The 71329-nt window shown below is 38.3% G+C and overlaps 6 protein-coding genes across 9 annotated transcripts; 3 read left to right on the top strand and 3 right to left on the bottom strand.

Moving 5' to 3' along the window:
* The first annotated feature begins 3308 nt into the window (after positions 1–3308).
* Positions 3309–9369, top strand: acy3.2 (aspartoacylase (aminocyclase) 3, tandem duplicate 2). 3 transcript variants are annotated; one of them, XM_034688273.1, is made up of 8 exons: positions 3309–3403; positions 3537–3595; positions 6450–6676; positions 6791–6983; positions 7575–7665; positions 7772–7879; positions 8054–8166; positions 8563–9369. In XM_034688273.1, exons 3-8 carry the CDS (start codon positions 6450–6452, stop codon positions 8755–8757), a joined length of 927 nt encoding a protein of 308 aa, XP_034544164.1. In that variant the 5' UTR covers positions 3309–3403; positions 3537–3595; the 3' UTR covers positions 8758–9369. The 3 variants fall into 3 exon arrangements, with proteins under 3 accessions (XP_034544164.1, XP_034544163.1, XP_034544165.1); XM_034688272.1 differs by having other exon boundaries at positions 3334–3403; positions 3490–3595; XM_034688274.1 differs by having other exon boundaries at positions 3338–3403; positions 3544–3595.
* Positions 9370–9881: 512 nt separating this feature from the next.
* LOC117816032 (claudin domain-containing protein 1-like) lies at positions 9882–14796 on the bottom strand. 2 transcript variants are annotated; one of them, XM_034688110.1, is made up of 5 exons: positions 14660–14796; positions 13805–14382; positions 12461–12574; positions 11872–12009; positions 9882–11418 (listed from the first exon to the last, which is right to left on the bottom strand). In XM_034688110.1, exons 2-5 carry the CDS (start codon positions 14076–14078, stop codon positions 11195–11197), a joined length of 750 nt encoding a protein of 249 aa, XP_034544001.1. In that variant the 5' UTR covers positions 14079–14382; positions 14660–14796; the 3' UTR covers positions 9882–11194. The 2 variants fall into 2 exon arrangements, with proteins under 2 accessions (XP_034544001.1, XP_034544002.1); XM_034688111.1 differs by having other exon boundaries at positions 13805–14107; positions 14660–14794.
* Positions 14797–19274: 4478 nt separating this feature from the next.
* On the top strand, positions 19275–26726 carry LOC117816031 (neuromedin-K receptor-like). Its single transcript, XM_034688109.1, has 5 exons — positions 19275–19701; positions 20566–20754; positions 20940–21090; positions 24858–25054; positions 25129–26726. Exons 1-5 carry the CDS (start codon positions 19319–19321, stop codon positions 25337–25339), a joined length of 1131 nt encoding a protein of 376 aa, XP_034544000.1. The 5' UTR covers positions 19275–19318; the 3' UTR covers positions 25340–26726.
* A 1657-nt stretch (positions 26727–28383) lies between these two features.
* Positions 28384–32056, bottom strand: si:ch211-145b13.6 (T-cell ecto-ADP-ribosyltransferase 1). Its single transcript, XM_034688174.1, has 4 exons — positions 31371–32056; positions 31063–31162; positions 30225–30946; positions 28384–28944 (listed from the first exon to the last, which is right to left on the bottom strand). Exons 2-4 carry the CDS (start codon positions 31120–31122, stop codon positions 28824–28826), a joined length of 903 nt encoding a protein of 300 aa, XP_034544065.1. The 5' UTR covers positions 31123–31162; positions 31371–32056; the 3' UTR covers positions 28384–28823.
* A 2212-nt stretch (positions 32057–34268) lies between these two features.
* Positions 34269–47566, top strand: primpol (primase and polymerase (DNA-directed)). The gene is given in 19 exon segments (XM_034687375.1): positions 34269–34419; positions 36430–36593; positions 36596–36706; positions 36709–36719; positions 36803–36838; positions 36840–36898; positions 37001–37139; positions 43179–43326; positions 43513–43615; positions 43696–43841; positions 43957–44119; positions 44211–44272; positions 44275–44307; positions 44405–44491; positions 45446–45554; positions 45638–45714; positions 45847–45893; positions 46038–46147; positions 46149–47566. Coding segments are annotated over 18 exon segments (1608 nt in total). The 5' UTR covers positions 34269–34419; positions 36430–36547; the 3' UTR covers positions 46270–47566.
* On the bottom strand, positions 46759–71120 carry acsl1a (acyl-CoA synthetase long chain family member 1a). Its single transcript, XM_034687376.1, is given in 24 exon segments — positions 46759–48061; positions 48476–48547; positions 49552–49653; positions 49788–49931; positions 50055–50171; positions 50481–50569; positions 50668–50740; positions 50834–50935; positions 52631–52777; positions 52961–52999; positions 53002–53088; positions 53823–53857; positions 53860–53899; positions 55033–55106; positions 55194–55245; positions 55392–55424; positions 55716–55891; positions 56018–56117; positions 57643–57744; positions 57828–57892; positions 57998–58112; positions 59200–59256; positions 59258–59413; positions 70993–71120. Coding segments are annotated over 23 exon segments (2100 nt in total). The 5' UTR covers positions 59396–59413; positions 70993–71120; the 3' UTR covers positions 46759–47920.
* Positions 71121–71329: the final 209 nt, after the last annotated feature.

Genomic DNA, 71329 nt, shown 5'->3' with positions numbered 1-71329 from the left:
TGATTAAATTGTTTCAAGATAGAATTCTCTGAAGTGTTATAATATAAATAATAATATAAAACTTTTAGATTTAATTATTTTGTAAACTCTTTAACTTAAAGAAAATCTTTCAAAATAAAATATAAAAATAAAATAATTCATATTCAAATCTCAGAAATTTGTATTTTTACTCATTAAGGTTAACTTATAATGTAGTTTATTAACTGTTTTTTAAAGGTTATTAAATATTATGTAAAAAGTTATTTTTCTACTTATTAAAATATTAAAAAAATAAAATTTAAATATGATGATGTGTCTCATGTAATTCAATTGTTTAAAGATAAAATGCTCTGAAATGTTTGATTTTAATAATGTGTTTATCTACATATTGAAATATTTTAAATAAAGATATATATATTTTTACATCATAACGTGTCTCAAGTGATTTAATTGGTTAAAGTGATATTTTGTTTTTGTCATTAAACTTGTTCTTGTTGTTTTGAAGACTTTACACAGTTTATGGTGATATATATTTTCACTTCACTTAAACTCAGGTAAATATTGAACTTTAGACTTCCCTGAATTTGTCTGAAAGCTTCAGTAGTTCACATTACCAACGTTTTGAACATGTAAATGTAATACACTAATATTTATGAAGTGGTAATATTCATCAAAAGTATCAGATGTGTTGATGAAATACTGACAACTTTAACTTCATGTTGATAATAAAACTTACTTAAAACTTACTAATAAAACTTCCTTCTTGTATTTCATATAAAACCTTTGCAAAGAGGTCAGCAAGGTATCACATAAAGAGTACAGAGTCTGCTAAAGTATTAATATAACAGTCCTAGCCAGGTAGCTCGGTAGCGTGATTGATAGGAAGGTAGCTCAGAGTCTGATGGTGTGGGGCTCAAGTCCTGGTAAGGGCTTCAACTGTGACATGGAAATGACACAATTTGCTCACAATCTGGTTGAGCTGTGCTTTTGTACAACTACAACAAGGTGGCGCAAAGTGGCGCAAGGTGGCGCAAGGGTTCAAGTCCAGTGTAGGGAACGTTCAAGGTTGAGGCAAGGAGTGTGGAAGTGACGGAAGAAGAATGAGGAAGGGAGGAGCAGGACAAAAGCCATGAAGTCCAGGACAATAACCCCAAAAAGGTTAAAAAGCAGATAGAAAATAAGCAGGAGCAAAAACGGACCCCCGGTGTAAGATGTAAATTATATAAGGCTGTGTTACACTTAGTGGTTCAGATAATTGCCAGATGTGAAAAGGTCAAAGGTCAAGAGAGCTGTACAAAGACAGACGCCAGAAGGAACAGTTAGGTCTTGTTGGATTTGTCTGAACCTGAAATGAATTGTGGAGAAATCCACTGGATTTAATGAAGCAGTGGAGAGAACGAGAGGATGAGAGACGGAGTGAACAAGCGAAAGGAAGCAGCTTATAATCAAGTGACTGATCCTGCAGGATTACATGTCTAAATAGAGCTTAGGCTTCCCTTGAGAGAGAAAGAGAGAGAAATGGATCGAAAGCAGGAGGGTCACACGGAGGGAAAAGATTGAAAAAAAAAGAGGTAATCAACTTTTAGATGTACTAGTTTAGTGGTTCCAAACCTGAGGTGTGGTGCCCTATCAATTTTCCTTTTTTTTTTGACATATTAAATATTTTTGTCTTTTTGAACCCTAGTCGTTTGAAAATGACAGTCTGAATGTTTAGAGGGTAATATATGCAGCTTGTACACTTCACTTTTAGTCCTCAGAAAAGATGAATGACGACAGAGCTGGAGCCTGAAAAACAGGATAGATAAAATAATTTTCACATATGAGGTGAGAAACTATCATTTACAGTATTTGCTGCTGCCGGTAAGACAAAGCATGGTGGAGAAAAATGAATCTGACTGTTTAGTTTTGTTTCTGCTGTGTTGGCTAGGTGTCTCTTACAATAGAGGCTTTGGATCACATTTTTACACCTGATCAAATTTAACATGACAGCATACACACATTAAATATACAAGGACTTTTTGTTGAGAGGATAGGGTGGTGGATAGAGTGGGAAACTGGAAGATAGTAGTGGGAATGTCATGCGCCAGAAGGCTGCCTGCTTCCAGGACTATAGCCTCTGTACATGGGATGCAGGATTTTGTAGCTCTGCCAAACCAGCACCCCAACCTCTTGGTGATTCATAAGAGAGGTTCAGATAAGACAAGCCTTGTTCCCCATGAAAGCTGATCCCTTAGGGTGATTTCAGGCTTAATTAACTTTTGCTTGCTGCACAACATGCACTGCATAATCTATATAAAATATGATCATGGGAGCAAATTCACAGCACAATTAAAATCTGAGTTGGTATGTTTTTCATTATATAATGTGTGGACAGCATTCTCAACATAAATGCTTTAATGTATCAGAAAATGGAGATCTGACCTGTAACTGCAACTCCATGGCAACTGACATTAAAAAAGCACAGACTGTGGGCAACATCCAGTCTGAAGATATTTCAACAGTAAGTGTCACAGAACAAATCCAAGAAATTAGTGTCAAGAAAAGAAAGAAGACCATTTATATTTAATATATATCTATAATTTATTGTATGGCTGTGGTCCTATGTGATGAGTTTAATAAGCCCTTTTAATGTATCTAAGATGTGTATCAAACATAAATGTTGACATTGAATGCATTGTACTAGAGTTAGCTTAAAGCAAACTTCTATCCATTGACAGATCACACTTAAAAGATCATATAATTATATTTAAAAATTACAGGTATGAGTAAACATATGATTAAACATCTATTTGCATGGGTAATCTTAACATGCAACAAATATGTCTACAGAGGAATACAGCTGCTCTAAATTCATGCACGCATCAGCAGCAACAAAGCTCCCTGACTCTGTTTTTTTGCAGTGGTTTTATTTTTACATATGTGCGGCTGTGAAGCTGCAAACACTTTATGATTTGGTATAATTAGTACCTGATGTCTTAAAATCACAAAATAAACTGTATCTTAGTAACAGTAGTCTCCAAACCAGAATTATTAAACATTTCTTCATGTAGTCAACTTTATTCTTCAAGACACACTTTTGACAACAAACCTGCTTTTTGGAGCTACCCCAATGAAACACTAGGCTGTAATAAACCTGCCTCCTCTATCATTAGAAACATAATTTAAGGGACTTGAATGATGCTCTGTTGTTGTTGTTAATGCTGTTGCTGTTGTTGCTGTTGTTGCACTTCACAGTTGCAGCATGCCTTACAGAGCACTCAGAGCGGCTCCTGCTGGTTTGGTGGAAAACAACACAGAGCCACTTCCTGTTACATGTCTCACTGCTTGAAATTTGATCTTAAGAACATAAAGAGGAGGACCACAAGGCATAAACCAAACACAGAAAAGCAGGAGGGCTGGCTTTGGACTGAAACACCCTGTTTCTGTATGTTGATTTAGTTTGAGTTTGCATGAACATATGTCGGTGCATATGAATGGTTAACAGCTGGAAAGTAACTTGACTGCTTTCAGGTTGTGAAACACTGCTGTAGATCTGTCCTGATACAATTCCCTCTAAGTTCAAAGGTTGCTGGAGCTCAGTGGGAGCAGAGCAGAGCAGATCTGAAAGAATTAAAAGGTAAGACGTGTTGCTGTGAACATTGTTCCTTTTATGCTTTTCCTGTGCATTTTGTTATATTGCATGTTGATCATTCTGTGTGTAGCTAGTCCATCGTGTAACATGATCAGAGCAGGAAAGCAGCTATGCAAAACATAAACACACAGTGGGTGCACTCAGTCAGCTGGTTGAGAAAGACACACTATAAGTGCTAAACCAGGCCTGTATAACCTTATTTCATATTGAATGTTATCAATTCCATTATGATAGCTTTTTAAGAGAGACTCACTTTTGAAACTGGATTGATCTCCTTGTGTGTTGTTGCTGTTTTGCACAAGCTTATGATGAGGAAACATACGCTGCTGTTGTGTTAGGTGAACCTGTATCCACGGTATACCTGGAGGACATTTGTGTTAAAGTCATGCAGAAGAAAGTAATTCCAACATGTGCCAAGTTTTTAAGGAGTGCAATGTGTTGAGTATACTTCAGGGAGATTTGTTACATAATCAGTGTCATGTTATCTTAAATCCCTGTTAAGCATTTATCAGCTGTTTGTCATTAGGATTTTTAAAACACTAATGTACTTTTGCCAGAATGAGAGGGCATTGAATGGGATTGTATGGTGAGGACTAATTTTGTGTTTCCCTTCATTGTATTTCATTAACTGCCTCCTCTCATACGTGCAGCTACATGTTTATGTATGTGCTGAATGTTTACTGTCACCTCTGATGCAGATTGAACCATTCACCCCTGCATCATGTACCTGTGACAGGAATGAGTAGACAGGAGTATTTGTAGAACTGCAGCTTGCTTCCAAATAAACGAATGAATGAATTTGTCAAAACAACGATAATTGGAACCTCTCTAAATCTGCGTAGTGTTCATTAGTAGAGTTTAATTGGTAACTGTCACCGCTCACACAGCAACCCTGCATATTGCATGACTAAGCACATGTGATCATTGTCTATTGTTCATTGTTGAGTGGCAAATACTCTAAACAATGCAATGTTTCAAACCCTTTCACTGAAGTGTTACAAAGGGATTTTAAGGATGGTGAAAAAAGGAAAAGGAATTAAGAGGTCTTCATAAACCAGTATTTTCATATTAGGGCAGACAGACTGCTGGTATGATGGGGAAACAAAGAAAGGACCCAAATGCAAGATTCATTAGGCAGGCTAAAATTCCCTATCCATTTAGTAAAAAATCAAAGCCAGTACACAGGAAGGGAGTCAGACCAGGAGGAAGTATCCAATGAATTTGACCTGGGGGAAAAATCAGATAAAAATACATATACTGGTCAAAAACCAAGCAGCAACTTCCGGTCTCAAAATATGAAGCCCATGCGGAAGTGTTATGAGCTGCAGTTCATTGAGCATCCGCTTGAGGCTGGCTGCAGGAACAACGGAAACCACATACACACCCATTCAAAAAAGACGATCTTTGCAGCAATAACAAATATGTTTATAGCCTGGTTCAAAAAACTGCTTCAGTAAGTTAATAAGTTTTAATAAGTTTTGCCCATTTAAGGACATGACTGATTTGGCTGACAGGCGGGAACACTGTAGCTGTTGGCTAGGAGGCTCAAAGCCTGCCTCTTTACCTCACACTAGCTTGACAGCAGTTAGGTTGAGTTCAGCATCTCCAATATGGCCCCGCCTTCGATTGGCTTCAAAACAGTGCTTCAGAAACAGATGCGTGACGTCACTGATACTATGTCCATTACTTATACAGTCTACGTCAAATACACAAGGAAAACATGAGGAAGAAAGGCTGGAACTCTGACACTAGGTACAAGATGAACCAGTACAGAAAGAAGGCGAGACATGGCTTAAATACGTACTGGGAGTGGGGATAAAAAGACACAGGTGCTGCACATTAAGGTAATCAGGGGAGCAGGAAACACAAGGACAGGAAGTCATCCAATCAGAAATGAGAAACAGGAGTGAGTAACAAAATAAAACAGGAAGCATAGAGCAGGAAAGATGAGAGACAAATAAAATAAGTTATCTAATCTGGAGGCATGACAGCTAACCAAAACAATGAAAATACTATTTTATATCAAATTTTATTTTTTCTTATTCACAAAAGTATTGGCTGAAATACAATTTTTTTTCAACACTTTCACTACTTGCACTATTTATTTATTTTTATTATATGAAAAAGTCTGTATTTCACCAGCTTTGAGTGTGGAGGTTTGCTTTCATTCTCAGTCTGCTCTCTCTGCACTTATTGTCCAGCAGTAGATCAAAGCCTTTCTGACCTTACAGTTAAAACCATGGTGAGGAACATTTATGATATCCACTAACATACAACGAAGTGTATGAACATGTTCATACAAAGCATTAAACAAACACTGAAAGTCATCCTAGGTCGCACAACCTACAGATAAAAAGATTCACTCAGGCCCTTTAAGTTAGCTGAGTTTAATAAATGGACAACAGCTTTGTGTTTGGTTTGCTCAGGAGGTTATCTCCTCAGCCATTCACAAAACATTCAAAAACACATAGACATTGTTTCACAGTGTCCAAATTCTCATGTATTTACAATGTTTATTTAGAAGTTAAACCATCTACTATGATCCTCTTGAATGACTCTAAGACTGGAGTCAGTCACTCATTAAAATAAATGACTCACTTAGTATCATTCAGGGCCTCTTTTTCTTTGTTCCTCCCAGGTTTCAGTTTAGAGGCTGAGCTTGATTGTATCTTCCAGTCAGCCATTGTCTCTCTGGTTTATGTATCTCATTTACATTTTAAACAGTTGCTTCAGACTTCATGAATGTTTACCTTAACTCTTAAACTTGTTGGACTATAAAGGGTCAGGTAGGAAGAAGTGTCAGAAAACATCTAACAGTGTCTTTTTCTTCTGCCATCAGATGGAGCATGTCACTTTCCCACCACTGAACAGAGTTGCCATTTGTGGTGGCACCCATGGAAATGAGATGTCTGGAGTGTACATGGTGAGAGAGATGCAGAAACAGAAGGAAGATCAGGCTGGATCTGTTTCAATAACCACCATCATGTCAAACCCAAGGGCTGTGGATGCTTGTAGAAGATACATAGATACAGATCTCAATCGCTGTTTCACAGATGCCTTGTTGAGGTAAGATCACCAATTCTAAAGGTTTCTGCATGTCAATAAATCTGCTCTGAAAAGACAAATGCAGCTAAAACTAGCTAGAAAACAAAATAAACCTTCTCCTCTTCTGGCTTTTAGTGCTCCTATAACAGACTCCACACCCTATGAGTTGAGGCGAGCCAGAGAGCTGAATGATCAGCTTGGACCCAAAGGAAGTGAAGGGGCTGTGGATCTGCTCCTTGACCTCCACAACACTACCGCCAACATGGGCCTGTGCCTCATCTTTTACTCCATAGACTGGGTCACCCTGCACATTTACAAATACATACAGGTCAGTCCTCTAGAGTGCAAACATTTTTTGGACAATAAATTGACTTCATCACATGTAGAATTCTAACTCTCACCATGAAAATCCCAAAGATTTAATGCATACTTTCAGTCAGAGTAATCAAATACCGTAGGAACTCAAATACAAATACATACATATATTCCATGGCATTACTAACATCTCAAAGTAATCTGTTTATTGATAATGTCTACCAGCTTTCGTCAGCTTGCTAACATTTGCTAATGCTTGGAGAAAAAGGAAAAGCTAAAAGACCAAAGTGATGAGGACTCACTATCTGAGGACCATAAATCACACAAACCTTAATGATAACCCATTTTGATGTTAAAATATCTACAAACTGACAAAACTAAACCTTATCTCTTTGAACAGAGCTTAGAAATGTCTGCCAAGAACTAGTACTTTTACATGGTTTGTGTGAATGTTGTAACTTCATGCTGTTTAATTATATAGTCCATAATATTCAGAATCTACATTTATGATCAAACTAACGGATAAAGATGTATGTGTGTTTTAATGTTAATGCCCAGTGGATTGCACCAAAGCAACATACAGTTTTTTGTTGTTTTTTTACAGAGCAAGATGACCACCCCTGTGGAAGCAATCCAGTTGGACATATCCATTTCCAAGGCTTATTCCCTGGAGTCAGTGGGCAAACATGGCTTTGGTTAGTGTTATATTTTTTTCTGCCCGCCTCTGCATTAATGCTGGTTTGTTTTTTGGTTGTTTTTTTTTAACACAGAGTTTTTTTCTATTTATCTATTTCTCTGCAGCGCTGGAAGTCGGTCCCCAACCTAATGGTGTGGTCAGAGCTGATATCTTTAACATGGTGAAGGAGGCAGTGGATCTCACAAAAGAGTGGCTTCAGCTATTCAATTCTGGTGAGAGACAACTGCTGGTATTACAAAAAACAGATCAACAATTTTAAAAAAAGAAGCAAAAGAAAGCAAAACAAAAGGGATTTAGCACATTGAGGAAACAACAGTGGTGACCGAGCTTTTGCTTTGAGTACAACAGCATTACTTCATATTGCTCACAATGTTTTTTGCCTATAGGAGAGACATTTGAAGAAGGTGAAGTAGAGGCGTATGTTCCAGTGAAGACTGTTGACTACCCAAGGGATCCTGTAACCAATGAAATTACTGCTTCCATACACCCACAGCTGCAGGTAAAAGACACTGAAAGAAATTAGCACAATAACGTATTTTTTTGTAAATACCATGTAACAGTGAGATGACAAAAAAAAATGTGCAGCTTGTAGTGAAACATTTGGAGAATTATTGTAAAATCTGCAGCTTTCCTTAACTTTATAGAGATGTGTAAATAAGTAGCCCCAGCAGCAACAAAGCTATTTGGACCCAGCCAACACATAAAGACAGTTTGTTACTAGGTGGAGCATTAAGCAGCTCAAGCCAAAAAGAACACTGAATTAACACCAGTCTTGGGCTACACCTCTTCGATGACAAAACATGCATGCTTCATTAAAGATGGAAACCCATGCTTGTGTTAGTTAACCTGCCTGGTGCATTATCACTCACCTGTTTAATTGTTCTGCTTTTTCCAGGACAATGACTTCAAGCTTCTCCAACCAGGTGATCCAACATTTCAGTCATTTTCTGGGGAGACAATGAGGCACGAGGGAGAAGCATTCTACCCTTTCTTTGTAAACGAATGTGCCTACTATGAGAAGAAGATTGCTTTCAATTTAGGCAAGAAGATCACCCTTGCCTTACCATCCATTAGTGTGAAAAAAGACTGAAACATAGTTAACAAAGAAAGAACAAGTTGTACTGTAGCCAAATTTTAGATTGCAGTGGCATAATGAATGAAGAGCACTGTATGTATAACTTTTTTATAAACCATCTCAAATAAGACAATGGAAAAAGTAATGAAATAGTGATTCTATACAGGTGCCACAACTAATTACATGATGACTCTTTACACTGTAATGATAATCTAATGCAGCACTCTGCACGAGTACAACCTCTGTGAGGCTTTAAAAGGGGCTTTTTTGATACCAAAGATGTTTTTGTACTTGAATTAATAATATTGCACAGGTATTGAAGTCATGATCCTCCGCTGAATTTTATGAAAACTAGAACCAAGAATTTTTAAATGGTGGAAATAATGCAAGACACCATGTGTGAATAAATGTTTACTCACTTAAGAGTATGACAAAATGTTGTTTTTTTATGAAATTGTATGAACCTACAAAAGCTGATTTTTTGTGCTCAGTCTCTTAAGAATGTATTTTTCAGTCTCCATATCTGAAGCTTTTATTTATTCAGTTACTGTTAGTTTGAAATTGACATTGGCTTTTTACTGTCTTCGTCAGGGTGAAGATAATTAAATAAACACACTTGTTACTCCAGTCAACTGAAGCAATATACTAATTATTTCTCAACTGCATATGCAGCTGCCTCTATCACAATGATGACTAAAGTCTAAATTCATTTTGCAGTTTGAGAGTTCTGAAAACAACAAATATTAATGTTAAAAGTGCAGCTTTCTAGTGTCAGTGTGGGGAATTAATTTTATTAAACTTTGAACAAGTTTCCTGCCATGCTAGCAATAAGCCAGCTAGCAATTGGCTATAAACCTGTTGCCCAATGGTAAACTGAGCAAACAGCTAGTATCGGGAAACTAACATGAACTGCTAATCATTATCAGCATGCTTTTATGAGCTTGGTTGTATGTTAGTATGCTATTTAGCTTTTAAGTACTTGGTGCTGCTGAGGCACCTGGTAATCACTAGATCACTAGTTTCACTGGTAATCATAGTCATGAATTAACATAAGCTAATTTGCTTAAAGTTGCAAATTAAGTACAAGAACTGATCGTGTTAAATTTAATGTTGTTACAAAAAGATCATAAACACAGATGTCAGCAAATGAAAAATTTATATTTACAGAAACAAGTACAGTGTGCTTCAGAATACATACAAACATTTACAAAAGCCAGAGTGTATACACAACATACATGTAAAAAAAACCACATTGTGACACAAAAACATCACAATTTAGTTTTTGGTGCTATGAAGTAGGAAATTCATTACACCACTCTGTAGATGTTTGATGTCATGAAAGTTAATTGTGTATTTTTAAGTGAGGTTTTTTAAAATTCAATTAGGATTAAAATACTAGACTCTTTCACTCTAGAATATTGAGGAGAACCATAAAATAATCGTCACACTTATTTGGCCATCAATCAGCTCAGTTGAGTTATTGATGAAACTGAACAACCCAGATAAGAAAATCACCTGAAGTACTGCAGCTTTAAACAGTGATTCTTCACTACGACAGTCGTAAAATGGCAGTAGTACAATTTAGGCTTAAACATTAAAATTGAAATGTTACAAAGAGATCACAGGTTTTTCTTGAGTGGCACCAAATCAAATAGATTTTTTTTTTACATTCAAAGTAACTGCATAAATAAACATAGACCTATAAACATAGGGGAGATCAGTGGCTACAGTTTAAGGATTGATGTTTAGTAAACACATACCACAGAGATCATGTATTACCACAGGTGGAAATATAAGCTTTAAAAAGGCATGCACAGCAAAGGCTGGATTTTGTTTTGGATAAAACAAAAGAAAGAAAGAAAAAAAAAAGAGGGCTTTTGAAATATTTCCATGCACTTAAAAGTGAAAGCTATCCTGGCTTAGATAAGTAAATATCTTGAGTTTGTGCAAGTTTATAATCTGTAAATGATTTAAGGTCAATGTGGTGATGAGCAGCTTTTGAAGCAATGGCAAATGAAACGAAGGCAAATAAAGTACTGCACAGCAACAGAGGTCACACAAGAAAAAAATAAGTCACTTGTAGTATTCTGGCTAAACAACAATAAAGAACATGCTTTTCCGATACATCTGACACACTTAAAATGAGTGAAATAACACAACTGAAAGATATGAAACCCCTATTTACGAGCACTTATGATGATTAGCTGCAAAATGGTTTGGTTTATTCCTGCTATACCTGATACCATGTGATTGTGTCAAAAGTGTAAGACAAAAAGTATTTCTGATTATGATCTACTTTGATATTATTACAGAGAGAGTGAAAACTTGCAACCAGTACAGTTCTATGACTTATATACTTTTTTTCTACTTTTTCTAGTCAGAAACAAGACTATGTAGAAACAAATCAGATCAGTAAGCGGTTCAAAGGTAACCTCGTTGTTGTAGTCTCTCTTTAGGCCACTCTGTAAGCAGTCATCCGGGTGTAGTTTTTGCGGTGACTCCTGGCCGCCCACAGGAACAAAGCAGCTGCCATCATCTGCAGAGGGAAGGAGATGAGTGCGAGGTAGAGGGACCAGCCCAGGGAGCTCTCCACTCCTTTAGGTGGTGGTAAGGAGTACCGGTGGAACAAGTCTATTCCAGCAAGGAAGCAGCAGACGCTTCCCAGAGTGCACAGACCTGATGAAAAAGAGAGACATAAATGAACCAAAGTGATGCATTGTGTTTGGGAAGCTGTAAATGCATAGAGATAAGAAAAACACTCTCCATATGTCAGGATACCTACAAAACTTTGCATTATATGATTTAAATGCCAGCTTTGATGCCATAGTGGCAACTAACAAGAGGATATAGTAGAAAACCCAAATGGTAGTAATTCAAGTCTTGACAGCAAAACAATGTACAATCCAATGGAACCCAACAAGAACCGATGCAAGGAAAAATTCCCTTTGTCTCTGATTTTCTGTATCATCAACTGAATGCACGTAGCTCCCTATGCCAAAAAAGGTAAGTGATGCATGTTTTTCTTACTTTTACCACAATGCTTCCTTTGTTTCTATTTCAATTGGACAGATCAATAACTTTGTGTAGAGATGACGCAAAAACTGGGGAATATGAAGTCATTTTTCTCACCTGCAAGTAGATGCAGCACTCCCACACCCAAGGTTGGGGTGAAGCTGCGGCATAGGCAGGCACAAACCCCTACAAGGCCACTCAGAAACACCAAAGCCAGGGATACCAAGGGCAGGAGAAACTGGCACCTCCACAAGTCTAAAAAAAAAAAAAAGAGAGAGATAAGATAAATGAAACAGTGGTACCAAAACATTATCGATTGGTCAAAGATGGCAGATGTATACTGGGACAGTGAAGGAAGGGAAACAGCAATTAAGTCACAGTCTGAGGGACAATCTGAGGTGAGTAATCATGTCAATACATTTTAGACCTTTTTAGACAACTGCAAAAGTGCATGCTGAATAGCTTAAAGCAGACTGTGCAAGATGCAAGTAAATGACTGACATATTTTGTAACTGGTGTCAACACCAGGAATGGAATACAAAATGTCATTAATTTTTCTTTGAACTAGTTTTAAAATAAAGCACGATAAAATACACACATGCAGAGAGAAAATAGTGGTACACTATCACACTGTAGGACAGGACATTTCAAATGAAATATGAAAAACAACCCCCACAAACAATTTTAAAAAACATTATTGACTCACATGTTCTCAGCAGATCTTCCTCGCCTTCGTTGTTGTTGTTTCCTTCAGACCTGTACTTTGGAATAAATTGCTGAGGGAGAGTGAAGCTCAAACACTGCATCTCCAACTTCGGATCTAAAGTCAGAATCAGAGAAAACAAATTCAATACGATTTTATCATTTAATAACAATCGGAACGAGATGTAGGATTGGCTATCATGATAATAAAAAGCTACCAACAAACAGAAATGTGTCTTCCATCAAAGACTTGCACTGGGGGAGCTATTTCAACAGTAAGGGGGTTTTGAAAACCCTCATGTTACCTCATCTAAATTAAGGAACACATTATGAAATGTGGTACACATTATGTAATCTGTGAGTTAAGGAGTGAAATCAATGCATAAATTAAATGCAAAGCACTGTTCTTAAGCTGTTAGGAGACCTTGTATTTTGAAGGCAAGGCAAGGAAGCTTTATTTGTATAAAGCATTTCATACACGAGGGCAACTCAATGTGCTTTACGTTAAAACATTAAAAGCATTGGAGACATTCAGACAGGCATAAAAGAACACAATTAAAATGACAAATATAATAAAACAGAAAAGAAAAGGAAAATTATAAATATATTAAAAATGACATTAAAATTTGAATTTAAAGTGGGTTACAATGAGCTAAGATAGGAAGACAGTGGTAAATAAAAAAGTCTTAATCTTGGATTTAAAAGAGGTGAGAGTTGGAGCAGACCTGCAGCTTTCAGGGAGTGTGTTCCAGATATGTGGTGCATAATGACTAATCGCTGCTTCACCATGTTTCGTTCTGACTCCTGGGACTGAAAGCAGACCAGTACCTGATGACCTCAGAGGTCAAGTGGTTCATAAAGTAGTAGCAGATCAGCAATGTATTTTGGGCCTAAACCATTCAGTGCTTTATAAACCATCAGCAGGATTTCAAAGTCTATTCTCTGACAGACAGGAAGCCAGTGTAGAGATCTAAGAACTGGAGTGATGTGGTCTACTTTTTTGGTCCTTGTTAGGACTTGAGCAGCAGCATTCTGTATGAGCTGCAGTCGTCTGATGGACATAGTAAGGAGTCCTGTAAAGACCCTGTTACAGTAGTCTAGTCTGCTAAAGATAAATGCATGGATGAGTTTTTCTACATCCTGCTGAGACTTAAGTCCTTTAATCCTTGATATATTCTTAAGGTGATAGTAGGCTGACTTTGTAATTGTCTTAATGTGGCTGCTGAAATTAAGGTCTGAGTCTATGATTAACCTTTCTTCCTTGGCTCCAAAAACAATCATTTCAGTTTTTTCTTTGTTTAACTGAAGAAAGTTCTTGCTCGTCCAGTCATTGAACAGGGAGTCTTACCTGGCTCTCTGAACCAGTGCGTCTCTCCAGGTACCAGGATGCACCTCCACCACAGTCCCAGGGTACCGTTAAGGCGGAACATGGGGTCGCTGTAGGTCTTCTCATCAAACTCTCCATTGATGAACTTGTCTCTGAGCTCAGAGGCATTGGTCCATGGTGGGCTGTTGTACTGGTACCAGTGCTGAGTTCCCACAGCCACAGAGAGGTAGACTGTGGCCAGCAGGCTCAGCACAGAGCCAATGACCAGAGCTGTGGCATAACGATTGTCTACCATTGTTGATATAGAGACAGCTCGTTTTCAACCTGTATTTACACAGTAAGAGTTCTTTCTTATACAAAAATATAGAAATATGTTTATATATATATACAAGAGGCTTGGCTTCCACTGGGTGAAAAAGCCTGGTTGTGTGATTAAAACTGATATTTTCGTTTGGTGTTTGGGCACCACTGCATTTCTGTCTGCTAAAGTCAGATATATGACAGTGTGGGTCTAATATAAATCTTGTACTGTATTAATTCATGTTGCTCCTCATGTGCTCTATGTTGAGCCGTGACCCAAACATAGAGGCGTTCACAACCTGTAGGAAAACCCGGAAAATCAGATACACACAGGTTAACGTTGTATGGCTGTATTAAACTGATTCACTGCTTTCATTTACTAACAAAGAAAAATATGTATTTGTGGTAAGCTCGTTTGAAATGTTATGACAACAGAGACACCTTACATTACTGAGTAGCCAGGTGAGCATTTCACAAGCGAGCTAATAAATACTACACTTAATACAGCTGGTTACTTCACTATCAATATTCAAGTGACGACTACTCGTTTGATTGTTTTAAAACACATATATTTACCTCTGAGCTGAAACAACGTCCAAAAGCAGAGGTTTTATTTGATGCTTTATGGTTTTTCCCTAGCAGGAGGCCTGCTCTCTTCTTCGACGTTAATTTCTTCTTCTACTGTTTCATGCAGAAGTCGGAGACCAGGCTGTGAGAAGCGCTAGCGCCATCTGGTGTCCTGGAGTTTACACAAGATGCAAAATTTAATGGTGCAAGTGTGTAGAAGTTAGCAGCATTTAGCAGAACAGATTTATTTGAAATATGTTGTAATATCTATAAGTATGTTGAAATAACTGTATAATAATCTATATGAAACTATAGTTGTTGTTTTTTTACTCAGAATAAGTATGTATGTTTACCAAGCGGCAACCTCCGGTCTCAAACGATGAAGCCCATGCGGGAGTGTTATAAACTGCAATACATCGAGAATCCGCTTGAGGCTGGCTGAAGAAACACCGGAAACCACATAGACATGAATGGGAAAAAGACAATCTTTGCAGCATTAATAAACATGTTTACAGCCTGGTTCAAAAAACGGCTTGGCCCTACGAAGCTAATCTCTCTATCGGCACACATTGTACGGGGGGTGAATTTTTTTCTAACGTGACGGTTCAAAAGATATTAAGATTACGAGTTTTTTTCCCAAATTAGGACATGAGTGACGTGACTCCCGGTCAGGAACACATAACTGTTAGCTAAGAGGCTCACACTACGTCACACTCTGCCTGGTTGAGTTCCGCATTTCCAATATGGCTGCCGATGTCGATTGGCTTCAAAACAGCTCTCAGGAACAGATGGGTGACGTCACGGATACTACGTCCATATTTTATGCAGTCTATGTCATGGAGGCTACCATCCAAGCGGCAACCTCCGGTCTAAAAAATATGAGTCCAATGCAGAAGTGTTAAAAACTGCAGTTCATCGAGGATCCACTTGAGACTGGCTCTGGAAGTACTGGAAACCACATACACACCAATTCAAAAATCTTTACAGCAGAAATAAACATATTTATAGCCTGGTTCAAAAGACGAGTGTAGTCTGGATAGCTCATTTTCTCGATCGGTACACACTGGCCACGGTTACATGATGTTTTTTAATTCAGAATTAATTATTCAGAATTAAATAATTCAGAATTAAAGTATTCTCCTTCGTGTTTACATGGAAATAGTAATTCCGAATTGAGGTTTACATGGAAAACACGTTTAATCGTCTCTATTCAATTCCGCTTAAGGTCTCGGGGTTGGCAAGGGTTCGGGGGTGGGCGTGACGTAATTACGTTTACTGGAAGAAAACAGACTCCAGTTCCTGCTTCTTTCATTTTCAGTTACAACATGGAAGACCACACAATAAGACAACTTTCGCTTTGATTTTGATTATAGTTTTGAATAAGCAGCTCGACACATACATACTGCTTCACTATCGTCAGCTGAGGCGGAGAAGAGAGAAAACGACTGGAGAAGGGAGGCAGATGACTGTACTTTGGCGAATCAGAGGTTAAAGTACCTGAAAAAGCAAGCTGAAGCAGTCCTGTGGTGTTAAGGATAACCTGCTACCACTCGATCTGATGGTTGTGGGTTCAAATCCCACAAAGGGCTTCCAATGTGATGTGGAAATTGAACTTTTTCCTCACAATCTGCGTGAGCGGTGCTTTAAACTACTACACAAAAAAATGTGAAATGAAAAGACTTAAAGAGGCAAGCACTGCAAAGTTGCTATTGTCTGATGTTATCTCTGGGTCTGAAAAGTGAAGTCAATGCTGAGGTGCTGTCTGCATGTCCTGCATTCTCTGTAATGGCCAGCAGGGGGCATCCCTACTGGTTTTCTCTTAAATTTACTGTCTCACTCAACAGTTTCAAGTCTTTCTTAATGCAGCACCATGACAATGTTAAGGAATTAGGGTTGTGAGATGAGATGTGCAACTACATGTTTCGTCTGTTTTCTATATTGTGATAAATCGTCTTCGGATGATAGCAGATGAGTTCAGGGACTGGATTTCAGCTAGAGAGGGGCAGATGAAGCCGTATGTTAAAACCATCTGTATAGTCCACTTTTTTAAAGATATTCTACATTTGATATATACTTAAGTATGAGTATATTGCAAGTAAATAATGCGTGAGTTGTCAGAAAATTATTTTGTGCAATAATTTAGGAATATGGTAATACGCCTGTTTATAGTTGTAAAAGTACTTTTTTTTTTTTACCCTTGACTTTTAGCATCGTGAGTCCTAATGTAATGGAGCAAAGTTTATGTTAAAGACTGATATTCAGTCAAACATCCATAAATTTAATTAACTGATGCTTATTAGGAATTATTATGTTTTATTAAGTTTTTGTGTTTTCATTTTTAGTGAATCTCCTCTCTTCTTGCATTGTCTCACAAATACCATTTACACAGTTGACATATGAAACTTTCTGAGCTGTCAAGCTTAAAGAAGCATTTTTTTAAGCACTATTGACGTTCGGAGCTTTGGTTGTCACCAGTCATATCAGTAGAACAGTAGAATTCATAACTTTGAGATACCAGCTGATCATCAGTGTTTGCATTTCAGTTTGTAAGGCAGCTCAAGGATGGAGAAGATTTTGACATGTAACTACAAATCTGCATTAAACAGCATTTGAGCCCTGAAAAGCTTTAATCTTTCTAGTTAAGGCTAAATTAATTTCCACTAAACTAATGTTTAATGCAGTAAGGTCAGAAGGAAACAACAGAATGTTGGCAATCATATGTGTCATTTAAGGACAATCCGTAAAATAGATAACAGATAACCATCAACAGAATAGTTTAGAAGCACATTTAACACAGTTTAAACAGTGTTATTGATTTTATACAAAATGTGAAACGGTTGTAAACATCTTTACAAGTTGACTTGTCTCCTCAGGCCTTCATTGATACTGAAATGTGTCAGACTCCCCTTGTCATTTGCTTAACACACATCAAACATTAGGAAACCCCAGTCTCACATTTAGCAGACACCAGAAACAGACACTCATACCACCCCCTACTGATGCCAGCCATGTGATTAAATAAATCCTGAATTATTCATAAGAAAAGAGTATCTTTTTAATGCTGCTAATGAAATTATGACATATTTCTTAATAGCTTGTGACCTTTTTAGTTCGGGGGGAAAGGGTGTGTTCAGAGGAGGCTTGAACCGTGACATTTGAGAAAGGGAGTGGCCTGAAAGAGGTGGCCTCTGGGTAATGAGGTCTCGCTGAGAGGAAACAGACTTCTTGACCTTCTTGTGGTATTTTGCTAAAGCTTGTATTTGTTTTGATGTTTGGAGGATAAACTGACTCATAAAGACAGTATCTACTACCAACCAATTTCCATGCAGAGGAGGTCTTGCTTTACAGTAGATCAGACCTGACAATGTGTCTGCTGACAGGAAACAGCACTTTGTACAATACAGCTACCAAAAACAAGCCCAGCAGTTTGGCTTAAAGCTGATTGGCAGAAGTGCTCAGCAGGGGAAAAGGCGTTAATTGGGTATTTTCTCTGTGAGGCAGATGCCTTCACTGACCTCAGACTGTAAAACAACACTAAAAGCATTTTTAATTAGTGAGTGATGCTGAGCACAGAGCGGGGCTAACATGCAGGATTAATTATTTTTTAAAACTAAATAAACCCTAGAGCATTTTCTTATTTAGCAAACCCCAAAGCATTCAGCTGTGGCCTTTTGTTTAATCTACCACTGCCTCTCAGATAGCCTCAATCAGCCACTTGTATGATAACAGACGTTCATGTAATACCACTAATACATTGCAGACTTCGTCCAACCAAATATGATTTATTTTTTGCCTAATTACACTGACTGATTGTTTTTGGCTTGTTTCAAGGATGCATATTTTTGTTTTTTTCTGGCTACTTCCATATTTTTGAGTGCCAAACCAGATATATCTTCTCCTTTCTCTGGATACTACGTTGATTATCTATACAGTCTATGGTCAAACCCTGCAAACTGTATTTTGATGGCACAAAATTAACATGTTTATGGCTTTGGGCTGCTCTAATGCAGAACACCTCAGTTTATTTTTAAAGTGATATGTTTCAACATCAGGCAGAGTTTTGAATTCAGAGGTATTAATAACTGATAGTATCCAAATGACCTCATGGGCTGGACTTCACACCTGTTGATAACATTTGGACCTGCATATGCTTAAATGCATTTGATCATTGGACATAACTGTTTGAAAATATAGCTGTCATGTAAAATTATACAAATTCTTCAGTTGATGTATCTGGTGTATTGTAAGCTGACAATTGAGTATTTGATTCTCCTTGTGGTATATTTTCTGATCTGACTTTATTAAAAAATGACTGTCAACCAAATAACATTTAATGGTGTATTTTTAATACTTTTACTTACACTGTATTTTAATATGTCATTTTCACTCCAAAATTGTGAGCAACAATGTGCTTTATCAAAAACAATTGTGCAAGTATGAGAGAGGGACAGAGAGACAGAGAGAGATGAGAGTGGAGGGAGGGAGGGGGCTGAACTGGTTTGCAGCATCAGGACCTCTCTCTCTCTCTCTCTCTCTCTCTCTCTCTCTCTCTCTCTCTCTCTCTCTCTCTCTCTCTCTCTCTCTCTCGCAATGGTCACATGTAAACTCCCTCGCGCGCTGGAGGTGCCAGAGAGATTTGAAGGAGTACATAGTGCGTAAACTTGAGGAATGGCTTCTGAACGGAGTGAAACCAACTCCACCACCACCACCACCACCAGTAATTATACAAACCAGTTCGTGCAGCCAGCGTGGCGCATCGCGCTGTGGTCGGTGTTGTACAGCACTGTGCTCGCGGTGGCGGTTTTCGGAAACTTAATCGTGATTTGGATTATTTTGGCGCACAAGCGGATGAGAACGGTCACCAATTATTTTCTGCTTAACTTGGCTTTCTCGGATGTGTCCATGGCTGCGTTCAACACGCTCATCAACTTCATATACGCAGCGCACGGAGAGTGGTACTTTGGGGAAGTCTACTGCAGGTTTCACAACTTCTTCCCTGTCACCGCGGTGTTCGCCAGCATCTACTGCATGACAGCGATAGCTATTGACAGGTATGAGAGATGAAAGTGACAAAATGAACATATTTAAAAAAAAATTCTCCTAGTTTCTTTAAGCTTCAAGATACAAAATGATAATTTCCTATATTCTAAAAAAGGTTTATATAATGAACTGAATAATGAGGTCCAGTTTACATTTGATTGTGAAAAATAGCCTGCACAAACTCAAACCAGCTTGCATTTGTGAAAGAACTCGTCAGAAAGATAATGATTTGGCTTTTAGAGGAATTGCACATCGAATCCATGTGATGTCCTTTTTTAATTTTATACATATATATATATATATATATATATATATATATATATATATATATATATATATATATACACATATGCACACAAAAACTTCATTAAACAGTTGCTTTTATGTTTTGTTTTTGAACTGTAAATCTGGTATTTAGCTGTAAAAATTAAAACTTTTGTCAAAAATGTTATTTAGTTTTTGTAATCAGTCTTATTATTATTAAAATATTATTTTTTGATGAGGTTTGCAGTTGTACATCATTGTCTAACCTCTGTCAGTAACAGCACATAGTCATTATGATTATGACAATAATTCCACTTTTACATATTAGCGTAACTCATACCTTAACTTTTGAGTTTCAGTGCCTTTCAAAAGGAGGTATGGTTTTTCATGAACCACTAAATCACTTTTTCAAACAGCTTTGAACTTGTATTTTCTTGATAATCATTAGAGAAACAGTGAGTGAATCACAGTGCCATATTCTGCATAATCCATCGATGTAACTGCCACACTAAAAAAAAGTTATTGTATAATTATTGTTTTATGTGCAGTAATAAACTGTTGTGATGTGTAATATTTATAGTCAGGCTCTTGCTGTGACCACTGACCTGCAGGTACATGGCCATCATTCACCCCCTGAAGCCTCGTCTGTCAGCGAAAGCCACCATGGGAGTCATCGTGTGTATCTGGAGTCTGGCCGTGGCCCTGGCTTTCCCTCTCTGCTACTTCTCCACCATCCGAACTCTGCCCCGCAGGACCCTTTGCTACGTGGCCTGGCCTCGCATGGCAGACGATTCCTTCATGTGAGAACAAACCAAAAGCTTACAATTTAGATACACTGGGCTGTAATCCTCTTCTTGTATACAAATGCCTCCATGCATCTGTTTTTTTCATTAACTCCAAATGTGACAAGTTTCATTCTCTCTCCTCATAATGCCTGTATTTAAAACAGTTCAGACCAAATTTGTGTGCTTGAACACCTCTGCAGGTATCATATCATAGTGACAGTTCTGGTCTACGTGCTGCCTTTAGCGGTGATGGGCATCACCTACACCATCGTGGGGGTGACTCTATGGGGAGGAGAAATCCCAGGAGACTCGTCTGACAACTATCATGAACAGCTCAGGGCTAAACGGAAGGTAAACAGCACATTTAGTTAATGCAGAATAAGCTTTATTTTTTCCTTTTCATATTTCTGTTAGCAGGACAGGACAAAGTAACTATGTGAGTGGGGGATAAGAGGGTACATTTTTGCCTACACTCAGTAGTTAACCAACATTATTGTTTACTTTTCTAAGTAAGTGTTTGAGAGTATTTGTAATAAAATGCTCTTGTGTATTTTGAGCATGTTTTTTAAGCATTTTCTGTACTTAAATATTTTTTTTGTTTGTTTTACTGTTATAAGGATTGTTTTCTTTCCATCATGGCATACTGTTAATAATTATAATACTTTTAGAGTCATTTGACTTATTATCTGATCTTTACATTTAGCTTGTTTTATTTATTTTTTTAAAGTTTTTTTTGACACCACATCCTCTCATCTTTGATGTTTCTTTATCATTACTGTTTTTCATGGGACCCCATAAGGACTTTTCAGAAGCTAAAATAAATCCAAACAAAAAAAAAATCAAGAATATCAAAAGAAATAACACATTTTAAATATCTGTTAGCAGATTACAAACTGACCTCAGTCTTGTTGGATAGCATGTGCACATTGAGAGCCTTTATATAAAAAGAAACAGCAACAATTGTACTGAAAAGATTAACGCCAGTTCTTAAAATTGTGCAAAGGCTTTCTAGGAAAAGGATCCAAAGATGGTTCTCAGTTGCGAAAAATAAAGCAATTGTGACCAGATTATCCAAAATATTTGCTCTGATCTTAAAATCCCCAAAATTAAAGCCACGGCTCTGCTGGTGTTATATCCTAATCACAATTCTTATCATTTTTTATGCAAAAACAAAGAAATGTTAATTTATACTCTCTTACCTGTGCATTATAATCTCATCCGATCAAAAAAACACTAGTCCACAGAGTCCATAATGATCCACAAGTGGAGAAAGATGTGATGATCATGGAGGAAACAAAACACAATGCAATCAGCTCTGCAGTGTGAGAAAAACCCTGCAGACTGTTTATGGCTTAAATCTGGGTGTCATGCAGAGTTGAAGAGCTGCATAGAATGTTCACTGAGTGCTGTAAAGGGAAATCAAACACTATCTGAAACCCAGAACAGAGAGAAAGGACTTTGATTTGAACAGGCACAGGTTTCCTTTTTTTGAAGTTTTAGTAGTATGGCCTTTTTGTAACCTGTTATCGCACACTGCTGCATAAGAGAAGAAAAAGTATCCAGAGACTTGTTCCACTTCTGTTAAACGTCATCAGTCAGACAGCTCAGTGTGCTATGCAGCAGCTACTGTGAGGGTCTGGTTACACTGGGATTAAGGTCATCACAGCTGTAATGACGAGCATCTATCACGACAGCCGTGGATTAATGCTAAAGAATAGAATTCATTGATAAAACATCAAAAATACTGCATGTTAACATGTTGGATTATACAAAGAGAGTGCAGGGGTTAGGCTCTGGAGGTATAGTGATTAAAAGATGTTGAGGATTAAATTTGGCAGTTTAAGGCCCCAAGCCACTTGTACACTTTAGTTAAACTTAACACTGTAACATGAGTGTAATGAATGATGTAAATCTGCAATTTAAACATTCCGTACCATAAACTTTAATTTGGATTTCTTCCTATAAACTGAATATTTTCTGTTACAACAGACACAAATTTACACAAACACCACACATCCAGTGCACACAAATTGAGACATTCAGATGCCCAGGTGACAGGTGCAGATCTGCCATTTACAATCTTCTGAGTGCTTTATTGAAAAGAGTCATCAGAGGCACAGATTGCTGGCAAAATTGAGCTGCGGCAGATAAAAGAGATTTCATAAATGTCAGGAAACAAAGCTACAAGACAATATCAGGCGGGATTCAAAGGCCCACACTGACAAAATGCCATCTGGGCTGGAGATAAGAGGAAGTTGCTCTCATCTCCATCTCCAGATGAGCTTCTGCCGGGGCTTTAATAGCTGGCTGCTCCTTTTAACCCCCCACAGTTCCACATTGTGCTGATGGCCTCTGTGTCGTTCTCTCAGCCTCTCCACCTGAAACCTGCTGCGTCTGTTGCGTCATCACTGACCTTTCCATCCCTTTTTCTTCTTCTACTTCACATGGCAGCCATTTTCAACCTGTTTAATAGAGATGTCATTGTGAACTGGATGAGGGAAAGAGCCAACTTAGTCGCTACTTAAAAATAATGTGGATATGAAGAGATACTGCCATAGATACTGCCATAAACCATCAGTGGAAATAGAGTTATAGAAAGTTTTATTTTAAAACTTGATGCTTCTCCAAGCATGAAAAGGAGGGGCCTAATAGAGTTTGTGACATTGTCTTTTCCTTTTATCAGTCCTTAAATGCTGTCGTATCCCATACCTTGCTCTGTTAAGTGTTCAGTTTTGAGGATTTCTCTGTTGTAGCCTGCATCTTTAACCTCTTCTGCCCCTTCTCCACTGCTTTAGTCTCTTTTACAAACCAAAGACAAATCAAACCTTTTTCAATTTTTTTCAGCTGATTAATTAAATTACAGTTTGTGGTGGCATGACCCTGGCCGTGAGGCGATCGTCCAGCGGAGCAGTGACCAGAGATGAGGCTTCGAACTCAGTATCAAAGTTTACACACAAAGTTTATTCATGCAGCATGAGAGAGAAGTTACAGCATACTCAAGAGCATCTGAAGTTCTCCGCCGGATGACAGAGATGCTCAATACTTTATAGTTCTTCAAAAGCATAAGGGAGGAGAAAGGGGGGTGGAAACGTGTATGTGTCATCTTAATACAGTTGTTCATACGTAAAGAAAAACAAAGGGAGGGGGAGAAAGGAGGGTGGGGTAATAGGTGTGGGTGAGTTGGGCAAAGGGTCTTGTCAGGTGAACATTGTACCCTGGAAACAACAGAGACATTACCTCAGTCTAGTGTTTTACAAAAAGCACACGTCTGCACATATCCTATTCATCTTACGACATTTGTGGTTATCAAAAGCATATCAACAATTCTTAAAAAAAGCGTAAGTCGGCATTACTGATTATTTGTGTTATCATAAGGCACTCATTTATCTTAACACAAATCGTTTGTCATCACGTTACCAAAAAAATCCCCTCAGCTTACATTCAACCGCAACATGAGACTACGGTGGGTTTTCGTTCTTTTGCAAGACAACTTGCTGGCCGTGGAATACCGCATCCGGGCTGAACCTGCCTTGAGCTGCAGAAACTGAGGTTCTGTCCTTGATCTCACCTTTGTTCAGAGATCTGCACAGTTCTCTGGCCTTATGCCTTACTATTTGCTGACTACTTCAATAAATCATATATAATGAAAAACATATGGATACAATTGTTAAAAGAAGAATACATGAGCAAGGAATACATGATTATCTTTAAGGAAAATGTATGATTATAATAGAGGATATTAATCAAGATTCCACAAGTTTGTCCACCACTGTCTGCAGAGAGTCGTATAGGGTTCCTCAAAGCAACAGTCATCAGCAGACAGGCTTTCCAGAAAGAAATAACATAATGGGAAATATCTACATATATACGTGTCTTGTTTCTTTCCTTTCATAGGGATCATACTTATTGAGACATTTCAATGCTTATGATCAGTGTAAATAAAGAAAACAACATAAAACAGTGTGAGCTTTAAGTTGGCTCAGTAGTTCAGTTTTTATGACAATTATGTTTCGGGTGTCTTCATTTTTTTGACTCTGTGACATCTCATTTTAATTGTAGTTGTTTGGCATGTGAAATCCTGTATTTTCTGCCTCAGTAATTCTCTCAATTTCTTCAAGGTGGTGAAGATGATGATCATCGTGGTGGTGACCTTTGCCCTCTGCTGGCTGCCTTATCACGTCTACTTCATTGTGACAGGTCTCAACAAGAGTCTGAGCAAGTGGAAGTACATCCAACAGGTTTACCTGTCAGTGCTGTGGCTGGCAATGAGCTCCACCATGTATAACCCTATCATCTATTGCTGCCTCAACAGCAGGTGAGCACAAACAAGTCTCCTAAACAGACACATACAGAGTCACAGTAACATATCAGTTGTTTGTCTGGCTGCAGGTTTAGGGCTGGTTTTAAGCATGCTTTCCGCTGGTGTCCCTTCGTGCGGGTCTCTTCCTATGATGAGCTGGAGCTTCGAAACACAAGACTTCGACCGGGGAACCAGAGCAGCATGTGCACCTTCTCTCGGGTCGACACCAGCATCCTCAGCAAAGACAAGAGCCTTTGTTCCCGTGGAAACAGGTCGAGACTCAACAACAGAAACAGTTAGCAGTCTTACAAGCTGAATGTTTGGGAGGGTTTGTTGACTGTTTTGTTGAGCTGACAAATCCTGATATTATTGTCTTTTGTTTTTACTCAAAGAGCTGCTCAATATTGATCAACCCTTTTGGTGTTTTAAAAATTCACAATTTTATGTTACACAAGCAAGTTTTAAACCAGTAGAGGGAGCAGGAGTTCCTGTCTCCCGTGTACAAAAAAAACAAAAAACTGGCTTTAAATAATTTCCCTTTATCATCACAAATTAACATCTTTAATATTTTAGCATTGTCAGCTAATGATGGTGATATGTAAATCCATTCACACACTGCAAACATGAACAGCTGACAGCCTATCTAAACTGGCATACTGTTTATGGTGCTGAATTACCAAACTGTGAACAAATACAGGCTGAAGAAAGAGGCTGTAGTTGTAGTCCACACGAACACATAATCCAGGACATCCATGTTTGCACAGGGTCTGCAATTCTCTATAACTGAGTGAGGCATTCACACAGTGGTTCCATTTCAGCACAGTTAATTCAAGAAAACTGAATTGATTGTTAATCAGTACGATTAATGAATACATTTTTTTGTGATTCTGTTATTTATGAAAAAAATATCTCTTTACATTGGTGATTTCACGTCTTAAGTGTATTTGCAGTAAGTGGGTCTGTTTCTGACTAAATATATACGAGGCAAGATACAGTTTCTCTGAACCCCTAAAAGGTTCTACGTTCTTGGACTTAATTCCTTTAACTTTGATAAACTACAACTTTATCCTGACTATTATCATGTCTAGTAAATTAATTTGAAATGCCTCTCATCTTAATTTGAATTCCTTTATCGACTGATAATGCCTGACTGAGCTCATTGTGAATCATCTTGTCTTTATGATTATTGCTTTCTGGGATATCTCCACATGATGCTGAGTCAGCGTCATGAACTAAACACTGTAAGCTGCTTTTGACATTTTGTTTAATGTTACGTGTCACTGTTATATAACATTGTCGCAGCTGCATTTGATGAAAAACTATAGTCATATATTTAATGCCAGTATTAATGCTGCTTAGTCAGCAGTAATGCTCTTAAATCTGTCCAAGGACAGTACAATTATATGATATTGGCTGAATATTTCCTGAACTTAAGACAGAATGTAATTTCACAAGTGCTTAAAGCTGTAAATGTTGTAAGTTAGAGAAATCATGTGCCATTTAAAAGTTATCTTTATGGGGACTGCTTATAAGAGTCACTGTTCACTGTTAGTGTGATTCTGAAAGTGTACAGATGTGTAAAATATTCTGACATTTTGATGCAAAGTCAGCACAAAGACACTAATCATGTAGCTGTTAAGAGAATAATTGTTAAATGTTCTTGTATTATGATGTAAAAAAGCATAAAAGGCTGACATTGCTATAATTTGTGGAGTTATATTTTATGTGTAATGATGGTGGCGTAAAATTACAAAGCATTTTCACTTTCATTTGACAAGATATACAACCTACTACAGCTGTATCTTTATGAATCTTAAGTTAATTTAGGGTCTGTCTTTATATATATATATTTTTATTTTATTTTATTGTGGTTTACTTAAATACAGATTCACCATAGCACAGACTTACTTCAGGAAATAGGCAGATACTGTGTTTAAAGTCTAAAGTCTGACATTCACAAAAGTCCTCAGCTATTCCTTCTCAGCTTCAATTGTTACCAAACTCACTGCAATGCTCATTTTGCATTTTCTAGGGATTATTAAAGGTGTCATATTCCACTCTTTTTCATCAAAATATATTGGTCTAAGAGGTCCCCAAAACATGTCTTTAAAGTTTATGCTCAAAAAAAACCTTTGAAATCAGATTTTGGCATGCCTGAAAAACCCTCTTCTTCAGCCCTGCTCAGAACGGTCGGTTTTCTCTCTGACCACGCCCCATCAGGAAGTGGATATCCCCTCGGCTCTTCAGCACGTTGATCTAATGTTTACATGTCGGCTGAATATACACGACTGCTCACAGACCCGTGTTACTTCAACCCTCTGAATCTGATCCAGAATCTGATCCTGACAGAGAGGCACCTGCAGCAGGACCTTTCTGAATGATTGGTCACAGATTTAGTGTTTCTTGTTGTTTTATTTGTCAGTATGTCGACGTGTGTCTTGGTACACAGTGACGAACATGTAGCTATGTGGCTATGCTAACTAGCACTAGCACTTATCCATGATAAATAAAAATCATCCACTAGATCTTTAGATCTGCAGACGTGGGGAGTAAAACCGACCTTTGCGTTTATTAAGACAGCCTACAACTAGCATGCCTCCTTCCTAAGCTCCTCGTTAGCACACGTGTGCAGGTAATGAAAAACGGAGGAGGGGTTGAGTATTATTTTATACAGTCTATGGGCTGAACAAGTTTCGAGCTCTGACCTCCGTGACAGACCGGATATTGTTGTAACGTAACAAAAACACGGAAGACTGAAATGGCTCGTTTCAGCACACATTTACAGAAAGGTGGAGAAATCAGAACAGGGGCAGAATGGATTTTTTTTCATTTTCGGGGGGTTTGTAGACATGCCAGGGACACATATTTCAGGTAGAGAACCATTAAAAAGTCGATTTTGCATGATATGTCACCTTTAATGATTGAGAGCATATGAGTCCAAAGATGATCCTGCTCAATAAAAATATTGCATGATTTGTGTTTGATTGTTTTGGATGCCTTTAGTTTTGGTGCTCAAGCTTCAGTGTAATTATGATCAGGCCCCACAACTTCATTGAATAGTTTTAGCATCATTGAAATAATATTTAATCATTATTTATTCATTGGGGCATTGTCATATAAAACTTAAAGTTTTAGTTTTGACACCTTTCATTGAACCCCTCGTGTTAACAGAGGGAGTGGGTGTCATCTAGAGTCTGTTATCACAAAGAACACACCCCTCCTTAACAACTTACATGAACATTTTAGTGTAATGTCAGTCCAATGATGTACTGTGAGGGAGGATTCAGCCTTTATGTACTGTAACTGTTAAACTCAGGTGTGAAAAGTATTAAGCAAGACACAGCTTAGTTAAAGCAGTTTATTTCTTCGAGTGGTCTTAACATGTAGCTCAACTCATACATGTTTCAGCTAGTAATATTTGCTTGAAATGTCATATTTATGCACCTAAATTGCTGACTATTCCACTTACTGACTTTCTCTCCCCACTCATTTTGTGTAATTTCATTAACGTAAACTGTAACCTGAGCATTAAATGCCCCAAAACACATGAAAAAATAGAAATTGCTGTTTATCAAGCATGTTGGTATAAGTAAAAAAGTTTAGCTGTTATACATACAAAAGAGTTTCAGTCAGTGAATCAAATATCATGGTTGAGAAAATATTAAAAACAGTGATATGACTACATTCTTAGAGCAGATTACAAGCATGCAGCACCTGGATCAGCAGACATCAGAAAAAGCAGATTTTTTATTGTTTGTTTTGACAAACACAGCAGTGTAACTATTCAATAAGTCTCAGAACAACATGGAATCTTGAATGGTTCCTTCATCAGTTTTAGGCTACCAAAGAGGAGGTAAACGACAAGTACCAACACAAGCCACAGAGCGGACACATCAGCTGGAGACCTGTAGAGATGGACAGAGAGAGAGAGAGAGAGAGAGAGAGAGAGAGAGAGAGAGAGAGAGAGAGAGAGAGAGATGATTAACTTTTACAACACTGTACTATTGATGTATCACTAAGGCCTTGAATATATATATATATGTATATATTTGCTGTCAAGAAAGGAATTTTAATGTTTGATAGTAACAACAGTTTCTGTTATTCCAACATCACAGGTTGCTGTATTTCATAAGTGTTTTTCCTATGCTCCTCTCACTGGTTTTTACTTGCTTTATTTTAAGCAAGTAAAAGTTACAGTTAATCAGCAAAGGACACAATTAAAGACCAGTAGATGGAATCAGGCTGGTTGATGCCTACGAAGGTTACAAAGCTGCAAATGTAGCCCAAGTTTGCAGTCATACAAATCTTTTAAAAAGCTTAAACATCAGGTGACCCATGGAGCAAACTTGCTGGTGTTTCCTTACCCCTGCCCCACAACCTTCATGGATCAGATGTGCTTTCATTATGTCAAGGAAAATAACTCTGGAGCCATCTAGAAGTGAATTTTACAAAATTTAAAGAAGGATTATTTTGATTTAGGCTGTTAAAGGGTTTGTAGTGGGAATTTGTTATCCCAGCTAATTTGCACACATCTCTTAACAATGTAGTTAGAGGGTAAAGTCACTTTGCAGCACATAAAGGACCTGCAAGTTGCAACCACACAGTTATGCTACCATGCCAAATTGGCTTTAAAGTGTGAATTATTTTCTGGGGGTTGTTTGCAGCTTGGAGGCCACAACCCATCCCTCAAAACTGGTAAAAAAAAACAACAACAACAACTTGTTGTTCTGGTATATAAATAATCTGAACTCTGAACTGGTTATTTCTCTCTAAAAACAAATGACAGGTGATTATCATGACGCTTAAAGAAAGGATGCTTATATGGTTTTGTGTATACTATAATTATATTTCTTATTGAAAGTGTGTATCCTTTTATTCATATTTTTTTTAATGAATGATGTACACCTGTTTGAAAAGACACTTTCATTGGCTTCCCCCCAGCCCTCTGGAAAACAACCACCTGGCTCACATTGATTTTGTTTTTCCCTATTTCAGTAAGTGTATATTATTTCTTTATTCAATCATTTACATTTAAGTTTCAACCAAAGCAAATGCCTTGTTACCAGGTTTTAAGATAGATGGATTTTTATAAAGTCATAAATGTATAATTTTGAGTTCATTACTTGCTGATACTCCTTCGAAAAAACAAAATACTTCATTCTTATCAAAGACAGTTGAGTCTTACCGTGAGAAGATGTAGCAGTTGTGGGAGTTACCCAGCTCTGGCTGTTCCAAAACGATCTGAGTGTATGAATCCTCATTGATTCTGTCAACTACTTTTTTCTCACTCTTCACAGTAAACACTTCCACTGGAGATAACAGTACCATGTCTTCATCTTGACTGCAAACGTTCTCATCCAAGTTGAAAAAGAAGCATGTAGTGATATTAAAAATGGTTCGCCCATTCCAATCTTCAAACTCCTTCAGCACACCATAGCTCTTAAAGGCTATGGTGAACCCTCCCAATCTCACCTTTGATTTGAGTTGGGTTGTGCATATACCTTCTGAGAGATAATACACAGTCTTGCACTGCTTTGCATTCTGATTTTGCACAAGCTTCATGGAATCTATGAGCAGGAAATGAAGAGACTTGAAGTTGAAGTTTTCATATGTGCTCTCATTTGTGCCCATCGTCTTCACTGCATTGTTGAAAGCCTTTTTAGAATCTGGATCCCCATTGGCCATTGCTGAAAGTGCGGTAGTGTGTTCTTTTATTCCTCCAGGGATTAGCTTTGAACACTTGTTATTTTCATTCCATGCTTTCTTGACTCCCTCATTTTGATCCAGCTCTTGTGTTAACATGCCTGACTCGATAAACTTCTTCATTGCCTTTTCACTGCATCCATTGTACAGGTCATCTACAGCATCCGGGGCCATGTCCATTAGTTCAGTGCTCCCTGAAGTCACCTTTGAAAAGAAGAAGATTTTTTATTTAAGATATAACTCCATAAAATGTAGATATCACTGTTATTTAACATAAAAAAAAGCATTGGATAGCCTTTTGTAAGAGAAATTATACTCACTTTGTAAAAAGAAACTGTGAAAACGATCACAGCAAGAGGCAGTTTTTTTGTTTCCCACATTGTGAAAGACTCTTCTTGTCTCTTGTCTGCACACGAATGACTGGAACAGATTAAAATACTTGAATAAAGCATTGCACGAACAACAGGATTGCAGGATCAAGTCCAAAAATGGGATGATCTGGCTTGTTGGCTTTGTTTAGACAAGCCCTCGACTAAAATTAGCAACCCAGAGTCCCTCCTCTACATAAACATTCATCATCTTGGAATCAACTGAATGGTAAATGTTAAAAATGTTGAAAAGAACATACCTTAAGCAGAGAGAATTAGTCTCTGAGCGACTGCAAAATGAGGCGATATATTACAACTGCAGGGTGTGATCATTCTCTGCTGAACACTGTCGGTGGGAAGTGGATAACCTTATCTCAACGGGCAACTCCTTTTTCATTTCCTAGGGAAGGAAGTATCAGGCCATCGGGAGCCCTGGTTTGTTCTCTTCGAGCTACTGAGTTACAGTAGTGAGCTTCTGCTGTTTTGTTGCTGGTGTTTCAGTAAACCAGATAAACTAACTCTTACCTAAATAACCAAAGTATATGATTTTGATTAACTTTGAAATAGGAAAATATCAGTTTCACAAAAGTGATAATGAGCAGAATCCTCTACAGAACACATTAAGTCAGCTGAACATTTCGCGTTGTTTGTTCAGAAAAACATTTGGTCTCTTATCAGAGCATTACATGTCTGTGTTTCATTTTTGCGGCTTGCATCTATAAATAAGCCAGCAACATATTGCATTGAGTACAAAAGGAATGAACAAGTTCAGAGGGTCACAGGGCCCATAACACTACTGTTGCATGTCTTATTCTGGCATGAAGTTATTCTCTCCCAGTGGCTGAACATCAACGGAAATGTGTATGCAGTAGATAGGAGACTAAAAGTACTTCACTGCAAGGAACACGGAACTTTTTCTGTACTTCTGTACCCGGGCAGCTTTAGAGCCCTGAGCCCTGACCTTGTGGTAAAACTCAAACCAACATAGTATGCACAGAACAGAAATATTTTTTTATCTTTTTCTAGTCACTTTATAACAAAATAAATGCAAGCAAGAATGTGATAGTGAAGTAAAAAAAATAATAATAAAAATCTTTCAAGTTAACACTAGTCTGTTTGTCCAAATAAAATTAGTTTAAGCCTCTCCAAAAGGGAGTCTCTAACATTGCAGAGGTTACAAGATGACCACTGGGACGAGCAACAGTGTTTTGTTGGATAGGGAGCAGAAAATATTCAGCTGTTTTATTTGGCTCGCGTACGTATGCGGCGTTGGCTCGCGTACGTATGCGGCGTTGGCTCGCGTACGTATGCGGCGTTGGCTCGCGTAAGTATGCGGCGTTGGCTCGCGTACGTATGCGGCGTTGGCTCGCGTACGTATGCGGCGTTGGCTCGCGTACGTATGCGGCGTTGGCTCGCGTACGTATGCATCGTTGGCTCGCGTACGTATGCGGCGTTGGTTCGCGTGCGTATGCGGCGTTGGCTCGCGTGCGTATGCAGCGTTGGCTCGTGTACGTATGCAGCGTTGGCTCGCGGGTGGCTCACGTAGGCGGCGGCTGCGGATGTGCGAGGGCCCGTTCATCGTTGCTTGCGGCTTTAATTTTTATTGTTACAGTTGTCAAAGTTTTTTATGTAAACTAAACTCAATGAAAGAAGAGACCGTGACCCCAAAAGGTCAAAGCGCCAAGATAATTTAAAAGGGGACTTACAAAGAGTAGTGTGGAGGTCAATAGAAGAAGCAAGACTTCTTGTCCATACAGCTGTGGATGTAAAAACAACCTATAAGTTTTGGTTCCATTTTTTACAGCTATTAACCCCATGGATCGAAAAGTAGCCAATTTTATGAATGAATATAACGAGATAAGTCAAAGTCAGATCTGGAACATGGAAGCTCTTGGTATTTTATGTATTTACCTGCTTGATAACGTGCTGTTTTCTTTGGTGTTTCATAGTCATGACTTCCTTCCAGTACCTTGTTAATAGCTTATTTCATCCTGCAGAGTTTTTTTCCATTTCCTGCCCCCCCCCAAACACACACACACACACACACACACACACACACACACACACACACACACACACACACACACACACACACACACACACACACACACACACACACACACACACACAAACACACACACACTTCCTGCATTTCATTCAGGTTCAATATCAACTGGCTGGAGAATAGACTTGCAGTTCTGGAATGCAACTCCATAGAAACTGCACTTTTTTTTTTCATTACTGTTTGACAACATCCCATCCTCTTGAGTCAAGCAGGATGAGATTTTCCTATAAAACCAGTTTACAATGAAAGGAATAATGTACCCATTCCCAAGTTGTCATTTTAGAGGCCATAAGCAGGCATACATGCAAACATCTCCTTTATTTTAGAGTGATGAAGAGTTACTTTGACTCTCTTGAGATCGTGACTTTTTTTTTCATCTCAGGCTGACTAATTAATTTATCTCATTATCTCGGGAGAACAAAGCTTATTTTCCCATCAATCAACAAACAATAAGCTGGTCATTGTGATAGACTGAACATTGACATACCTACTACAATTGTAAGCACTAATTAGGTCATGATCTTGAGGGGGAAAAGAATGTCCTCGAAACATTAAAAAAACAAATAAACAGAACTTATTAACAGCCTATTAAAAAAAAGTATTATCTGTCTTAACAGCTCATTACTCTGTGCACACTGTAGGTGGATGTCTTTTCTTTTATAACTCAGTTTTGAAGGTATTAAGGCAAATGGCAAAATACTCGCCTGAACTAGGCTTTATATTTATATATATATATATATATATATATATATATATATATATATATATATATATATATATAAACTTATATATGCAGTTGTGCACATAAGTTTACATACCCTGGCAGAATTTGTGATTTTTTTGGCCATTTTTCAGAGAATATGAAATATAAGAGAAAAACTTTTTTTTCACTCATGGTTAGTGGTTGGGTGAAGCAAATTATTATCAAACAACTGTGTTTGCTCTTTTTATGTCATAAAGACAACAGAAACTACCCAAGAAATTATAAATTCTGCCAGGGTATGAATGAGCACAACTGTATATAAACTCTTTTTTCTTTTTTCTTTTTTTACTGTAGGCTTTTATTTTGAAATGTCTGCCACTGAATGACGTTTGTATCCGGAAAAGGTGGTACTTTCGGTTCCTGGCGCGGGAAAAAGGAAAACAAGACGCTTTGACAGAAGCTTATGTTTACGTTTTTCTATCGACCTTTTTTCTCTAAGTAAGAAGCGACAGCTGGACATTAATAAGACGTGGACAAAACGGTAAAAGTACCAACTGAGCCGTGTTACTTCTAACCTTTACTTTAATGGTGCGTGATGACAAAATGAATGCTAAGTGTACTACTTTAAAACAGGCTACGTACAAGTTTGCTAACTTGATCAACGTCATGCTGAATTATCTCAGACACTCGAGGGTAGCAATGTTAGCTTTATGCACCCAGCTCAAAAACTTACAAGTTATACATCCTTTAAATTGACTTACATTTACCTCAGTAGGTATTTGAATCATTGCTTTAACATATATTTATCTTATTTAATTATTTATTTAACTATTTATTTCTTGTATTCATTTGATCTTGTTAACACTACCTTATTTTAACTTTTCTTTCCACTATTACTTAATTTAGTAATTTTACTGTACTTTATTTATAATTATGTCTTTTATAATTTTACCATCGCTGTTGTTTTCTGTCTCTGTTATTCTGTGAAGTACTTTGGGCTGCATGTTTGTATGTATGAAAGGTGCTATATACAGTTGAAACCAGAAGTTTACATACACTGTATAAAAAAACACATAATCTTTTTTGTCTCACCGTCTGACATTAAATTAGACTAAACTTTTTATCTTTTACGTCAGTTAGGATTGCCAAAATGATTTCTATTTGCTAAATGTCAGAATAATGATAGAGATAATTTATTAGAGATTTTAGTACTACTTTCTTCAATGTCAAAAGTTTACATACACTATGATTACTGTGCCTTTAAACACTTTGGGAAAGCCCAGATGATGGTGTCATGGATTTGGAAGCTTTTGATAGGTTTATTGACAACAATTGAGTTAACTGGAGGCACACCTATGGACATATTTTAAAGGCACAACTCAAACACACTGCTTCCTTGTGAGACATCATGGGAAAATCAAAAGAAATCAGCCAAGATATCAGGAAGAGAAGTGTCGACCTCCACAACTCTGGTTCATCCTTGGGTACAATTTCCAGATGCCTGAATGTTCCTCGTTCATCTGTGCAAACAATTATACACAAGTATAGACACATTGGGAATGTCCAGGAATCATACTGCTCAGTAAGGACACGGCTTCTGTGTCCCAGAGATGAACGTTTATTGGTGTGAAATGTTCGTGTCAACCCCAGAACAAAAGCAGAAGACCTTGTGAAGATGCTGGCTGAAGCTGGTAAGAAAGTGTTATTGTCCACAGTCAAACGAGTCCTGGGCTGAACGTCCACTCAGCAAGGAAGAAGCCATTACTCAAAAGCAACATTAAAAGGCCAGATTACAGTTTGAAAACGCACACAGGGACAAAGACCTTAATTTTTGGAGACATGTACTGTGATCTGATGAAATGAAAACTTAACTGTTTGGCCATATGACCATTGTTACATTTGGAGGAAAAAGGGGGAAGCTTGCAAGCCTGAGAACACCATCCCAACTGTGAAGTGTGTCAGCATCATGTTGTGGGGGTGTTTTGCTGCAGGAGGGACTGCTGCCCTTCACAAAAAACATGGCATCAGAAGAAAGAACATTATGTGGAAATATTGAAGCAACGTCTCAAGACATCAGCCAGGAAGTTAAAGCTTGGGCAAAATGGGTCTTCCAAATGGACAATGACCTAGGTATACTGCCAAAAACTCCAGCAAACTATTGTAAGAGACTTGTGGAAGGTTACCCCAAACGTTTGACCCAAGTCAAACAGTTTAAAGGCAATGCAACCAAATACTAGGGAAATGTATGTAAACTTTTGACTTTGAAGAAAGTACTACTAAAATCTCTAATAAATCATCACAGTCATTATTCTGACATTAGCAAATAGAAATAATTTTGGCAATCCTAACTGACCTAAAAGAAAAAAAGATTAGTCTGATTTGATGTCAGACAGTGAGAAAAAAAAGGTTATGTCTCTTTTTATACAGTGTATGTAAACTTCTGGTTTCAACTGTAGATAAAGTGAGTTGAGTTTACAACCCATGTATAACAGATTTCGTTGGTTGATAAAACAACATCTAACCATACAATACAATGTTTTTTCATTTGCAGGCTGACAGGAAGACCAACGTACAAATACCAACCTTCTGAAGTGCCTTTAAACAATGTTGAATACATTCAGTTAGAAGTGGAATAAAAGTTCACGTACAAGTTGTTGACAGACTCAAGGATGAGGAAGTGGGAGGACCGACTGAAGAAGGTGGAGCAGCTTGCTCAGCGTTCCAGGTGAACCCGCTGGCGTCGCGATACAAACCTCGACTGTGGCCATGTCAGCCTTCCTCTGTCTGGAAGATCTTCCCTCGTCAAAGTATGGCCATCAGCTTCGCTCAGAGTGCAGAGAGGTGACACGAGACAATCCCATCGTTGTGTTGTAACTTAGATTTCTGAATCAAGAATTGCTAACATTTGTGCATTGCATCCCCAGGCTGTGCATATTTTTGCACTTGAAAACGAAAACACACCCCCAGGGTCAAAGGATCTACCTGGTTACCAGTTACACTGAGCTCTGGCATTACTACCGGTAAATATCTCAGTGCAAAATGACATACATACTTGATTCAGAAAGTGCAGTATTTACATGAATGGTATTTGGCCCCTTGATGTTTGTTTTTTTTTTAATCAGGACTTACACTCAGTCTTTGATGCACTGCTACGAAGTGATACCAGAGGGGGCTGTTTGTACGCTGTACTTTGATTTGGAGTTCTACAAGCCCTCAAACCAAGGAGCTGATGGGATAGCTATGGTGTCTTCGCTCATCCAGGTAGAGACTTTGTCACATCTTCAGTGGTTATTTAATCTGTCACAAGCTGTTTGAAACCTTGAGTAGGCAGCAGGTTGCTTCAGTTTCAGAAAACAACATACAGGGGCAATGATTAAAAATAGATTCAGCATGGAGGAAATAATCCCACCAAACTGAAGGCACATGAAATCTTTTTTTAAATATGAAGCATTCTTTAAATCTAACATTTAGTGGATGGAACTTCAGTTATCTCTGTATGGTTGACTATATTTTTAGGGCTGTACCCAATTAAGAAATGTATCTGTCAGAAGCTATTCATTCCTTTTCCACAGTTTTGCAGCTCAGCGCAACACCAAAGCTCCATCAACCTACATAGGACTCACATTTAATCATGCTTGTCTTCATGTTTAACCCCATAGACTCACATTTTGGTGCCTTTTTCTGTCATCTTTGGTAGTGAACCAGTGCCTTTAGCTTCTGTCTTTGCTGGTTTTGTGGTTCATGGTCAGTTAGAGAATTTCAGACGATCTTAGAGTTACAGCCTGCCGTATGTTGCTGCTTGATTGCAGTCGACAACTGAAAGTGCAGAGACTTGACTAAGTTATCTCAAATGATGATAAAAATCATCGTTTTTTTTGGTGGACAGCTATAAATTGTACATGGAAAAGGGGACAGAGATGCACTCTGGGTGCAGATATGTAGAGGTTGATAGTTCAGGATTTTTGTTTCAATAAGGAGTATTAACTTACTAAACATCTTAAAAAGTGCTGTACAAATGATTCAACAGTGATCTAAGGTGCATTCCACTTTTTTTCAGTTTGCATACTTCACCTCAACCTGCTCACATAATAAAACAGTGATAATAATAATAATAATAATAATAATAATACTAATAATAATCCCTTTTTTTTATAAAGCACCTTTTAAAAACACGGTTTACAAAGTGCTCACAAGCAAAATAAATAAAACACTAACAAATAAAAACAAACACAAAGAGAACTCAACAGCAAAGAGAGCTTAAATAAAAATTAGTTCAGTTCAGACAACTTTATTAATACCCAAAGGGCAATTCAGTTTACAGTTATCCTGCCTTGAAACAAACAAATGCAAAACATTCACAGCAGCATATAGAAAACCACATTTACCATCACATGTCAGTGCCAAACAGATCAGCAGGATCAGCAATAAATACATTAAATCCAATGCATTAGGAAGTAAGACACACCTGAGACTCCAAATATAGCATAAGCCACAAATTGATTCCAGTTTAGCAGGCTGATAGCTGAAGGTATAAATGAGTTCAAGAATCTGTTTTTTTTTCCTTGGTGGTGCATGATAGCGCCGCCCCAGAGGGCATATGAGAAAAGTCAGAGGAAAGAATGTGGCCAGGCTGTTGTTTTATTCCTCTGGCTTTCTGGACCACACGTTTCTTCCAGAGGGAGCTCAAGTCCTTCAGCTGGACTCCAATAATCTTGGAGCAGACTTTAAAATCAGACATCAAGAAACAAACACAAAAAACCCAAACAACAATTTGAACTGACATCATAGGCAACCCAAGTACCTGAGGATGTGTAATGTGACCAAAGGGACCAAGAAAGTAAGACAATTAAAATATAAAAGGAAAGAAACAATGAATAGGGACTACAAGCAGTAAAAAGGAATAAAGTGCTTAAAGAGGGGAAAAAGCAATAAGGTGAAATAAAAGCAATACATAGATACATAGATAAGATCATCAAAGTAGATGCAGCATTTAAGGATACAACATTATGAAATACATTAAAATAGAATAAATGAAAGCTAATAAGCTAATAGACAATATATGAGGTAAAGGCATAAAAAGAGATAAAAGCATTATGCAGATTAAAGCTGTAAATCACTATGAATAAAAGCAGTAATGAGATATTAAAGAGAGTAAAACAATTAAAGGACAGTAGGATGAGATATAAAGTAAAATGATGATAACAGTAGTAAGAAGATGACATCACATAAAAGCAAGTCTATTAAAGTGAGATTTAAGAAGGGATTTGAAAGATGTTACAGATTCTGGCAGCCTTAATTCCTCAGGCAGGTGGTTCCAAAGTCTAGGGGCCCCTGATTGAAAATGCTCGGTCCCCTTTAGATTTAAGCCTAGACTTTGGAACAGCAGTATGTTCCCAGGAGCTAAGGCTGCAGGTCGGTTTGAAGGTTGTTAAAAGTTCTGAAATATAGCTTGGAGCCAGATCCATACATGCTTCAACAGTGATCAGTAAAATCTAAATTCTAAATTCTAAAACTAACGGGGAGCCAGTGGAGGGAGGCTAAGACTGGGGTGATCATGTGACTGTTGAAACAAGTAAGAAGCCTGGATGCTACGTTCTGGTTATAGCTCATCTCAGCTATATGCTGTGCTTGAGTTTAAGGGCCTTTAACTGCTATCTAACAACTGCTGTAACTGTGGTTAGAGGGCATTCTGTGTTCCTGCCTCAAACCTTAAGAGCAGGATTCAAGGAGCAAATAATGGTTACAGTTAGATTTTTGAGCACGCAAAGTTGCATGCAAATGAGTAAAACATGCTTTGTGGAAATAACTTGTGCACGTGTAAACACTTTTTTTAAAGAAATACAGGGGTAAATAAGTTGTAGAAAAACTTAAACTTTAATGTTTTGCATAGCTCTCTCTCTTTCTCTTATTCTCCTCTATCGCTGTTTCCAACCCCAACTGGGTCTCAGCAGATGGCTGTCTTACATGAGTTGGTTCTGCTCGAGGTTTCTGCCTGTTAAAAGGAAGTTTTTTCCTCGCCGCTGTAACTAGCTAAATACTGCGAGGTGCAATGCTCATGGTGGATTAAGATGAGAGGACTGGATCTTATCCTGTCTTGGTGTTGGGTCTTGTTAGTAATTTAACATGAGTACGGTCTAGACCTGCTCTGTTTGTAAAAGCGTCTTGAGATAATGTGTGTTGTGATTTGCTATACAAATAAAGATGATTGATTCTTTGATACATTACACTACCGTTCAAAAGTTTGGGGTCACCCAGACAATTTTGTGTTTTCATGAAAACTCACACTTTTATTTATCAAATGAGTTACAAAATGAATAGAAAATATAGTCAAGGACATGACAAGGTTAGAAATAATGATTTTTATTTGAAATAATAATTTTGTCCTTCAAACTTTGCTTTCATCAAAGAATGCTCCCTTTGCAGCAATTACAGCATTGCAGACCTTTGGCGTTCTAGCTGTTAAGTTGTTGAGGGAATCCGAAGAAATGTCACACCACGCCGTCCGAAGCAACTCCCACAAGTTTGATTGGCTTGATCCCAGAGGAAAATTTTACTGCTTAAGGCTTTCTCTTCTAAGTCTCCGGAGACAAAATTGAGATTCTCACTTCAGCCTCATCAAGTTTCAAATTGCTCTCATTAGCTTCTCCTAAAATTCACAAGGAGAAACAGTTGAGACCATGACATGAGTCTTATTTGAGACTTAAATGAGAGATCTCATTAATGTCTAATTTTCTCTTTCTATATATATATATATATATATATATATATATATATATATATATATATATATATATTTTTGGCCTTTTTGCCTTTATTTGTTAGGACAGCTGAAGAGAGACAGGAAATGCGAGCAGGGGAGGATATGCAGGAAATGGTCGACCGGCCAGGAATTGAACCGGAGACCCCTGCGACGAGGACTGTAGCCTCTGTATGTGGGGCGCTTAGACCACTAGGCCACTAGGCCACCAGTGCCCAAAAGAATCCACTCCTTTAATTGTAATAATCTGGCTAAACCTGGTCAGACCTTTAGCGGTCTATATTTTAAATAAATCGTCTGTCGTAAGAAATCTCTTTCTTTTGCATATTCTCTCAAATCCGCTAAATCTTTGTGAAGTTGTTTTGTTCCACACAGACTTGTAAAGGAAGGACCATATTGTGAAGTCAAAGAAGAGATCATTTGACATCTAAATAGCTGATCTTGCAAGTGGTTGAAATGTTTGAATCAGAATTGTAAGTTTGTGGACAATTACATTGAAATAATTTTAATTTTGCAGGGCACTATAAATGTTAATGAAGAGATGAGCTCAGACTCTTTCTTTGCTCCATCTGAGCTCAACTTGAGACACAAAAACTGAGTCTGACAAAAACAAATGGATGAGGTTAGATTGAGACAATTGAGAGAACTCTCTGATTTCTCCACCTGAGCTCAAAAGGAGTCACAACACCTGAGAAATACCTGAGAATCATTTCAGATTCTGACCAGATCTCCTTTTGAACTGAAAGGGAGACTAAGCTGAGACTTTTTTTCTGGAGGCAAGAATGAGAAACAGGAGACATAAGCTATAGTCTCATTTTGCTTTCAAACAGATCTCATTGTTGTCTAGGAGACATAAAAGAAACACTTTTGAGATCTCCTCTCTAATTTTCTTTTCCTATGGGATGGACACTTCTTGCGTACCATACGGTGAAGCTGCTCCCACAACAGCTCAATGGGTTTGAGATCTGGTGACTGCGCTGTCCACTCCATTACAGACAGAATACCAGCTGCCTGCTTCTTCCCTAAATAGTTCTTGCATAATTTGGAAGTGTGCTTTGGGTCATTTTCCTGATGTAGGAGGAAATTGGCTCCAATCAAGCGCTGTCCACAGGGTATGGCATGGCGTTGCAAAATTGATTGATAGCCTTCATTATTCGAAATCCCTTTTATCTTGTACAAATCTCCCACTTTACCTGCACCAAAGCAGCCCCAGACCATCACATTACCTCCACCATGCTTGACAGATGGCGTCAGGCACTCTTCCAGCATCTTTTCACTTGTTCTGCGTCTCACAAATGTTCTTCTGTGTGATCCAAACACCTGAAACTTTGATTCGTCTGTCCATAACACTTTTTTCCAATCTTCCTCTGTCCAATGTCTGTGTTCTTTTGCCCATATTAATCTTTTCCTTTTATTGGCCAGTCTCAGATATGACTTTTTCTTTGCCACTCTGCCTAGAAGGCCAGCATCCCGGAGTCGCCTCTTCACTGTAGACGTTGACACTGGCATTTTGCGGGTACCATTTAATGAAGCTGCCAGTTCAGGACCTGTGAGGCGTCTATTTCTCAAACTAGAGACTCTACTGTACTTGTCTTCTTGTTCAGTTGTGCACCGGGGCCTCTCACTTCTCTTTCTACTCTGGTTAGAGCCTTTCTGCTTTTCTCTGAAGGGAGTAGTACACAACGTTGTAGGAAATCTTCAGTTTCTTTGCAATTTCTCGCATGGAATAGCCTTCATTTCTAAGAACAAGAATAGACTGTCAAGTTTCATATGAAAGTTCCCTTTTTCTGGCCATTTTGAGAGTATAATCGAAACCACAAATGTGATGCTCCAGATACTCAACTAGCTCAAAGAAAGGCCAGTTTTTCAGCTTCTCTAACCAGCAAAACCGTTTTCAGCTGTGCTAACATGACTGTACAAGGGTTTTCAAGGTGTTTCTAATCATCCATTAGCTTTCTAACGCGATTAGCAAACACAATGTACCATTAGAACACTGGAGTGATGGTTGCTGGAAATGGGCCTCTATACACCTATGTAGATATTCCATTAAAAACCAGACGTTTGTAGCTAGAATAGTCATTTATCACATTAACAATGCATAGAGAGTATTTCTGATTAATTTGATGTTATCTTCATTGAAAAAAACTGTGCTTTTTGTGACCCCAAACTTTTGAACGGTAGTGTACATAAAACAATATTAGGTGATTAGGTGCTAGATGTGAAAGCGCACTGAAAAGAACAAAAGAGTAAATCATCATTTTGAAGCTAGCTGAAAAAGGCACCAGTTGTCTACAGCCGTTGATCAGCATGCAGATAATGAAGTATGTGGTACTCAAAGTTTTTATGGGGAAGCTCCCAGACCCCCTGTGTCGCCTGAATACAGGTTATTCATCTTACTTGATTGTCTTTATCTACTTGAGATTACTAACCCTTAATGATTTTGGACAAAGGATACGTTTCATTTAAGCATACCTCATAGTCTATATCCTCTTTGTTTTTCTTTTGTAAATCACATGCCTGGTAAGCGTTTCATGTGTTGACAGTATGTTTGTGACAAGCTAATGGAAGTTTATGGGATCAAAAGCTCGGCCAAAGATGTCCTCAATCTGGACTCCAGCACAGGAGAAAAGTTCAGCCGACATCTCATCTTCAATCTCCAGAATGCAGCCTTCAAGGACAACATTCACATGGGTATGTTCTGTGTAAGATAGAGGAAGCAGAGACGATTTGATGTGTTAATTCAGTTCCATGGAGAAATAAAGCTGCCATTGGTCAGAAATGATAAAATAAGTGAAATAATGACAATAGTGAGGAAACAATAACTGCATGAATTATTTAAAAAAACATTTTCATATATTGTCTGTTTTGTTTTTATAGGCAGGTTTATCCATGTCATTCTGCAACCAATCCTGAGCCTGTCCAAAAACAGTTGTTTCCTAAATGTTGGGATGAATTCAACAGCAGAAAATGGCCAAACACGGTTTGTATTTTGGACCTCTTTAAATAATCTTCATTATACATCTCTTCCTTCAACACTTTATCATTTCAATGTACTGACAGCAGGGCACATGGTGTATCTGAGGAGAAGCCAGCAAAGGCAGATGAGCTGGCTGAAAGTCCACAGACCAAGAAGTGCAAGAAAGAAGACCTTAGTTTCCTTCAAGTAAAAAACAAAGATGGTGACGGCAGCCTGTTTGTGGATCTTGGTAGGTGATTAATAGTTGTATTACCCCTATACTAGACACTTATATGAACCAAATGTTTCTATCCAACATCCAGGACCCCTGTTTCTATCATTTTTTCATACTTTCACAACAACAGGTGTTTACACCAAGAACAGAAATTTCCGACTTTACAAGTCGTCCAAACTGGGAAAGAACGCAGCGTTCACAGTGTCAGAGGACAACAAGTTCACTGCCAAGCCTGAGAAAGGAGCTTCTGAGGAGGAAAGTGTATTCTTGGCTTCTTTAGTCTGTAATTTGAGGTACATTTAATTCTTTATAACTCAGTTTTTTTTTTTGCGTTGAATCACTTTCTCCCTATCACTTTAATAAAGCTTTTTTTTTCACAATCAGTTTCACAGGTCAGAAGATTCTTACCTGCGACAACCGAGAAATGAAAGAGTCAAAAATCTTGAGGACTCTAACCAGCAGGGATCTGCTGCATTAGCAGGTAACATTAAAGTGACAACAGATTCTTCTCTTTATATAATCTATCAGTGTAACAAAAGTTTAAGTTATCAACTCTTCCTGTTATACGTCACTAGCAGACTCAATCTCTGGCTATCTGTCGTCCCCTCATCAAGACGTGGACAACTTTGTTTTAACTTTGGTTCAAAAGAATGGCATACAAGGAAGTAAGTGTTTCATATGACAGCATATATCTATTTATTTTTTATTTGCAGGTCTATTTTACATCAAAGGGCTGTAACTTGTAACTAGTTGCATTATTGATGTATATTTTAGTATGTTATATGTCAGAAATGTACAAAATAGCCCTTCACAACTGTCGAAGGCCTGTCATGATATTTCAACTAAAAGTGAGTCCAGAAATATTCAGATAGTTTGCATTGATATAAAACTGTGAGCAGCAGCAATCCCTCATATTTTGAAACGTCAACCAAATTAATGTGGGGTATTTTTTTTGTGGAAAGCAGCAATAATGAATGAATATATATGTTGTTGATGAGACTCAAATTTCAAAGCTAAAGATGTCAAATGAACACCTTTATAAGTCAGTACAATGCAACTGCACAACAAACTACAGGCTCTAAAATGAGCATGCAGATTAATCAATATCTCTCTAGAACAATTTCAACAAAAAACAAACTTTATAACCTTAATGACGGAAATTATTTTATCAGGACTGGTCCATTAGACTGTATTCTTTTACTTTGGCGAACTAAAGAAACGTGTAAATGTTGTGATATTTGTTGTGTACCATAGTTTTTGTATAACTAAATAAATCAATTAATAAAATAGGCTTCTGAGTATATCTTTAAAGTGTTTTAAAGTTTACATCGTCATTTGTTAGGTGTTCTAATAATAATAATAATAATAATAATAATTCATAGGATTTATATAGTGCTTTTCTTAATACTCAAAGTCGCTTTACAAAAAATAAAATAAAGTAAAAATAAAACGGGTAGATAAAACAAAACAAGGGCAGAGGTGGGGTGGGGGTAGAGGTCATGTGTTGTATGCTTTTTTGAACAGGTAGGTCTTGAGGTGGTTTTTGAATGATTGAAGTGAGTCAGAGTTGCGGATGTGTTCTACACAAAGATTGATCACCGTCACTTTTACATCAACAGGCATCAGAAGATGGAACTACTTTGCTTCTGAGCAACTGATCGTGTATGACATCGCAAAATACCGCTGGTGTGAAAACGTGGAAAGGTTTCATAAAAGCAACAACATTATGTACGTTAATATATGTTTTTATGGAGTGTGTCTGTGTGTGCAAATGCACATCGCTCTTCTGATTTGGTCCCTTTTCTCTGCAGGATTGTTGTGGATCTCAGAGAAGAAGTCTGGTACCAGAAGTGTCACGATCCTCAATGCAAGAACTTCAGGTCCTCAAGTATGTAATGACACTAAAAGTTAACATTTTGCAATGTAAAGAACTTAAGGTCACACTATGAGCTGTCTGTTGGGTACTTGTCTTTACGAGGGTGATGATGGAAACTGTCTGAGAAAACAATTTCTGTTCCAGGTTACCCTCTGCCTCAGGAGGTCTGCGTCAGATACATCCTGACACAGGTTTGTCTGCTCTACTTTAACTCACAGCTACACCCTCACAGCTGAGATGTCCTGAAAATCCAGTTTTGTTTTTCATCTAAATCTCAAAAACATGAACTTCTTTTCATGCAGCTGTGTATGATCATGTTATCTGTTCACTGACAGGATGATGAAGACCAGGCGTACTTAATGGACAAGTCTGGCAACATTGAGCTTTGCCAGACACCAGAGCAGAGTCTACAGAGCGTGATACGTCCAGGGGAGGACTCTGCTGATGTGGGGAGACGGACAGGACGACCAGGACTTTTTAGAGGGCCTCGAGGACTTCGAAGGAAACAGTGGAGAAATCTCTGATCAGCTTCTGCTCAAATGTATGGCAGATTTTGATTCCCCATAGAGGATAAGGTTAGGCTGTACAGTACCAAAGATACTGTTGACACTTGTTTTGTAGTATTCCCATAGTGTAATATTGAATTAATGGCTTATAGATGCACTATAAACAAATGCATTTATCAAAGCATGTCCACAATGTCAGTATGAGGCTGCTATGTAAACAAATGACTGACCAAAAAAATGAAGTAATATAAAACATTTTAAAGGAAGTTGTACTGTGCATAAATTACACTTAAAAAACATTCTTGTGAAGTTCAAAACATTTTAAAGTCAGTTTTAGAAATTACTTTCATCCAAAATTTGACTTTCGAAACATTAAAAAATGTTCAGTTACATTCAGTACCATGATACTCAGTTTTTTAAAAGTATGAATGTGTCATAAGTCAGACTTTACAGTTTCCAAGATACATTGATTACTGCACTTGATTGACAACTTTAAAACAAAACAATAATCCACAATAACCCACCCAAAATCACAGACTTGATGCAGAAGGTTTGTTCAAAGTATTTATTTGGTACAGTGGACAAATAAAGATACTGTACTGGTAACTGCAGCACAAAAATGCACCTTCATCTTTTCATACCCTAAGAGTTAAAAAAAACATCATGGCTTGAAATGTCAATGAAGCTTTGACATGATTAGCTGTGTTTAATGATCATAATTAAGTCAAAACTGTTTTGTTAAACAGCTTAATTGCTTCTCCGTTTAACGTCAAGACTTTTCAAGGACCGTTGGTGAAAATCAAATGTGAAAAGTTGACGAGGACACGGAATTAAATTTGAAAGACTTAACATGAACCGTGATACCACAGTTCCAATAATATTTACCCTGAATACTCGTGTTGTGCATTATACAAATGACAGTGTGCAGCTTAATCCTGCAAACTGTGGCACTGAAATGGGGAACTTAAAAATGTCAGAACTGCATCTACAGCAACATTCAAGATTTTTCATGCAGTATTAAAAGAAAACAGACAAAACCAAAGAAGGCACAAAAACAATCTGTCAAGCAACAAGATTCCCAAAGAGGCTATCACTTAAATTGTGCATCCAAACAGGTTTATCTCTCCTTTAGCCAACAGCACTTAAAACATGGGAATGGGCACGATACTCTGCATACAAGTAGACTTTTCAGCAGATACACTATTTACAGGTTTATTGATTACATTAAATATCATCTTAAATACATGGCCAAAACATTAAATAGTCTGGTATATAAATACTCAATATTTGTCACTGTTGTCAAAGCGAGTTTATAAGATATCCATTTTGCAGCACTCAAGAATAAAAATTTGCAAATATCTTTTGCTGGACCTTTCTGACTGTGGAGTACTCAGTCACACGGAAAGTTAAGGCAGTTCAGGCTGGAGTCTTGTGTTTTTTTTTAACCTTGAACAATTTATACCAGTCACAAAGATGACATGATCTGCAATATTGAGTCAGTGCTAGCACAAACAAAATTAGTGGCACAATTTCTAGATGAATGAGGGACAATATATACTTCAAACTGGGGGTATTAGCTTTTTCTTGTTTTGTTTTGAAGGCAACCCCCATACAACTCTTCTGGTATGACAATTGAGAGAAACCTCCCTGCTCCTCTGTTCTGTGTGCTCTAAACGATTGTCTCTTTCTAAAAAGCGGTCCTTGCTTCCAGCTTACATCTTGATTTTGGCATAAAGTTCATCTATCATCCCTCTGAAGCGCCTCCGAAGCTCATCCCTCTTGGCCTTCAAAGTGGGCGTCAGCAAGCCGTTTTGGACAGAAAACAACTCTGGATGTATCGCAATAGCTCTCACCTGCAGAGAGAGAAAGGAGAAAAAAAGAGTGAAAAGAAGTTTCTGAAGTAGAGTTTTAACTGCCCAGAGGTATTACAGGATAATCTTCCTGTATTGGCTTGGTTATCTGGTTTATAAAGTGGCCAAAAAATATGTTTCTTTAAGCCTAAGCATCTTCAAAGTGCTCCTTTGTCCAACCATCTAGTGTTGCTGTCAAATGCTACAAAGAAAAGAAGCGTATAATTACAATTTATAAATTATAGGTGATACATGTCTGCTTGCAAAATGCCTTGAGAGCTCAGTTATCAAAGTGGTTGGTGATTAAAATATATATATTTTTTAATAAATGTGTTGTAGGCTTTGAGAAATGTCTTTGGCAAGATTCAATGCAGAGTTTTTAAGGTTTTTGATGGAGTCAAATGCGTCAATAATCACCTGCTCAAAAGACTTGAGCCCTCCTTCTTTCCCCAGCCTCAGGAGGTCCTCCAGTATGGCAGTCTTTACATCCTAAAACAATCACAAAGACGTTAGCATGCATGCTGAATGATTGTGGGGCTGTACCATTAGGCGCACTTGATCTCACTAACACGCTTGGGCACTTGGCGTGCGCATTCATGTGCTTAGTGTCAGTTCTTAGTGTATCCCGTTTCTCCAGCAGTCAAAAGTGCAGTTCACTTGATTTGCACTTTATCTGTACTTTCGGTGAGACCGCAGCTGAGCAGCATTAGCCCAAGTATAAATCCCACAATACATCTTGTTGGTGAAGTTTATTCCCACAAAGTTATAATCAACAACCACAAGATTGCTGCTGGATGCCACTGAAGAAGTTTCAATGTAAGAATGATGTTTTAAAGATGCAAAACGGGTAACTTATTCAGATCATAACATATATATAGCCGTACGTTTGCTGTGAGCAGGTCCACGGCAATTAATAACGTTACGTTTATTTTATAAAAGGGACAACGTATGAAACGCTCCAATCCATCAACTTGAGAATAAAGAATGACCTTTTTACCCATGTACCGAGTAGTTTATTTTTCATTTCTTTTAATCAGATTGTGGCCATGAATGTGACACTACTTGTATCTTGGTATGCAAAGATGTTCTTTTAATGATAATTTGGAGTATTTTAATACAGTCACATATTACAGTTGATGTGGGTACAGCAAAGTGATCCAGTGACCAAAGTACTAATTTTGCTCTCTAGGCCTACATCTTACCATAAATCATTGGTGGCTCCTCTTAAGAAAAAAGCGCCAAAACAATCAGCTGCATTTTTTGTCTTAGGGAATGTTATCCTCTCAATCTACTGCGATGAGAGGGAGGGTCAACAAGTGTGTTCTAATTGCTTTTAAAAATCCCTGCACACTTGACCACTTAATACATGCTTAAACACTATATGCAAATGTTCCTTTAACATGGCAAAATGTCACCAAAGTGTGTGCGTAACCAAACCAAGAAATGGGATAGGGCCAAAGTGTGTCTATGCCCCTGATGTTAAAACATCTCACCGGATTTGTGCACAGCTCAGAGTAGGATCCTTCGACTCCTTTTTTCTTTATCCAAAGAGGTAAAAAGTCCGGATCAGGTACCACTATCCCCACCAGGCAAGCCTGAATAATACAACACCAATAAAAGGAGATCAGTGCCACACAAGTTGTATAAAACTGGAAAAAGAACAAAACAGCACTTCCAATTATAAAACATATCTGCTATTTTGCTTTAGGGTTTCAAATGTATGACCTACCTGTAAGCTGTCACCGTGAACAAAAATCTGAGCCACTGGATCGCTGAGACTGTAGACTGTTTCTATTCTCTCCGGAGCGATGTATTCTCCTTGTGCCAGCTTGAAAATGTGCTTTTTTCTGTCTGTGATCTTTAAAGTTCCATTCTAGATCAAAACAGGAGAAAAATACATATTGAAGTTCAGTTTCAGCTGATGCTTTTTCAATAGACAGTCAATACATCTGCACACAGCAGAGATCAAAAGTGCGCTTCAGCTTAATCTGCGTACGGGAAGCCATTTCCCAATGTCTCCTGTGTGCAGCCAGCCGTCCTCGTCGATCGCCTCTGCGGTTTTCTCAGCATCCTTCAGGTATCCTTTGAATACATTTGGTCCTTTGACACATATCTAAAGGGACGGAGGATAACAAGCGTGAAAATCACATTTACACAACTAGTGACCTTTCAATTAATCAAAGTTTTGAACAGGCTTGTGCCATGACTTAAGCATGTATATGGAATAACACTATGGTCAGAATTTAGTGTTTGTATTTTCTTTCTTAAGCATGCCAGCCTTATCTTTCATCTCTGCTCTGTTAAAATCACTTGTTTATCATAATTAAGTTAATTGTAAAAGTCTAAATGTGAAATAAAGAACACAAAAACATTATCCTATTCGGTCTATGTTTTTCAATATTACTGAGGAGTCTCTTCTCACCTCTCCCTCTCCATTGGCTGCCAGATAGTTCATTTCGGCCACATCAACCAGTTTAACAGCATTGCAGGGTAGAGGGGGTCCAACGTGACCTGCAGAAACAAACACAGTAAAGTTAATTTGGTCCAGATAAATAATTGGGCAGATTTTACAATGACGAGAACATTTGACGAACGCTCCAGTTGGCTACCTGCTTTCCAGTCCCCAGGCATCGACATGGAGCAGCCGGCTGTACATTCAGTCTGACCGTAGCCTTCATAAAACTGTGGAGTTAAAGGCATGAGTTAAGAAACGTTAATTAAAACAAAACAATCACTGTTGGTTATCAATAAGATGAGTGTGTGGATGTGGCTCACCTGACAGCCCAGTGCAGCTCGTAGAAACGTCAGGATAGTCGGAGAAACCGGTGCTGCTCCTGTGATCATGAGTCTAACACGGCCACCCAAACTCGCCTGTAGAGTGTATAACAAACATTTAGACACAAAGTCAGAAACATACACAACTAATTGGGTTTCTTTTACACCAAAACATTACTACAAGACACCTGTTACATGTGATCGGATTTCACCTGGGTTTTTTTATAAAATGAAAAAAAAAATTCCCAGAATGAGTACAAGTACACAGGAGCAGCTGAAGAAATTTGAATATTGTGAAAAGTTTAATTAAAAAGGTCAACTTTCATATATTATTATATTCATTACATGTAAAGTCAAATATTTCAAGCCTTTTATGTTTAACGTTGATAATTAAGGCTTAAAGATCATGAAATCAGAAATCCAGTCTCAAATGATTAGAATATTTCTTCAGATCACTCATTAATTGATTTAAAATACAGAAATGTCCAACTTCTGAAAAGTATGTTAATTTTTACTCTCATAACTTGGTTGGAGCTCCTTTACTGCGATGTACTGGATCAGTGTTGCATGGCATGGAGGCAATCAGCCTTTAGCTCTGCTGAAGTGTTATTACAGCCTAGGTTGCTTTGATGGCAGCCTTCATCAGAAATTTTGGTGTCGGTGTTTTTTGTTTGCCTCTTGACAATGACACATCTGTATGCCGTTCAGGTCATTCAAATTGGCTGGCCATTCAAGCACAGTAATATTATGGACAGCAATCATTTGGTAGTCGTTGTGGCAGTGTGCCAAGACTTGTTGGAAGACAAAATCAGCATCTGAATAAAGCTTGTTAGCATATAGAATCAAGATGCTATTAAATCTCCCGGTAAACGCTGTGTTCACTTCGTCTTGATAAACACAGTGGAACAAAAACCAGCTACCTCTCCACTCTTCCTGCAGATTTTCAAATTAAATGCCAAATGTACTTTGATCTGAGAGGAGGACTTTGGACAGTTGAGCAACAGTCCAGTTCTGTTTCTCCTTAGTTTCAGGTAAGACACTTCTTATTTTGTCTCATAAGTGGCTTGATCTCAGGAATGTAACAGTTGTAGTCCTTTCACAAAGAAGTCTGTACATATAGGTCTTCATGGACACCAGCCTCAGTTCACTCCTTGAGAAGCTCTTCCAAGTTCTTGAATCAACTTTTCTTTACAATCCTCTCACGGCTGCAGTCACCTCTGTTGCTTGTGCACCTTTTCCTACAAACTTTTCCCTTCCAGTCAAGTTTGAGCTTATATACTTCAATACAGCACTCTGTGAAACAGCCAGCCTTTTCAGCAATTACTGACTGCGGCTCACCCTGCTTGAGGAGGGTTTCGATGATCGTCTCCTGGACAACTGTCAAATCAGCTTTTCCCAAGACTGAGGTTCAGTGTACTGAACTAGACTGAGATATATGCAGAATTTGTGCTGTCTAAATAGTAATTAACTCAAACTGGAAATAAAATGTTCTAATATTTGAGATTTTTTTAAGCTGGGGGCCATAATTACGAAAATGTAAAAAAAAAAAAAATTTGTTTACATGTAATGAGTCAAGAATATTGAATATTTCAATTTCTTAAAGCTGACAGAAAATAAACTTTTGCACAATACCCGAATCATTTTTGAGCTGCAACCTTAGAATCATAACCATTCTGTTTGTGTTCCTGCTTACAGTGCAGATCTGGTTGCAAATAGTTAAAATTGTATAGCTCTAGTGCAAAAGGCAAAGAGAAACAAAAACAAGGTGGATTAAGGAGTGAGTCTTGTATACCTGTACTTTTTGAAGATAAGTGTGTCCCAAAAGCTGTCCCTTCTGGACCACACCACTTTAAGGTCTGCTTCCTTCCTTCTGAACGCAAAGTCCAGCAGCCATTTCTTCAGAGGTGTGTTGGCTTGACTGAATACCTGTGGGGAAGAAAAAACCTGTCATGACTAGTTTGCCACAGAAAATAATTAATAACAGAGCAATGTAAGTTAAACTCCAGCTAAATTAATCAGTAAATGAGTGGAGTATTTATAAAACACGGATCAACTTTAGAGTCTCGAAACAAAGATTGTTGAATAAGTAAAACTTCAGAAATGTTGACTGTCTGACCTTATCAAAACATGCGGGTTGAGGAGACGTGGGACCACAGGAAAGGACTGTCCGGCTGCAGTGTTTTCAAATCATCCATCAGAAGTCGAATGTCACCTTGGAAATACCCAATTCGAGCCCCATGGATGAGGATGACACCCTGATGAAAAAGAGAGCAGCTACTCCTACTGCAAGTTCAGTTTCAGCCACAAGAGGGCAGTATTTGCTTTTAACATTTCACTACATGTCTCGTGTTTGTCGTCAAACACACTGCTGGATTTTCTGCATTCATGGTTAACATTGATACTACTTATAAGAAGTTAGATTGAAAGTCACAGGCTCCTTGGGAGGTTTAAGGACATTAAGTTCATCAATTACTGCATGGCATTTTTAGTTTCACTTCACAACACACAGGTTATCGTTTTTCTTCAGGGCAGGAACAGTTGTGTGTCATTGAATACACATTTTTGTGCAAAGACTCCACACTTACTAGAAGCTCAGTGGCACAATAATAATTTTTGTGTTGTTTTTTTGCTACAGAGAAGCAGCAAAGATACAATCAAAATAATTAAGACAGAATATAGGAATGTCAGCAGAAAGATTAAGTTACCCATGTTATGAATCTTGCAATCTGTTAGAGCAAATTTAAGTTTAAATACTCTGCTCTATAGACAGAGTATGCTCTTTTTGTACTACAAAAGTATTTGATTCCAATTACCAACACCCAAAAAACAACTTCAATAGAATACCAAAGAAGCAATGCCAACAATATTTCTCCAAAACCTCTTTAACTCAGCTTCAACATTTCAACAAGATTCTTCTTTAAAATGAGACTCCAGATGCCACAGTGTCCCCCTATACTTGTATTATAAACATGTTAGTTCAAACACATACCTGTACAACCCTCTCAAACATGTGAGCTAGGGGAGATAGGACACATGAATGTCATGGAGGTCCAGCATGCAGTGTACCTGCGGAGGGACACACAAAACAAAAACACATGCCATGTTTGCTGCTCAAGCATGGTGAACTGTACCCTCCACCACCCTCTCAAACATGTGGGCCAAAGGGAGGTAGGAGATGAGCACATCTTTAGTGCTGGGTTTCAGTGTGTCCTGGACAGCAACGTACACAGATGTGCAGGATGAGAACAAGGAGGGAGGAACAGACACAGGAGGAGTGACAGAGGCAAGTAAAACAGAGAATATAAAAGAGGTCAGACAGGGTCCTTCTAACAGCTCAATGCTACTTTTTTTAACCTTAGATCAGGATTGAGTAAGAGGTGTAAAGAAAGAGTGAGGATGCTTTTTTTCCCCAGCAATTCATACTAGTAGTAATGACATCCTCAGCTGTTAAAATTCTTCAATACTGATAGAAATAGGGGTTGGGATTGCGGGTTTAACTTACATTACAATTGAATATATGGCCTATGATAACGATCATATCATGGAATGGTGGTTCTGTGATTGCTGATAAGCTGCAAGACAATCTATTATGAAACAATACCATGTCTGATTAACTGAAAAGTACAAAAAGTCTCTCCAAAATAAAGTGCAGGATTAATGTCATTAGTGTTATGATACAATGAGTCAAATTGATAAGGAAATCTGTTCATAACATTGTATTATATTTAGAATATATTAGAAAGTCTATTTTGACTCCAGCTATGTGATCATTTTATCACATGAGTCAGATGACTATATCTTATCGTATGGATACTTTAAACCCACCACTGGCAGGAAAACAAAAGACTAAAGTGAGTGTTCCTAATGGTGGGAGTACTAAAACTGGGTTATAGACTACAGTTTGAAGAGTTATGTCGTCTGCTGCCTGGTCTTTTATGTTAACGTGAGGTTTAATTAAAGGCCTACTAAAACTTAAATTGAAGCGAGTGAATCATTAAGTGTGTCCACATGTTTATCACGTTACTGATATTAGCAGCCTGCCAGTTACAGGACACTGTCAAGAGATTAAGTGCTTACATCAAGTATCAACCTTAAAACAGGGGGATCAGAATCAAACATACATACAACGTGCTATAATCTATCTATATATTCATTCTTTCATTTTACATCTGCCAAGTCAAGCTGTGGTGTTTGTTTACCTGTGTTATTTTAATGAAAGCGGCAGTGTTGGAGATTACATTCCCGTGAGTAAGCATTGCACCTTTTGGATTTCCTGAAAGGGAAATGATGATGTTTATACATGAGGTTAATATTACACAGTATATTACACTGTTCAAGCTGTAACAGGTCGTGTAATTACCTGTGGTTCCTGATGTAAAGCAGACAAGTGCGAGGTCATCTGGTGTAGGAGGCTGTAATCACATCAAAGATCTACACATGAAGGCTACTTTGCAAATGTGCAAGATGCTTTGATTTAGCTATATTTAGTTATGTAATGTTCCTTTAAGTTATTTAATCAGGGTTTAAAGCTTTAATCAAATGTGTTGTTTGTACTCACCAGTGGTTTCTGGTGGTGTGCTTCACCTAAGGCCTGGAAAAAAAAAAAAAAATCATGACATGAGGACTGATGTATCTGCAGGAAGCGTTGATAATAATCTTAATCTAAAAACAAACAGCACCTCAGGGCCTCATTTCTATTAAACGCTAAGCAGAACATGGCCGAGGAACAGTGTATTGCAAATGGAAACTACAGGAGTGACAGCTAATTTCATCTGCAATGCTCAGTGGACACGTAACATTGTACAAAAAAGATAGAGATGTAAAAGAAAAGTCAAGCTTTCTAATCATCAATTAAAGAAAAGGAGATTAATGTTATTCTCACCTCAAACGCTTTCAAACTCAGAATTTCAATCCCATTTTCTTTTCCAAGGGTCACTAGCTCGCTGTCGAATGCCTCGATGAGCACAATCGTCTTCACCGTTTTTCCTTGACCTTTGACACAGTCCAGAATCATCACGGCTTTTTCAGGGATGTCGCAGATCACAGTCGCGATAGAAGCTGGAAAAACAGACAGCACCAGACTGATATGATTTTGAGTCACTATCTGTGTCATGATCTAGAGCGCACTGTTGGCACCACAGGCGGTGTGTGTGGTCAGTGTTTGAAGAATCCCCTCTTGTGTACCTTTGTCGATAACATATCCGATGGCCTCTGTGCCGAGTGTGTCGTACAGTGGGACCGCCACCATGGAGTATGTATAACAGGCCAGCTCTGATATGGTCCACTGAGAGACAAAATACAGGAAGAAGGTTTGAAATGAAGAAACAGCAGGAAACCAAAGGTTGTAAAAGATCATAACAGTTGTTGCATTTCTCAGCTGATCATTATTATTTTACCTCTTGAGTTAGCTGACAATATGGCTAGAGGTGAAATCAGTGCTACTTTTTTATTTTATTTAAATGTTTCTGCAAAGTGTTGGGAATACCTCCATTATGGTTTGACTACTAGCTTCTGTTAAGTATTAAACCACATCTCAAGGTCTTTAATTAAAATGAATAAGGTTCATTTAAATAAAAATCAAGAAATGTCATGGAAAAGCTTCTCCATAGACCATAAGTCTATAGTCTCAATATTTCTTATATGGAATGATACTTGCCATGATCAAAAATAGCATTCCCAGATTTTGTCATCAGTCTCACAGCTATAAAAACTAACATGATGGGTAGCGTGTGAGTGCTTAGAGGCGACCCACTGTCACGTAATAAAGTGCATAAGCTTTCTGATGCATGCTTTAAAAATTCAAATTACACACTTTCAATGAGTCAGCATTTCTAAGAACATCACTGTAGGAAGAACTCATTGTTAACTTGGTGATGTAAAGGACGTGGTTGTTTAGCCCTCTATTAAATGTAAAAATAAAATGCATATTAAAGCAATATTCAATATTCATTTCAAGTTTGGAAAAAGAAGAAGATAAAATTAAGCAAAGCAAGCAATACAGGAGTTTATTTGTAAGTCACCACATGTAGTCTCATCATTTTTTTTAAAATCTGTTTCACGTTTCTGTTTTTTTTTCCAGTTAAATATAAGTAAATGAATGTACTGTACACTGAACTGTAAGATGGATAAATTTGTGCACGTGTCTTCATCAAAGCCCACGAGGGTTCAGTGCTCAGGCTTTAGGGTGAAGATTGGGCAGCTGTCCATTTCCTGTTGATTTTCTGCCACCTGCAGTTGGTTTTAGTAGAGCATCCTGTTGCTAGTAGTAACCACACCTGGCACAGCACCATAGCAGCTGCAGTTTAACACCATGTTCCAAATGAGTGAGATGAGAGCATGTTTTCCACTGTCCTCACTGAGGTGCTGCTATTTAAGATGAACTTTAGTCTGACACTTTGTTTTCATACACCCGTCATTGACTTTGATGTTCCATAATGTTGATATGAGGATTTAGTTTAACAATGCATCGAAAAGATCATGGTTTGCGTTAAAATATGAAGTTAACTTTCACATTTACTTCCAGCCTGTGAATGTTTCAGTCATAGCAAGACTGAGACTAGATTCCTTTAAATCAAAAAGTAAAACTAGAAACCCAATGTGGACTCCTCTGAGGTCATTCCTTTCATCCAGCTGTCCAGCAAGTCTCACCTTTCTTATGACTTTTCAGTGCATGATGGTACTCCGTACCCAGCTTTGATTACTGAGCATTTGTACACATTTTACCCTGAAGAATCTCTTGAATCAGTACTATAAACATACATTTTAGCAAACTGTGAAAAGGTAACCCAGAGAATGAAGACATGTTGTACCTCTGGTCTGTTCTGGGAGAAAATGCCGATGTATTTGTCTCCTGAGTGGGAGTGTCCTCGGTGGAGCAGAGCCGAGCCGATGTGCTCCGCTCTGTCTATCACCTGTGCAAAACAAAAACAGTTCATGCTTTAAAGAAACATGACCTAGTTTGTAATGATGACAAGCAAGATGATGGATGTCTCACCTCACTATACGACTGCCACTCATACGACTGGTTGGGTTTCCTCGATCCCAGACAAGGACCGTCATCTGCAAGTAAACATAAAGCTTACTTTTATTTACACTTAAAGGAGAAATTGTTACTCTAAACTTTCAGAGGAAAGAATGCTCAGCTGCTTTAACAGATGTTCTCACTTGATACTCTGAGCCCTCGTAGGAACACCTCATATATCGTGCGTGCATCGCTGTAGAAGTGCGTCATATGCTCGTTGTTGTCGTTCAACACCGACCTCCGTGCACGTTCTCCTCCCTTCAAAGATAAAGACTCAAAGTTAAAATGAGTAGATTAATAACAGATTTATTAAGCTTAAAATTATTTCTCTGTGATACACAGAGTACCAAACAAACAGTTCCTCCACGCTACATGATTCAGAAGGGAACTTTATGTGATGAAAGAAGTTGATGAAGCCTTTCAGACTGATGTACTGATAAACATGAACACTTCTATGACTAATCTGCTCTCACTAAACTTTAGCAAAAGTCAGGATTTCCACTGAGTAGTTGGTAGTTATGAAATATTTTAAAGAACACGTGAGAGAAAAAGAGCTCCAGTTTCTAACTTTGCAAAAGGTTAAATCCAACGGCTAATATTGTTTAGTGAAATGTAAGCTTGTGCTTTTTATATGTCACTGATAAACCAGCTGTAGGAAGAAGCGTTTAGTGCCTGGGTTGAAAAAGCCCTTTAGCTCATATCTGTTCCTTCTGTTTAGTGGTGATTCAGTTACGAATATCCAGAAATCATGGTTAGAATACATAACCTTTATTCTTACTTTATGACAGCAAGTTAATGGATGTACGTTAAAAAATAAGGATTATTAATCCATCAGGTAGAATTAGAAGATAGAAGAGGGAAAGGAGAAACATTTATATAACCTGGCAGCCCAGAATACCATTTTTAATAATGGCTTAAATTAAGTTCAGGCAAATTACATATTAATCATATAGAGCAAAGTCTTACTGGAATGAGACAATAAAAAACACTTTACAAGAAAAGCTAAATTAAACTATTCTCATGTTTACTTTTCTGCTCTCTGATGCAACAAAGAGGATGAGGATGCCAAAGCTAGCACAAAAAATGATGAGATCTATCCTCACATCAGCTGGGATTCAAGTGGAGAGGATACAGTTAACATTCCTGTAGAATGAGGTTGGCTGAATTTCCACTTGCTTTTCCAGCAACTGAATCATGCTTCAGTTATGCCCCAAACTTTCAGTATTACAAGACAGTACACGGACGGATGAATGGTTCCGTTCTGTGTCGTATGACCCTCATTGCTAGAACTCGTGTGTGATGCATGATGTTACCATAGTTGAGAAAAGAGAAAAGCATCACTTACAGGCATTTCCACTGACTGCAGCCCGAGGTCACACGGTGGTTTGAGGGCTTTTGGCCGGGGTGGCGAACCAGTATGTGGTGATTGCAGCGAAGGCCCCCATGCCCATGAGCGTGTTGGTGGGTAAGCTGCGGACATACTGCCTAAGATCATCCAGCTCGGGAATCCGCAGCTGTCTCAGGACTTCCTGAGCCTGCATTGTGGTTCTTCACTGACCCTGCAGGGGAATACAGGCACAAACTCTCAGTCTTGATTCTCCAGTCTTCCAGCACATGCGTGTGTTGGAGCTCATTCAGCTCAGAGATATTTTTCAGGCATGATCTGCAGTGCTGCTCCTACTGACTTCATTGAGGATGTGGTGATGCAGCAGGATGTAATGTTATCTCTTATCAATGGGCCTCTTGTTTTAGAGCATTACACAGCAACATGAGAGCTGCCATTACTCTGAGGAACAGAGGACCCATTCACATTCTGTGTCAAATGTTCCCAATACTGAATCGACAGACCCATTAACCCATACAGCTTGTATAGATGTGTTACATTAACTCTGTTTGACTACTTTCACTGTTTAAGATTTTTTTTTGTGCTTCTAACTTTAAAGAAGCAGGAAACATATCAGAAGGGAGATAAAGTAAACAAATGTGATTAATGCATGACTCACTTCTGTGGATTGACTAACGTGTTATCTCTGTTGATAATCAATCAACCAATGAGGATCTTAAGACAGTTTAAACAAACAGATAATTTTTTTTCAGAATCTTTTCTTAAAAAATAGTTAACTATTTTCTATTCTAGTCTATTGTATTCTATCCTATTCTAATGAAATGGGTCTTCTGAATAGTTTCATAAAAAGTTCAATTATTAAATCAAATAAATTAAAAAAATCTCAAAATAAGAGACAAGTTTAACTAAGTTTCAGTCCAGCAAAGGACCTGGGCAATAATCAGACGGGGAAAGTTAACCGATGGTTAAGACACAGCTTAACCATGAGTTTTCTAAACTGTTCTTAGTCAAGTCTGAGAGATATTTCAAATCAATAATTACTCCAGCTGGGGAATAGAGGACACATGCCAGGTATTGATCAATGTCTCAACACTTTGTGATTACTTAACCTTGACCTTCTTTCCCTGCTGAGAGTTCACAGACAGCAAAGTCTCATAAAATACATTTCATAAAACACCACTTATAACACGGCACTGTTAGAAACACTCATTTCTGACACAAGAACCAAAAAATGTGAGAGAAACTAGAAAAAAGATAAAGCTTCAGACATAGAGTAACAGTAGATCACTGAGTCAAGCTCTGTATTATTTGGCCCAGACAATTTTATGATGACAAAGCAGAAAAATCAAGCATGTCACTTCTCAACAAATCAAACAGATGCATAGGGCCAGCAAGAAATACAGTTGTACAGATGTTTAAGCTACATCATACCTATAGTTAATAGGTAATCAGTTTGGAACCTTAGTGTTTTATTTAAGTCTTCCTTATGAATTTTGAGATCATCTATCAATTTTCTGTAGCATCATTTCATTTTTCATCTTACAGATATTTTTGGTATGAACTTCTATTTTGAATGAATTCTACTTGTTTTAGTGTTTTTGTTCTGAGCTGTCACAAGCGCTGTGTACAAAAGGAAGATGAGCGCTTCCATTCAGCAGCTTGGACACAAAGACACAGGAAGGAAACATGACTCCAGTCACCACGGTGATATAAGGACACGGACACAGCCATGCTGCATGCTACACTTCCTCTTTCTGAGGGGGAAGTGAGGCTCTCTGGCTTGGATGATGTAGAAATGAAGTGAATATAGATTCAGATGAACTAGATATTTAAAATCTATGATTTTCAGAGGCTGTCTGTGCCATGTGGCTATATGACAATATAAATCAAACAAAAGTCGAATTCAAGCTGATTGATGAGTCATTTTCAATCAACATGTCTGATTATGGAAAAAATGAATACATAGTGTTTTAATCTCTCACTCTTAGAATCAAACTGATTGGCTTCATATAAAAAAATATTCACCTTATTTGACCTTCAAATGAGAGAGTAAAACACCCAGGAGGCAAATTAACAAATAACTACCACAGAAGAAACTACTGACTTCTCACCTACTTCTATTATTAACACCAAGCCCATGATGCATGGGATCAGTGCCAACTGGGACAAAGTGTTGTCGAAAAAAGATGCCATGAACAGACTACTAATTCATGAAATGATTAATGAGGACAATATGGGTTTACTGAATCTTCGGTATGTTAAAAAATTAAAAGGTGCTCAATGATTATTTTCTTGACTTTTATCTTCAAAATGAAAACAAAGTAATTCTCTGTGTCTCTTGAGCTCTATGTGTCTTCTTGAAATCATTCAAATATTTGTAAAAATCCTAAATAAACATCAAAAACCGCTCCACAGAGTCCTGCAGGTGTAACTATAAGCAACTATGAAAGACAAGATCACTACCATTTTAACTTCAGTAAAAACTTCAACACAGCTTAATGATGCAGCATTGATCATCTACAAATTAAGATGTAACAAATCTCTGTACTCACAGTCACACAGTTGTGTTTGTGAAGAAAGGTAGAGACTGTGTCCAGAGGCGGAGAGGTGTAGTTAACTGAAGGCCCTGAGCAGCAAAATTTCTATTAGAGGGACTCACACTGACCTCTAATAGACCTTTGAGGTTCTCACCACTATGAATAGCAGAAACACGCCCCCTCCAAACAGAAACACAGACGTGTGAGGCAGAACCAGTCACTCACTGGAGCACAGGTCATGTAGCAGGTTGATCCAGAACCCTTCTCCTGTAAAATATATCTGCTGTCATGAAGCTTTTTGTTCTGGGTTATAACGAACTGCCAGGTTTTTCTCATGTCTGTGTAAAAGTTATCTTTGTTTCAGACTAGACTGAGAAACATCTAATCTTACATTATCAGGACACACTGTGTGCCATTACTGTGTTGTCAAGTTTTTAAACTGATGAAGTATCACAGACAAATTACAAGATCTACATATCCTATGTGACAGATATGTCAACAAAGTCTCCCTATCATCACGTTCTGATATTTCAGAGCATGTGCGCACTAATATTCACTAAACAGAGCGTACATTCTTCAGAGTCCAAGATGGATAGAGTCAAAATTTCCAGCTGACTAATCATAGTTTAAACTGCACTTTACTTTCCTGATTTTTCATCAGAACTTTAACTGATAAGTAGACATTAATGTCAAGTATTTCATATCTATACATTTTCTCTGCTGAAGAGATTTAACATAGATGTAGTAAAACGCAGCCGGCCTGGGAGCTGACTCAGTGTAATCAGCTGTGACTGTGACTAAATACAAATGGATCTTTGTGCTGTGTAACAGACACGTGTATTATGCTTCAACACAGTAAAGGGTGGTATAGAAAAAAATCTTCTCTAAATACTATCATGTGATATGTTTTTTTATACAAAATTGAGTATGCATGACATTGATATACTATAGATTTAACTTTATGGGTGATATCTGTGTTTTATGGATACAATAACAAGAGGTAATGTCAGGTTTGGGTGAAAACAGCGAATTAAATACTTTAAAAAAATGTATATTCTATTACACAAAGTAGACTTACAGCATATATTATCATACAACCAAGCCCTAATGAAATGAAATGTATAACTGCCCTTTTTTGATATATTACACATCATATCAGTGATTTTTAAAGTTGCAAATTGGCTCTTTGATTTTTTTTTTAAATATCCTGATCTACTTCAACTTCTTCATTTGATACCAAACATATTTTGGAAGCTACAACAATCAATTATTCACATTACTGACAAATATGCCAAAAAAAATCTGAACTAATAGATTTATATATAATATTAAATGAACAACAAAGTGACCCCAACATGTATTTTTTTAACCCACAACTCCTTTAAAAATGCATTGTTTTGTTATAGATCAAGAGGAGCAGATCCTCCCATTTATATAAGCCTACAGTTTGAACATTTATAGCAATTTCACATTGGTTATCCTTTGGCCATTTATTTTCATATTGATGTGATAGTTAATTCATGTTGCAGCAAAAAGTGTCATTCATAAGTCACCTGATAATGGAGAAGTATTTGGTAACAGCTTGTCTTTATGTGCATATGTCTCAATGATGTGTGTCTTTACGTCAGATGGCCAACAGCAGGCAAATGTCACTTGTGTCCTGCTTTGCTGGGAGTTGTTGAAGGCAAAAGGTACTCCAATAACTCCCCCCCACCCCCTACTCCACTCTCCATACTTGGACTGTGAGGATGACAGTCCAATGGCAGAGCCAGCTCGATAGTCACCCCACACCCAGCCACACACACAAGACACTGGAAAAAAGTGGGGGAGAGGGGAGAAGGGTCAGCTGGTTCACCTGACACATAGCAGAGTCCGAAGCCTCAGCAGACTGCGGCTGTAGTTTTGAAAGAGTCACCCCCACCACAACCAAGAAGTAACAAAAAAGAAGAAAAGAAAACACATGCTTGTTGGTTCACACTTCCTCTTAGTGTAAAAAGACAGTTATTCATTTGAAAACCAAAAGTAGTGAGGCAGCGAGCAGCTAGTTGGCTCTGGTGTTTAGCCTCGGGTCAAATCATTTAAGCTCATTATAACCTCCTTATCACTTGAGGATTAACACATAGAGACTTTAAACAAACTTAATCTCATTTTGACATGATAGTCCCTTTCAAATCTCAGACGACTTTCTCTTAGCTGCGCCACAAATCTGTCACTCAATTTTTTAGGTGTGACTCACAGCTGAAACATTTTGGGATTAGTCGTTGCTCTGGACTGCGGTTAGAGAGACATTTGAATATTTAGGAGGGTGGTGCATTCTTTAAAACCGCCTAAAAGCATGAAAAACAATGTGCTAAACAGTGTTTGCCTGCTCAGGTTTAAAGCACCTGTAAGGAAGTTTCACTTTGCGTCATGACAAAGATGGACCTTTCATCCCTTTTGCTGATCTTAACCATCACATGTGTGAATTTTCTTAACCTGTTTCAGTTTCAAGTTTAAATGCATCACTCACTGAAAATCTTTGCTGAGGAAAATATAATAAAAAGCTGTTTCTTCAGTGTGCTGTAAATCACCTCATCTGACACCTACCAGATGAAGTTAGGCTAGATTAAAAGTAACTACAAAGAAATAATCCACCTTACTCCTGGTGGTGCCATTTGCAATTTGGGAGGTAATTTATAGTCATAGGCATAAGTATAATTTCAGTCATTTTCCCAACCAGCTTAAAAGGTACAGGAGCTTACAGAAGCAATCATTGGGATCTCTGGCTACCTTACCTTCAAGGCTAAAGGCTGATTTATACTTCTGCGTCTCCCCTACGCAGCAGGGGCTCTACGGGGAGTTACATTTTGGAGAAGGTGCACGTCAGCTACGTGCGTAGGCCTCAGCGTAGGTACGGGAGCTACGCGGACCCCCGGCGTAGGGTACGCCGTTGATTCAACGCAGAAGTATAAATCAGCCTTAAGTAGCCATTGATCTACTGAGAGTCTATCTCACAGTATTTCTCTTCTCATTCTTACAAGAGAACTTTGACCACTGGACAGCTGTGCGAGAATAATGCTGTCTCTTAGATAAGCAAAATTTTCCATTCCTTTTGAATAAAACAACTGAAAACATTTTGCATTAAAGGCTGGTCTTTTAGTATATTTTTTATTTATATAGCAATTGAATGCATGTATTTAAGAACCCATGAGGTTTTCACAAAAAAAACGGATGATGATTTCAACTGGCACTTAAGGTTAACATGAGTTTAATAATCTGGCTAGCTGTAGCTAGTAGCGATGGGACATGATTTTCGAATGTTCCAATATTCGTTCACTTAGTAAAAATCAAAGAGTTAATGCGAATAATTTCTCATTTAGAAAGTACAATTATTAATAGTTTTCACCGGTGCCTGGTTGTAATACGATATTCCCGCCAGACAGTGGCTATAGAGTGTCTTAAAGCTGCTTGCAAGACTCATTAATTAACAGAAGAATGCTAACTGCATTAAATAGCAAAAGAAGAAGAAAACATTAGCGACAGCCGCTGCAATTTGTGCCATTTCTGAATCTCACACTACTACACACATATTTCCAGAGACTGAGTATGGCTGTAAAATGTAAAACACACATGGCGTGCTGCTGTGTCATGGGAAAAACTGTCGTAAAGATCAAGACGGACACTGTCAGTGCCCGCTACTACTCATCCTGCTGTGTGCGCGCTCGGAGGGGGGATTTTGCGAATAATCGCTGAATAGATACCAATGATTACCGAATAGTATTTTTATTAATAACTAGCAAAATCTGCTAAACAATTCTGTCTTTTTTCTTCTGACAAAATGATCCCACATTAATTAGAGATGTGCCACTTTTTTGTCTAGTGCAAAAGTATAGAACAAAAGTCTAGTACTCTAGTACAACTACAAAATAGAAATTTCCAGTCTTGTCATTAATGGTCTTGTTTATTTTATTAGGCTATAAAGAGGCTCCACTGTTAAATTCAGTTTGTTATATAACCAGTTAGAACTCCTTACGAGAGCGTTAAATGAGGACAAGACCAGTTTTTTTTTTCAATCTGAAGTCAAACATGTTCAGACAACAACTCTGATGAAACTTCTTCATCGAAAAAAAAAGCAACCCAGACACATTACAACACAAGAAGCTGCTGCAGTCTAAACTTTGAATTCTCCTTTGTGTATCGCTGAACTTGCAGAACTTGCTGAACTAGCTGAAATGAAGTCAAGTAGTAGCACAACAGTGGTTCAGCTTGGATCTGCTCTGAAATGCTTTATGCTGAAATCTGAAATGTGTCAGTATTGACACATTTCAGTATTGCATCAGTTCAGCGGCCTGTACGTCATTGATAATTCAATAGAAGAGCTGCCCTAAGGGGAAACAGTCTTATGGAGGGACCCCTTATAATACCAATGTTTTAAACCCCTAACATGTAGGATAACAGGACTACAACATGAGTCTAGATCATGTTTACTTACATAGCGCGGTGGATGAGTTACACCCTGAGGGCAAGTTGTAACAGTGTGAACAGGAAGAGACAACCTAAACCCTCTCAATGCATGCAGTGTGTCCTGAATGACACGCAGCAACAAGTCATTTCAATACATGGTTATAGTTGTTTTGGCACTGAACAGCTGCTGGATCTCAAACATCTTCAGTGTGACATCTTGCATCTGCCTGACTTCTGTCCGTCTTCCTAAAGCCACATTCACCCCTGGTTTTAGGACACAAAGGCTGACCTTGCACAAGACAACCACGCTCCAGTCTGCAGGTCCTGACCCCCCTGGTGAAACCACACACTCCCAGTCACATGGTCACTTGGTGGAGAAATACACAGGGGCAGGGAGGGTGGAGGATGGGATTTGTGAAGTGGAACAAAGGTCATGCACCCTTCAACAGCTATCAACACATCATCAGGAGCGCCAACCTCTTTAACGCAGGGCCAGAACATACTGTCATGCCCAAACTTACTGTACACAGGTCACTCAGTGTCAAATCAGAGGGTTATGAAACTCTAAAGCAACATTTGCCGTTTCCTTTTGTCCACAAATTAAAAAGTTATTTTGTGGAACAAAAGACAAATTTTCCCTCTGGACAAAAAGGTTTAATCCCTCTTTAAATTGAGGATTTAAATACACTCGTGCTGATCAACAGGGCTCTGCAGGCAGAGATGGAGAGAAATGTCTAAATGCACAGCAGGGTGCAGATCCTACAGACTATTATTACGTTAGCTTAGTAACTCAGTTGAAATCCCCTTAATACCAGGGTAGAGCAAACCATTGTCTGTCATCACTGCAGTTGTAGAGGTATATTTATGATCCCTTTGCACATTTGCCCAGTCAAGATGCTAGTTTGTTAAACTTCCTGCCTCACATGCTTCTTTTAAATTAAGTTTAGTCAGTGAGTTACGTCATAAAGAGTAAGTGCGATAACTTTTCAAAGAAGCTGCCCTGAGCTGAAATTCCTCCCTGTAAGAGACGCTCTCCACTGTTTTGTAAACACCAGCTAGCCCCGTCCCCTTGCATGCTAACAAACCCAAAACAGGCAGATCAGCTGATCGTGGTATTAACGAGTAATGACTCGTACATCACAGAACCAAAAAGTGTCCTCTCTGTTTGCTATATTCAAAGCGTCTCCTGTACTCAAGGGCAAAAATAAGCATGATTGACTCTGCGTGGTTACTTTACTACTGTCTCATGCCTGTAGTGTAACAGCCCATGTGACTTGGCACTTGGCACGACTTTGAGGACGTTACCTAGTGTTTTGAAAAGGCCGGGTAACACAGAGGTAAAAAAAGGACAAACACCCCCTCAAGGAACATTCCACAGATTCCTGTCAGAGGAAGGTTGCCGTAAAGACGCAGACATCAGTGCCAAGCACGCTGCTGAACTTAAACGCCCTCCCTTAAAGAAAACCGTTATTCAGCACATCTTTGTCACTCAAGTTTTTGTTTATGGATGCCAGCTGCAAACAAATAAAAGCGACAGCTTCCAGATGTGCACACTGATGCAAGTATCCAGTCACGATCAGCATTTTTTACTTCATTTTAAAGCAGGCTGTAGGTCCTATGCTTCATAATGCTGAAACTGTCTGGCCTCTATCTGACTGTCACTCCCAGTCTGCTACTTTTTACTTTGACAGGAAATTACAGACAGCTCAACCTCCAATCTGAAGAATGCCTGTCTCTCTTCAGTATGCAGTCAAGTGTTAGTGCTTTTTTGTGAGAAGTTTAGTTTGAATTAGTTATTTGATTTTAAAAACAGGGGGTGTGGCATCATGATTTACAACTCTGTTGACAAATGCAGCAACCTGCAGCGTTCTGTAACATATTAGCAGAGCACAGGAAGAACAGTGAAAGAAAATGTAACAAACACTAACATGAGAGCCACTGAACTTTCCAAAGTCTGAAGTGTTTGCTTTAAATCAACACAAGAAACTTCTCTGCTGTGTACTGTCCCCCCTGAGGGATCTTCAGTGTTTTCATAGTACGTTTAATGAGTGGTTTGGTTATCATCATGGGTGTGGCAACCTGGCTGGCAACTCTACCAGCCGGGTCTCTTCTGCACATACCTTGGCTGCACCAGCCCAATATGTCTACGCCCATGGAGGTGATCTTCTGGCTTCAAAGCTCACAATGGGTGGATAAAATGTGACATTGTCCATTCTACATACAGTCAATGCCCTTAACCAAGCATTGAAACTTTGCATTGCCAAAGAATTTGTAATAAATAGAAGCTTTCTCAAGATAGTAGAGGTTTTATCAGCCCATAATATGACAGGAGGAGAGGTATACTGACTTCAATCTCAGCTTGACTTGACCGAATACAGAGGTGGAAAAAACAGATCCAGAATCAGAGACTTTTCCCAATTTGCAGTTCTACTGTCTTGCACCTAAGCCTCATAAATTAAGAGACTGCCATTTCAAAAACTACATTTTAGGTAGGCTATCGTTCGCTTGTAATGTCTCCGCTCTGTGGTTGGTCTAGAACTGGACAGTCTGGAGTCAGTGGCTGAGAGGAGGTTGATGGACAAACTGCGAGCCATCCTGGACAACCCCTCTCACCCTCTCCATGATGAGCTGTGGCTGATGGGGAGCTCGTTCAGTCAACGCATCATCCCACCACGGTGCAAGACTGAACGCTTCAGGCGCTCCTTTGTGCCCGCTGCCATCAGACTGTTAAACAGTAACAGACTGCACCAGGCTGACCACTGACACCTGACATTTGTATTTATCTAAATTCCATTTGTAACATTGTATATATCTAAATTGTATTATATCTTTATTTATCTGTTTTTATCTTTACTTATTTTATTTTACTAATTGGAAATTTTTCTTGATTGTACTTACTTCCCCCCCGGGGATCAATAAAGTAATATCTTATCTGAATCTTTATTTTAAAAAAATTTATATGGTGAATAGTTTGTTCATTCTGTGCTACTGTGGAAATCTTACAGAGCAAGATGGCAGCCTCCTAGAAGGGGACCTATTCCTTATGTAAATATTAGGGATGTAACAGTATTGTAAATATCGCGGTATTTCCGTATCAAAATTCTCACAATAATACCGTGGCATGTGACAGTATCATACAGGGACTCGGAGTACTCCCGCTAGTGTAGTTTTTTTCTGGTGCCATTGAGTGGGCCGGTCTGAGAAGCAAACATCATCTCCCATGATCCCCTGCGCAGTGCAGGAAGAGATGGCGGAAAGCACAGAGGGGGAGCGGAGCGGAAAACTTAAACTAGTGGAACCTCCTGCAAAGTTTAAATCAGAAGTATGGACGCATTTTGGTTTTGCAGTAAACAAAAACGATCGAGGAGAAAACATGACAGACATGCAAAAAAAACTGTTTGCAGACACTGCCAGACCACGATCGTCTACGAGTCGTGGAATACAATATGAGAAGGCACTTGATGAATCATCCCCCTGCAGCTGTTTTAATGGTGGACAATGAGGGATTTAAAAGGTTGGTGAACGTGCTTGAGCCAAGTTACAAAATTCCAGTCAGTTTAAAGACACTCAACCGAAAGTTTTTTTTTATTTGCTTGTTAATTTAAACACTGGATGTGCCTGTACTGTTCTTTGCACTTGAAAATACCGGTTGGTAGTAATAAATGTGATTAGAACATTTGAGCATTATGTTTGTGTTCAATTACAGTAAGTGTGTTTATCCTTATCATTCCTGGCACTTAATTTTCCACACTATGACATCTTATTTTTTTGACAATACCACAATAATACCGTACCGTGGCCTTAATACCGTGACGGTATCGTACCGTGAGATTTTGATATCGTGCATCCCTAGTAAATATAAAAGGCTCATTTTAAGTCAACGCAAAAAAAAACTATTCTTAAATAAGGTGATTACACAATAATTGAAACATACCTTTGGATATTATGCGTTTCTGTCTGTTCTGCTAAACACTGGTATAATCTACACACTGCACCTTTAAATAAACCAATCAAAACTGCTCAGGCTGCCATGAAACAAAAACTTAACACTACTGTCTCCCCAAGCATAAAGAAGTAAATCCAAACTTCAAATTAACTATGATGTGATTCAAAGTGTGCTACAATAACATTCTTACATTGTGGAAATGAATGAAACTCAGGGAAGACATAGGGGAGGGTAAATCCTGAAAAAACAGCTCGTGAATGGTTTCCTATAGTAACCTCCCAGTTTGAGGTTAGCAGGTCAGACGCACATCCTGAAACGAGTTGATATGGCGCGGATGCCACGACATGCGCTTGATAATGGTCGCATTGTTCCTCTTTTTTCCACTCGTTATAGTCTCATATTATTACAGAACAATCCGTGCGCAGGCCAGTTACAGAGGAGGTGCAGATTAAAAACGAGGAAATGTGTCATCGCAAAGTACATCTCACACACTGATCAGCCCTGTTGCTGCGTAATCATATCTTTTATCAAGGGAGATCATGTTCATATAACACGTATTCATTCCCCCCCTCCAAAGAAAGAGGCAGATAACAGGGATGGACACGATGTTCTAGTTAACAGACGGAACACACAGTCGATGTGAACATTAGGATAAATGGGAGAGAAGATGTGCTGTCGAGAAAAGACATAAAGCGTGGCTTGACTCTGTTCTATTTAAAGGAAACAATAAAAGCAGAGCAGCTTTTTTCCTCAGTATCCACAAATTCATCATCCCTTTGTAAACACCTTAAAATAAAACAACCACACAGAAGATAACCGACCTTCATAGACGCTCGAAAGGCTTTAGAAAGGTATGTTTACACTAACCTGTAGGCAGCGACAGATCCGGAGACCTGATTCTTGAGCAAGCAGCAGCAGCAGCGGGCTACGCTTTGTTCAGCTGCTGCAGCTCTCAGCCAATCAGAGGACTGCACACGCGATTCTGAGCCTAAAGTTTGTAAGACCTGCTGTAATTGGCTAATGAGTGGTGTCATTTAAGGTTATATATGTTGCACATCAAGTTTAAGCAGCAATACTCGGAAGCAGCTGTAAGGATTGAAGTCACATAATAGAGAATATGTAGGTAATAACTATTTAAATCGGCTAAATACTTTTTTGAGCAATACCATCATATATTCCCCTTTCTAAATCCTGTACCTCTAAT

The sequence above is a fragment of the Notolabrus celidotus genome, chromosome 7, assembly GCF_009762535.1.
Source record: "Notolabrus celidotus isolate fNotCel1 chromosome 7, fNotCel1.pri, whole genome shotgun sequence".
NCBI lineage: Eukaryota > Metazoa > Chordata > Actinopteri > Labriformes > Labridae > Notolabrus > Notolabrus celidotus.
Note: the sequence above shows the minus strand (reverse complement) of the source record. Positions and strands in the feature narration are given on the sequence as shown.

Bases quoted from the DNA above. Each gene is read 5' to 3' on its own strand.
- acy3.2 (XM_034688273.1), top strand. From the start codon at position 6,450: ATGGAGCATGTCACTTTCCCACCACTGAACAGAGTTGCCATTTGTGGT. The intron at 7,666-7,771 runs GTTAGTGTTATA...ATTTCTCTGCAG, and splicing joins AGTGGGCAAACATGGCTTTG to CGCTGGAAGTCGGTCCCCAA. The intron at 7,880-8,053 runs GTGAGAGACAAC...TTTTGCCTATAG, and splicing joins GCTTCAGCTATTCAATTCTG to GAGAGACATTTGAAGAAGGT.
- LOC117816032 (XM_034688110.1), bottom strand. From the start codon at position 14,078: ATGGTAGACAATCGTTATGCCACAGCTCTGGTCATTGGCTCTGTGCTG. The intron at 12,010-12,460 runs GTGAGTCAATAA...TTTTTTTTTTAG, and splicing joins GGAAGATCTGCTGAGAACAT to ACTTGTGGAGGTGCCAGTTT. The intron at 11,419-11,871 runs GTGAGAAAAATG...CTTTTTCATCAG, and splicing joins AGTGCTGCATCTACTTGCAG to GTCTGTGCACTCTGGGAAGC.
- LOC117816031 (XM_034688109.1), top strand. From the start codon at position 19,319: ATGGCTTCTGAACGGAGTGAAACCAACTCCACCACCACCACCACCACC. The intron at 21,091-24,857 runs GTAAACAGCACA...AATTTCTTCAAG, and splicing joins AGCTCAGGGCTAAACGGAAG to GTGGTGAAGATGATGATCAT. The intron at 25,055-25,128 runs GTGAGCACAAAC...GTCTGGCTGCAG, and splicing joins TATTGCTGCCTCAACAGCAG to GTTTAGGGCTGGTTTTAAGC.
- si:ch211-145b13.6 (XM_034688174.1), bottom strand. From the start codon at position 31,122: ATGTGGGAAACAAAAAAACTGCCTCTTGCTGTGATCGTTTTCACAGTT. The intron at 30,947-31,062 runs GTGAGTATAATT...TTCTTTTCAAAG, and splicing joins TCACAGTTTCTTTTTACAAA to GTGACTTCAGGGAGCACTGA. The intron at 28,945-30,224 runs GTAAGACTCAAC...CCATCTCTACAG, and splicing joins AACTGCTACATCTTCTCACG to GTCTCCAGCTGATGTGTCCG.